General features: G+C 40.6%; 4 protein-coding genes across 7 annotated transcripts in view; 2 read left to right on the forward strand and 2 right to left on the reverse strand.

The window, feature by feature from the left end:
- Nucleotides 1-23,633: 23,633 nt before the first annotated feature.
- LOC125014888 (bromodomain-containing protein 1-like) lies at nt 23,634-36,487 on the reverse strand. 2 transcript variants are annotated; one of them, XM_047596416.1, is made up of 12 exons: nt 36,189-36,487; nt 33,189-34,576; nt 32,913-33,069; nt 32,692-32,820; nt 31,860-31,988; nt 31,157-31,469; nt 29,567-30,322; nt 29,294-29,420; nt 28,328-28,458; nt 27,122-27,216; nt 26,634-26,788; nt 23,634-25,247 (listed from the first exon to the last, which is right to left on the reverse strand). In XM_047596416.1, exons 2-12 carry the CDS (start codon nt 34,556-34,558, stop codon nt 25,064-25,066), a joined length of 3,546 nt encoding a protein of 1,181 aa, XP_047452372.1. In that variant the 5' UTR covers nt 34,559-34,576; nt 36,189-36,487; the 3' UTR covers nt 23,634-25,063. The 2 variants fall into 2 exon arrangements, with proteins under 2 accessions (XP_047452372.1, XP_047452373.1); XM_047596417.1 differs by lacking the exon at nt 27,122-27,216 and having other exon boundaries at nt 25,090-25,247.
- Nucleotides 36,488-36,978: 491 nt separating this feature from the next.
- ftsj1 (FtsJ RNA 2'-O-methyltransferase 1) lies at nt 36,979-43,051 on the reverse strand. Of its 2 annotated transcripts, XM_047596489.1 has the most exons (11): nt 42,943-43,051; nt 42,257-42,385; nt 41,676-41,745; nt 41,355-41,475; nt 39,983-40,061; nt 39,844-39,896; nt 39,718-39,771; nt 38,992-39,094; nt 38,572-38,655; nt 38,085-38,188; nt 36,979-37,579 (listed from the first exon to the last, which is right to left on the reverse strand). In XM_047596489.1, the coding sequence occupies exons 2-11, from the start codon at nt 42,375-42,377 to the stop codon at nt 37,406-37,408; spliced, it is 963 nt and encodes a 320-aa protein (XP_047452445.1). In that variant the 5' UTR covers nt 42,378-42,385; nt 42,943-43,051; the 3' UTR covers nt 36,979-37,405. The 2 variants fall into 2 exon arrangements, with proteins under 2 accessions (XP_047452445.1, XP_047452444.1); XM_047596488.1 differs by lacking the exon at nt 42,943-43,051 and having other exon boundaries at nt 42,257-42,404.
- Nucleotides 43,052-43,429: 378 nt separating this feature from the next.
- On the forward strand, nt 43,430-48,612 carry faap24 (FA core complex associated protein 24). Of its 2 annotated transcripts, XM_047595285.1 has the most exons (5): nt 43,430-43,701; nt 44,470-44,612; nt 44,704-44,859; nt 45,311-45,564; nt 48,512-48,612. In XM_047595285.1, the coding sequence occupies exons 1-4, from the start codon at nt 43,599-43,601 to the stop codon at nt 45,560-45,562; spliced, it is 654 nt and encodes a 217-aa protein (XP_047451241.1). In that variant the 5' UTR covers nt 43,430-43,598; the 3' UTR covers nt 45,563-45,564; nt 48,512-48,612. The 2 variants fall into 2 exon arrangements, with proteins under 2 accessions (XP_047451241.1, XP_047451240.1); XM_047595284.1 differs by lacking the exon at nt 48,512-48,612 and having other exon boundaries at nt 43,431-43,701; nt 45,311-46,427.
- A 20,034-nt stretch (nt 48,613-68,646) lies between these two features.
- Nucleotides 68,647-71,602, forward strand: part of LOC125014319 (mixed lineage kinase domain-like protein) — a 10,163-nt gene continuing 7,207 nt past the window's right edge. The window contains 2 exon segments of the mRNA XM_047595286.1: nt 68,647-68,717; nt 71,284-71,602. The exon segment at nt 71,284-71,602 is cut by the window's right edge and continues 135 nt beyond it. Of these exon segments, the coding sequence (XP_047451242.1) occupies nt 71,290-71,602 (313 nt within the window). The 5' untranslated portion in view covers nt 68,647-68,717; nt 71,284-71,289.

Consider the following 71,602-nt stretch of genomic DNA (forward strand, 5'->3'; position numbering starts at 1 on the left):
CCCTAATAGCTATTGCTTTACCAACCTCCACTACATGGATTGTGGTTGGTGGTACTGGTAAAACACTTCTAGCTTAGTGGCCTCTCTTTGGGAATTTTAGTTAGTTTTGGAAGTGGAGAAGCTTTCAGCTCAATACTATTCTGTATGTTTTTGCTGCTCTCTTTAAAAGCCAGCCAAAAGATTTGCAATGGAATTCAGCTGCAGGGACAGAGGTCACCCCTTGGGGACAAGAACCATTCGTGAACCAAGTTTTGGCTGACTTGGACAGTCTATTGATTATCAGGGGTCAATTTACACAATCATAGGGTTACATTCTTCTTAAAAAAGACGTTTCATTGAATCTATGGTTCATTTCATCTAAGTTTACCGGATCTTGCAACAAAACCCACCCACGACAGGTTGACAACAGTCAACGGACTGACTGTTGGTGTTCTTCTTGACAAATAAGTCAAGCCAGACACAAACAGCTGATGCTTTTTTTCAGTATTTCATATTCAAATACATTTTTAGTTGCCTTTTTGGCATGAAGTTCTTGTTTGTTTAGTGCTCTTCTGTACTCAAACTTCTGTTCCTGCTGTTATCAGGTCATCCTGTAGGTCTTTTTCAGTAACATGGTGTTTTTCCACAGATACTGTTTTCAAATGATTGATTCCTCTCTGTGCACATGATATGAGATCACTGAACATTATCAAGTATAAGTACTACTTCTCAAGTAGAAGTATACAACCTTTCTGTAACAAGCTAGCACATTTTCTCCACATGTGAAAATCTGGTCCTGCGAGCACAGGGCTGTGACAAGCGTTTGCTCTAACCTCCCTACACATTTACAACAGCTCATCAGTCGATCCTCAAGTCAGATATTGACACTTGTGGCAATGGCAGTGGCAACAGAGGGTGACAGTGGGTCTGTGAGTGAGTGTGTCTTAGCTAATGTAAATGTGTGATTTAGCCACTGATCTGTAAAGAAAGAAACAAAAAAAAACGAGATCAACCAGACCCACTACCTGCACTAAGTAAAAAAAAGAGTAAATAACAGCACTGACACTGACTAAGTTACAGACATACTGATTCTGGCAACAAAGAGGACTGACTAGACTAGAGGTCCAATGGAGTGAATATATTGTAATATTATAGCAGTAAGTGTACTGTGAGTTTTTAAATGTACATATTAAAATGGTACAAATCCAGACAAGTTATTTTGAAAACAAAATATGTTGATTCCATGTATTTGTTGTATATATATATGTATTTGTTGTAGTATTCATTTACGCAATAATATATATCATTATAAATTATTTTTCTATTTTTTTCCCATAGTTTGTGTTCACAGTCATCTAAGCATGGACTTGATGACACTTGCCACTCTTTCAGAGCACACAGACGCAGAGTTTAGTGAAAGCTCAAGTATTACTGCCTCCTTCAGTCCATCTCTGTCCCGCTAATAGAATTGTATCCGTTGGGAGTTTGACTCTGATCTCTGGCTTCATCCTCTCTTCTCAGACGGTTGGAGCTGATAGTCTGTATCCCTTCATCACCTGACCTCTGACCTCTGCAGCCGCCCCGCTCAATCATGACCAGCCTCGAGCAGAGAGGATCTGTGTGTGTAGGTTATAAAAGCATTTATCTGTCAGCCAGCATTCAGGGCCACAGACAGAGAGAGGGGAACCGTCTGTAATAATAAGAAAGATCCTGAAACACTACTATCAGGCCCACAGCTCATATCAATTTAGACAGGACGAGTGAATATGAAAGATGACACATCAGTTGATCATTGAAAAATGTTTCTAATATGCATCAGGTCTGCATGCTTGATTTATATCACGTTAGGATGAAAATGGTTATGCTTCATCTTCTCTATTAGATCTTCCTTCTTTCCTGACATCATTAAACATGTCTCTTTTTTGTGCAAAACTGCTCGCACTTTATTATTCAGTGGTGTGCAATACATCTGAGACCCTTTTTAATATTCTTGTTGTTATGATTGTCAATATTTATTTATCTGTATGACCAAAACTTGAATCTGATTTTATTTGTGATTTCTTTCTTTATTTCTGTTTTTTTTTTTAAATGCAGGCAAATGAGCATGAACAATACTTTGTAAAATTTCCAGATTACATGTAGACAGCCTGAGAGAGCTGTGGACCGTCAGCATCAGACAGTTGAGCAGTTTGGTCTGTCTATCTTGAATTGCAATTCTTAAATCCAGACAGTCAGAACCTGCTTAAACGACTCCAATGGAGTTGGGAGATTCCTGGAGTCTCTAGAGGGGACAGATCAGTTGCACCCTACCAGCAGATCAAACTAAAGTTGCTTAAGAAAGCATTCAGACCTCTAGACTCTTTACGCATAAGAGGATAAAATAACAATTTTACCTATTGCACTTTTTTTTTTTTAAAGTTAAAGTCAGTTCAGAAACAAAACTTAATTAAAAAAAAATGAAAGGAGAGTCCATAAAAATGGTTGTAATGCCAACACATTTCCTCTCGTTTGGATTTGACTATTCTCAAACTAAAGCCGAGTCTCAACTTTAAGACCATTCTAATTATAATTAGCTATTAACTATATTAATTATATAACTGTATCTTGAAAATATTTAGGTAAACAGTGACCAAAACATACTGTATGCCCCTGACTGCATCTAAGAGGGGGAGATAAGATTAACATTCTAACTTTTAAACTTTGATAAACTGTCAGCGTCAACTACTGTGATGACAAAAACTAACAATGGCACAGTATAGATGATACTGAGGCTTGAGAACTCAGCTTACATTACAATATGATACGTAAAGTAATGAATAGATTTATGGTGTGATGATTATTTACTCTTCAGTTTAAGGAGCTCAGATGAACGTCTGACATGAAGCTGAGAGGAGATGATGAACGGAGCGCTGGAGGAGGAGGGAAGAGGTGAGAGATGGAGAATTGACAGTGAGAGTGTTGCACAAATAATAATCAGTGAAGGTCAGTCTGAGGCCGAGCAGCTGACAGCGCCTTTTTAAATGATGAAAGAAATGAAAAATTGAAAATGAGCAATTTGATTATCCTCTCGTCAGTGCCCTTTGTGATGCAAGGAGGACGGCGAGACTCTTGGCTCTTCATTTCATTATGGAGAGGGGAAAAAAATGAAAGCCGATAAAGAGAGCAGGCCAACAATTGAATATGGAAAAGATGACAGCAGTCGCTGCTCAATTCAATGAAGGGCAATGTCCTCTTTGGATTACTGCAGGTTGTTATAAGGAGCAGAAGTAAAGTCTAATTGGAAGTGTTAATTGAGGAGCAAAAATAAAAAAAAATAAATACATAAAAAGCACACTTATACTAAAAGTCTATATTTATAGCTACTGAATCATCTACATATGAGTGAAATAATTGTATTTGTTACAAAACAGATGGAGAGAGTCCCCTATGTAGAGCATAGAATTTGATGGCTAAAGTTTCAGACACCACTACAAAATGGGGTGACCCATTAGGGGGCGGTTTTGGATACAGACAGTGTTTCAGCAGTCAAAAATCAAACGATGGTGGCCATCCAAAACAGAGTGATCCTAAACAGAATCATTTTTGGCATTTTCCTTAGAAAACAGACCACTGGTTTACTGCTGGAGGATAATAACAGGCTTCAGGAATGTTTTTCCTGTATATTACATCTACGCTAACTATGTATACAACAGATGTGTAAAAACTGTTTGCTGAGACTGAAGAACCTACAGTTAACGCTCGGTTCTTATTATAATACAAGTTTGGTAAAAATCATTTGGATTTCATTATGGGGCTTGATATAGAGGAAAAACTTTTAAAACAGTCACCTAAAATAAATATCTCCAATGGCAGCCATTGTGTTGTTAACACACTCCTCTCCATGGCACTCAGGTGACATGCATGATTTTGTCACTGTCACTCTCCTGTCCTTCACCGCATTTGATTGACCTGTCAGTCGTTTGCTGGAGCATAATCAGTTTCCAACAGAGCGGGACTAGATCACATTTCCTCCACACACACACACACACACACACACACACACACACACACACACACACACAAAGAAAAAAACTGTACGTGAGGAATATGGTCTGGCTGCCACGCTAACTGAATGCAGCTTGTCTGCAAGCAGAGATTATTCTGACAACTAATTACCTGCTGTGTGTTGAATGTGTTCACTGCACTCAGTCTGGATGTTTTTAGAATCAGGCTGATGCTTCGACTCCTCAACATCACCGCAACATCAGCAAGCTGACAAACGACAGGAAGAAAAGTGTTATAGCAGGCTCCATTTGAAGACATTCACAGTCAGGGCTTTTTTTTCTGACAGCTCCTGATCCATTTAATGAAACTAAATAGAATTAAGTCACAAGTATTTGTGCTGGAACTACATATTTACAGTCCCCCTTTTTTCACCTGACACATTTTACCACAATTTGTCTCTCTGAGTCAGTCATCTTGCTGCTGACAGTTTTTAAAACAGTTCTTCACAGCAATTCTCTTCCATCCCACTTTCATCAGAAGCAGCATCCATGGGCCCTTCCACTGAGCTCATCAGACACCTTGATCCACTTCACATCCGCTCAGGTCAGTCCGTTGTTCTACTCCATCCCTACTGCCGGGCTATTTATGCACCACTGTTGGTATAACAAACTAAATTCAAATGATGATGTCAACTCAGCAAGTGTATAGAAAAAACAGTAATAACATTTATTAGTAATGTCTGTCCTTGTACGTGCTAACTAACTGGACATGTCAGTTAACAGCTAGTTAGTTAGCTAAACAACATGTTCACATCTAGGTTTAAGTTTGGCCAGCATATCTCCTCCCAGCAATAGACACCACCATTATCAGGCTCCCAGGCAACACCCAACGCCTTCCTCCATCACCTCAGAGCTCCATCTGTGTGGTTGGAGCGGTGGAGATGCTGTCAGATGCTTTCAGCAGGCCTTGCAGTCATATGTCACAAGTCATATTATTGGACTGTGGGTGGGGGTTGGTGTCAGGGTCCCAGCTATCAGGCTGTCTTGGCTCCATTTGCTGGTGCTGAGATGATTTTCTCTGCTCCAGTTCTTAAATCACAACACAGGCATCTGCCATGCAAATAATGGATGAGACTGGATGTTGTTATTGTGATAACAGTAAAGACCAGATTTACTTATTAACTTATTTTCTTTAAAAAGAAGGGACAGTCTTGTAAACTATAAGCCAGTGCAGCCCTCACTCTACTTCTATTCCCTCATAAAAGTTTGAAATGATTTTTAGACCATGAAACCTCCATCCAGTTTGACTCTGTCATTTTCTCTTTGAATCAGCAGTTTGCATGTTACCTGCTTCGACTGCAGTTTGGAAACGCACACACACACAGCCAGTAACCTTGTACAAAGATTTAGTTTTTGCATGCTCAGTAGCCAATCACGTCAGAGCTAATTAAGGGTGTGAAGTATGCTAATAAGTCTGTGTGGAGGCTGACAGATATTCAATCTCCATTCCATCATGCAAATGCAGCGCAGCTGAATATTTTCCTGGTGTGTTTATGAATCAGCTGATCGATAAGTCATTTGACTTGGGGATGCATGTGTGTGTGACTGACAGCTCTGTTAAAAGACTTTGGCCTTTACAACAACACAAACTGACCTACCTACAGCATAGAAAGTGTCCCCGTCCACCACCTGATATTATAACCCCCGGACTTCCTCTCATTTGGATTGGATATAGTTGGCCACTGACCCAAAGTTTGCTATTTTAGCTTAGATACAGTTATATAATCAATATGGGCTTAACCTGCAGACTCTGGGATGTAAGGTGAGGGTAATTGTGTCCAAATAGGTGGAAGAGTTAGTTCTTTAATATCTATAACATCCACCCAAGTGAAGAACACTCTCCAGGAAGTATCCAGGTGTATCAGCATCTAAGTCTAGACAAGACTTCATGAGAGTAAATACAGGGAGTTTACCATAAGGTGTGAACCATTAATCAGCCTCAAAAATAGATTAGACTTTAACAAAAAACATCAAAAGAAGCCAGCCCAGAACTGTGGCTAAAACAAACCATTAACATGCATTTTATAATAGTATGTAGTACGGCGGTGTTGGTTGAAATTTGGACAAACAGTGTGCTCTCGCCTACTATGTCACACACATGAGCATACTTTAGCTTAGCAGAACTTAACTAGACATATGCTTTATCTAATAAGTGCCAGGACTGCTTATAAGGATATTGCAGTCTGTCATCCCACCAACCTACAACATTAGGAACTGTTTGGTTCGATGGCTCCAGCTTTTCATGAGTTACTTTAGGCATTTCAGTATCTCTACCATCTGGCAAAGACTTTGGTTGGCTGGACAGAGTAGTCTAAGTTATAATTATTATTATTATTGTGTAGCCAATGCTTTGAATTCAGAACCTATATATTTCTAAACTACTATTGTAGTGAACTTTGTAACATCCAGCCCTCACAATCCATGGTCATATCCATCTATTGATGTCTAAGCAGCTCTTTCCATCACCGCAAGTGCTTATTAAGACCCACTGGGATGGAGGCTCTGTGATTTGGCGGTATCAGCAGCGATCGACCCCATCAGCTGGACAGAAAAAGATGGAAAAGTTTGACTCATATGCACTTTAGTATAAATGGAACCAGACAGTCTGAGCTGCTTTGCCCCAGAAGAAAGTTATTCATTTTGCAGGAAACTATATATGAAGCAGTATAGGACAGATAAAAAAATAGATATAATAAATGTGATCAGTGAAAAGTTAAGGGATTGCCGTCTAAGAAGACCTTAATGTGGCTATAAAAACCTCTTTTGCAACAACCCATAAGCTGGCAAACAACTTATATGTGTTAGTACTCATTCATTTGTTCATCTTCTATAACCACATCTGAGATGTCACTGAGCAAGAGGAGGGGTACACCCTGGACAGGTAAGCCAGACAAGCTGAGAGACATTTAGACTCACCAGTGAACCTAACGAGCATGTCTCTGGAAGGTGCTGGAGTACCCAGAGAGAAACTAGAACCTTCAGTGCTAACCACCACTGAACCACTACAGCTAACCACCACCTCCACTGTGCCACCGTTGGATAAATTATGAATGTCTTCAGTTTGTCGTTAGTTTTACTCGTAAACATCAAAGTGAATTCAGCTTGGCTGGCTCCCGGGTGCACGTCCCGCTCTTGCAACTACAGTATGTTCTCTGTAATAGTCCAATAAAGTCATGCAATAGAAATCTTTCACACAATCAGTACACAAGATTCTGCTTTAAACTAGTCTATTGAGATATAAATGCCATCTGTTCTGTAGTAGAATTCAGGGCTAGGGGCTAGACAGATAACTGAAACAAGTGAACAATGTGACTAGATAGATAGATAGATAGATAGATAGATAGATAGATAGATAGATAGATAGATAGATAGATAGATAGATAGATAGATAGATAGATAGATAGATAGATAGATAGATAGATAGATAGATAGATAGATAGATAGATAGATAGATGAGACTATATGTCACAAGGAGTAGTGAGCTTCAGAGGAAGGAGAGAATAATCTTCTCAAAACTTAATAAAGACTAATGTAATTACGTTGCTGTGTTTTGTCACCGTAAATGAGCTGAAAGGTGATTGTAATAGGGATAAATACGGCTGGTGGTTTCTCCGGGAAATAGGTCCCACGGATGATGCAAATCTCGCCTCATAAATCATCGAGGTAAGGCCCTTTGAGATAATTCGGTTTAGAGATAAAAATACCTTCGCTGACTCTTCTCCTCTGGAAACACTTCAGAAACTTTGGAAGCCAACTGCGGCTCCAGATTCAGAGTACGCCCCGGCGTCGGGAGGTGATGTCACCAGAACCTCTGCCACTTATGTTTTGTCTAATCTCATCAGCGTAAGAAGAAGCTAAGAGATATCAGAGAGCTCGTTACGAAGAAGCAAATATACTGATTTACTTGGAATAAATGAATCCTCACTTGGATTCCTCGTCTTGACAAAATAACAAGCCTACTTTTTTCTTTTTTTCGTTTTTTCTTTTTTGGAATAGTCAAGTTAGCTTTCAGGAGATGAGAGGAGAACGTGAAAGGAGGTAGGGTACAAGTAAATAAGAGAGTGGGAGCAGCTCATCTGTCCGTCTGTGAAAAGTATCACCTCATTGCTGGTAATGTCTTGTCACAGTTAATGCTCATTGCAAACTGCTGTCATTTAGCGGCTGGGGGGAGGTTATTGTTGGAGCCTTCCTATAATCTGAAGCTCCAGAAATAGCCACCAAACAATGGAATCAGAATGAAGTTTTATTCCTTTTCTCCCCCTCCTTGCTGCTGCTGCTCCTTGTGCCATCGTCCTCCCTCCTTCCCTGTTTTGAATCAGTTAACCTTTCTGTTCGGGGCGTCGCAGCAGGGTCCTGCTCCACAGATTAGCCACTGACGCATTTATCAAGGGATGACAAATGAGCTGTCCTTCCAGATGCCTGATTACTTGACCTTTATTCCACAAGAGCTGGGCAGTTAGCTGGATGTGGCGGGCGGAGGGGGGCGCTGAGCTAAGTGGTGCCAGTCTTGTATTCGCCAGCCCGTTGTGAGGGGGAGAGCGGCTGAATGCAACACCTCGACGCTGACATGAACAGGAATTAAGAAAGAACTTATTAAGATTGGCCGGCACTGAGGCGAGGTAATTGAAATTCTCACATTCCCCAGAAACGGGCAGAAACCGGGCACATCAGTTTCTATTTGAGGCAACGAGGCTGATGAGTATCACACATTAAAGCCTGGGGAGGAAAATTGTCCATTTATTGGCCTCTGATTCGAGATCATTGCATGACTGTGGCGGCGGCGGCGCCGCCTGGATGTGGCATTTCTTCTTATTTCTGGTGGCGACCAGCAGATTGTCATTTACCGCCCTGATTATGTGTTTTTCCTGCAGCTGTTTCCCCGGTTCTGCACACAGAGAGCAGATCTGCTGGTAATCACAGGTCCAGGGCGCAGACAGAGTTTCATTACAGTCTTCATCCACATGAACAAGCTGCTGTTAGCGGAACCTTGGGAACATGGAGAAGCATCCTCCGCTCTCCTCTGCTGGATCCTCCTTAACACGGTTGAAGAAAAAAACACAGTTAAACCTTTAACTCCAGAGTTCTGAAATGTTTTTGTGAAAGTTTCCAGAAGCAACAAATCTATGTGCGCCATTTTTTTTGCAGCCTGTAATGTCATGTACACAGATCTTTGCCCTATATGTCTTTTTAGAAATTCATCGGTAATGCAGTGATCAGCCATAACATTATGACCTAATATAGTGTGTTAGTGGGGGTCTTTGGGTCCTGTGGGTTGAGGGGAGGGGCCTCTGTGGATCATCACACAGATACTTGGTCAGTTTGGATCTAGTGAATTTGGAGGCCAGGTCAACACCTTCTGCTGTTCTTCATATTTTTTGCATCCTGCTGGGGATGTCTGCTGCCATCAAGGAGTGTCATTGCTATGGGGTGGGGGTGTCTGGTCTGGTCTAGGTGGGTGCTACATGTTGAAGTAACATCCACATGAACGGTCCAAGGGTTTCCCAGCAGACTGGACTGTCACAAGATGGTCAATATTATTTGCTTCTGCTGCCAATGGTTTTAATGTTGCGGCTGATCGTGAGTATCACATTCTCATTCTGGGAGAGACATCATTTGTCTTATCAGAGAGACACCCAGCAAGAGAGCCAAGTTCATCCCAGGCAGCAGACTAATTCATTACAGTGGAAGACTGCCTCTGCAGTAATGCTAGTTCAGGTGCACCGCTGTCCAGTAATCACTTACAACAGGTCATATTTCATTAACACGGAGTGGCTTGACTATAGCTCTTAATTAACTATAAACTGCAGAGAATCAGAGTTTGGCAGTTTGGCTGTGTATTAATGGAGTGACTTTGGTGTTAGAGCCGCATTTAACAGCTCTCTAAAAAGACTGCGAGGGAAAAAGAGTCCAAAATGTCACCTTCCTCAAACTTTACGACTGCATTTCATTATTATTATTATTCTGAGGGTAAAATCATAGGGTGAACGTCATCCCTCAATTTATCGGCTATAAATGCCAAAATCTACAAAAGTTAAGTGGTTCTACAGCACTAAATGTATTTAAATGTCTTCTTGTGGTAAGTTTCTACGGAGTCTGATAGTCACGTTTCTCATCTTTGTGTAAAACTTTCCAATTTCTCTGTCCACTAACGCGAGCAGCCGTCTTAACTTTGAACAGGAGGAGTATTTTTTTAATCCCGCGGGTTCTTGAGAGTGAGGTCAGGACTTCATCAGGGGCCTCCGGGGGCCTCGGAGCCCCTCTCTCATCTCTGCAGCAGATGAGGGGATCAGCAGGGTGTGAAATGGCCGTGGTGATTGCTCCGAGGCCACGGGGCCTCCAGCCCATTCACAGCCCTGTCAGTTCCCTAATAGAGCCGGAGGAGATTGGAGACGACCCCACAGTTACGAGACCCTACCGCCACCATCACAGTGTTAAAGGGACAGTCCAATTTAAAAATGAAAACGCTAGGTAAAAGTCTGTACCGGGATTCTTCATCATTGCCAGCAGTGTTTATTGAAGTTATTCATATGATGTTTCTTTTGAAAGCTGAATCTTATTACGACTGATAAACAAACAAAAAAAAAACAAACATTTTTTTCACATTTGAATTTTATGTATAACACCCTGTCTGTGCATGGACCTGTCACAGATTAGAACTCAATTACACTCAAATACACAACCACAAAAAGACAGGTAAAAGCTTATCTGTATTTTACTTGAACAAGTTCACGTCCAAGAAAGGCAGGCAAGGCCAGACATAAATCAAGTTCCAGGTTAGCAAGCAAAGGTCGGAAACAAAAGTACAACAGGACTATAAATTCCTGGAAGGTTCGGGCAACGTGCGCAAAGGCAACGTGGCAAGGAATGAATGGTGGAGCAGTGTTAACGCTGAGAGACCTGCTGAGTCTATCAGGTGACGGATCGTGGTCTGTGGGGTGGTTGGTCTTAGACAGAAGCATGAGGATGAGCAACTAAAACAGTATGAATACAAAGATAGAACATTTAAGTGCCTGCGCTTTGGCTCTAAATCTGTGTATATAGCCATGACATGGGACCAAGTGAAGCACTGTGGAGTGAAAAAACAAATGAAGCCAGCTCAACTATCAAATGTAGCATGTCCTGTCTCACTTTTCATTTAAGTATTTACAAACTGTCTTTGTCTTTTACCACCACTGTGATTACAATCTCCTGTCTTGCCTCATTTATTTTGTATGGATTCTCTATGGCAGGTGGGTTGTGCCACAGGGAGCATTACAGAAGGAAAGAGAAGGTGCAGTCTATCCTGGATTCAGCATCAGACTGGAATTTTGAATGGGACCGACTGGGTTTACAGACGAAAAATTCACAGTGAAGAATTGGCAAAATTTCTACAAAATGTGCTAAGTACCTCTAAAACTATGCACGTCGCATCAAGTCAGGTAGTATATTCAGTATTAGAGTTGGTGCATACAGTAGTAAAAAAGCCACACTGAGAATAGTGAGAATTGCTAGGGGTTCAAACATGGTAAATATGTAGTACAAATTGTTTTTTGTAATTTATTAATAAAATAAGAGGAACCAAATAAAGGAACCAGAAATATATATATAAGGGCCACAGAAAAATCTTTCATAATATTTCCTCTGCATGCCCTAACATTACAATTAGTTTTCGACTGTTGAAGCTTTCAGAATTCATTTACATAGATTAGCAAGATTATTAACTAGATAGCTGAGATTGTAGTGTTATATAAAAAAAAAAAACATGGTTAACACTGTGAATGGGTACATTTGATTTTAACCCAAACAATATTTTCATTAACCTAATCAGGTATCAAGTATCCTGCTTTTATTACATTGACATAAGCGAACGGATGAAAATGTACCTAATGAACTGGCAATTCAATTCAGTTTTATTTATATAGCGTCAATACGGCTTGTTCACATACCCTCATGTTTTCTAGTGTTTCTCTTCAGCTGCTTGTGGTTCCTGGTTTCTTTAGCGTTGTCCAGCTTCAGTTTTATTTGTTGTTGTTGTTGTTGTTACCTTGCCTCACACTGCAGTGTGTTGTGTTACCTCAGTAGTAAGTGTTCTTCGTCTGAGGTTCTAATCACCTACTGTGGAGCCCCTGATTTAGATTCATGAAGTAGAAAGTGGGATAAACCTTGAAGTGTATTTACTTTGCCTATGTTGGTTGTATGTGCTGTTTATTGTGTACAATAACCATTATCTGTAGGCGCAGTTTCAAATACGTCGAGAAACTCAAATAACGCTTCCCACATGTTTACCTTTTCACATGCCTGACATCTAGAATGAGAGTTTTCCATCTGCATAGATACAGTGGGGGAAATAAGTATTTGATCCCCTGCTGAATTTGTAAGTTTGCCCACTTCCATAGAAATGATCAGACTCTGGTTTTTATGGTTGTTTACTGGTTATGGGTATAGACAGAATATCAATCGAAAATGCATAAAAAACACACAATCTAAAAGTTATAAATTGTTATGTATTTTATTAAGGGAAATAAGTATTTGATCCCCAACAATTCACTTAGAATTCAGGCTCCTACAGATTGGCTGGTGCGCATGTGGCACACAGCTGTGCTCAGTCAACTAATTACCAATACTCCTGATCTTAACTCGTCATGTATATAAAGCACACCTGCTCTAAGAATCAGTTTCTTACATTCCAACTTCTACAGCACCATGGGCAAGACCAAAGAGCTGTCAAAAGATGTCAGGGACAAGATTGTAGACCTGCACAAGGCTGGTATAGGTTACAAAACCATCAGCAAAAGGCTTGGTGAGAAGGTGACAACTATTGGTGCCATTATTCGCAAGTGGAAGACCCATAAAAGGACCATCAACTGTCCTCGGTCTGGAGCTCCCCGCAAAATCTCGCCTCATGGAGTGAGGATGATGATGAGAAAGGTGAGGGAGCAGCCTAAAACAACACGGCAGGAGCTTGTTAATGATCTGGAAGCAGTTGGGACCTCCGTCACCAAGAAAACAGTTGGCAACACACTGCGCCGTTATGGATTGAACTCTTGCAGTGCCCGCAAGGTCCCCCTGCTCAAGAAGGCACATGTACAGGCCCGCCTTAAGTTTGCCAGTGAACATCTAAATGACTCAGAGAAGGCTTGGGAGAAAGTGCTGTGGTCTGACGAAACCAAAGTTGAGCTATTTGGCATTAACTCGACCCGCCGTGTTTGGAGGATGAAAAAACGTGAGTATGACCCAAAGAACACCATACCCACGGTTAAGCATGGAGGTGGAAACATCATGTTTTGGGGCTGTTTTTCAGCAAAGGGTACAGGGCAACTTCACCGCATTATGGGGCCAATGAATGCAGCCATGTACTGTAACATCTTGGACAAAAACCTTCTTTCCTCAGCAAGAACACTGAAGATGCCTCGTGGGTGGGTTTTCCAACATGACAATGACCCAAAACATACTGCCAGGACAACAAAGGAGTGGCTCAAGAAGAAGCATATTAAGGTCATGGAGTGGCCTAGTCAGTCTCCAGACCTTAACCCGATCGAAAATCTGTGGAGGGAGCTGAAGCTCCGAGTTTCCAAGAGGCAGCCAAGAAACTTGAAGGATTTAGAGACTGTCTGTAAAGATGAATGGGCCAAAATCCCTCCTGCGCTGTGTGCAAACCTGGTGACCAACTACAAGAAACGTCTCATCGCTGTGCTTGCCAACAAAGGTTTCTCTACAAAGTACTGACTTGTGTTGTGCTTGGGGATCAAATACTTATTTTCCTTAATAAAATACATAACAATTTATAACTTTTAGATTGTGTGTTTTTTATGCATTTTCGACTGATATTCTGTCTATACCCATAACCAGTAAACAACCATAAAAACCAGAGTCTGATCATTTCTATGGAAGTGGGCAAACTTACAAATTCAGCAGGGGATCAAATACTTATTTCCCCCACTGTAGATGACTAACTATTAGTCAGAGTGCCGATTGTTCATCCCTAACATCTTGTTGCCACTGTGCCTACACCCAAAAATAAATAGACTCACTTTGTTGAATTAAATATGAAGTGATGTGGCATTACTATTTTTTAAAGCAAATTTAAAGAGTGTCCTTCACGGAGAGTGTGAGCTATGCGTGCTGGACATGAAAGTGGGCCAGGTCTCTTTTTGATGTGCACAGTGTAAATATAACTCTCCGCCCTCTCCCTCTAATTGTAGCTGTGTTGTTTTCATATTGTTGAGTCCCAGAGATGTATAATTCATCACACAAATAATCTGGAACAAAACAAACTCTCCTCTGAGCTCCCGAGAGGCCCAGCGTCTAATGAGTGCACTCCATAAAATATTCATACCTCTGCAAAATATACTGTCACTTTCCCTGCAACACACGCGCACAGAGAATAGTCCAGCATCCCATTAGATGTAATGGCAGGTTGTACAACCTCAACAGCCCGTTGATCACTGTCACCCAAAAACACTGCAGAATCCTGCTGTGTGTCAGTGTGTGTGACTCGGTGTAATGAGAAGACTAGTTAGCCGTGATGCTCCAGATGTCGTTCAGTTTCTTATCAGGTGTTCCAGTGACAAATGTCTCCAGAGTTCTGGTGACAATTCTGGTAAAAAAAAAAAAAAAAAAAAAAAAAACAGTCACATATTCAGATAGTTGCTCTTGGTAGAATAATGATACAGTATCACTATATGAATACAGTATCAAGGCTAATTCTCAACTCAAGTACTAATGCATCTAGACACTATTCATGTCATCTTGGAACTGTTGACTTCTTGTGCACTTGTGGACTTCAACATTTGTTTGTCTTCTACTCTTTAACCTGTGGTTTTTGTGGCTATGTGGGTCACACTAGCTTTGCAATTCGGGGAACCAAGGAGTTCGAGAGAACAGCATGCAAACCGCGCATATCAGGATGAGAAGTACAAGCTTGTTTTATTTGGTTTCAACTCGGACTGAAAGTACATTAGCCACCTGGAACACCATTTTGCTGCATTAGGGATCTCTGTTTGGGCATACTTACCTTCTGAGCTAGCTCAGTGTTAAAACAGAGTACCCCGTGGGCCGTTATAAGGATGTCTATCAGTTTGATGGCTGGCTGGATTTATATGAAGTGGAACCCACATCAGATGGAACACAGGGCACTGAGGATGTGAGGTAAATGTTATTTTGTGTTCTTGTTTGTTAGAAACTCTGCATGTCACCAGCACACACTCAACAGAAAACTATCCACAGGATCATACATATACACAGACCAGTGTAAGGAGATTACTATACCTGCTGACCTAATGTTGGGGATTATAACAGGACAGCGTCTCCAGATGGATATTAGTGATAGGCCAATACTGAAATATCGATACCTCCGATACCAGGTCTTTATGCTCTAAAGTCGATTCTCAAATCAAAATATCGATACTTTTGATACTTCAGTCAATCAAGGTAATGTAGGAACAGAGTGGAAAGTAACTAAATTATTGAATTGTGGTAACACAACAAACCTTGTGAAACACCTCAGGTTAAACCACAACACAGATTACGAGGCATTTATAAAGAAGAGGAGAGGAGAGGAGAGGAGAGGAGAGGAGAGGAGAGGAGAGGAGAGGAGAGGAGAGGAGAGGAGAGCACAGTGTCAGAATTCAGATGCAATATATCATTTTAGTAGTTCTCAATAATTAAACAATAATTTATTTTAATGGTCTTATTATTTTACTTAGTCTTCTTTAGTGTTTGAAACACCATTTCCACATATTTTGTATGATTGTGTCCTCTTTTTGTTCTTTTCTGTTGTTGTATTAGCTCGGCTATATAGTAAATGAGGCCACTACCTCGATGCATTTCCGAGTTTAAAATAAATAAATTCCTCTGATGTCTTGTATTCTTTATGAAGCTATGAATTGAAATACACTACTTTTTTTTAGATTTACCTGACACATTAGGGTGTATTTGCATAAAGTATGGGCACTGGATCGGTATCATCTATACCCACCTGAATTTTACTCAGTTTCGGATCAGAAAGGATTTCAGCGTTTTTGAACATCAATAATGGATATCCCTAACATAGTTAGCAAAATGGGTGTTCGAGGCAACTCATTTCTGTGTGTGCCTCCTGACAGAATGAAAACGTTTAAGAAGATGATACCGTTACATATGACTCTTCATTATGACCAAATCTTGGCGCAAAGTTGGCACAACCCAGAGAACCACCATTGAAATTCAAATTGGAATTAATAGTTAATAACTAGGTAATAAAGCCATGTGGCAAGAGCTTTGTCCACTGGATTTTCCAAGACATTGAATGTACTGTGAATCTCTAACAGTTCAGATGGTAGTTTCTTATTTTTAATACTGGCAAATTGCATGAAAAAACAATGCCCTTTGCAAGATAACGGATGTCCACCCAACAGTTCTGTCTCTAGGCAACAGAAGACAGGTGGACATGGCATCTCCATCCAGTCACATGTGATAATGATCTGGGGATCAAGAAATGAGAAGGGAAGACCAGAAATAAAAGCTTTTTAATTTTGTCCCCAATCATCCACATCCCTGACCTCCTCCTTTTTTTCCCCCAGAGACGAAAACTAAGACCAAAGGTCTGTTCAGAAAATCATCTCTCCTCTTTAATATTCTCAGACGCCCTGAGGCTTCTGAGACAACCCAGGAGACAAAAGGTTGAGGACTGGCTTGCTGATCCACGGCCACATCGAGGCAGCATTGGGAGGACGACTGATTTTCATTAAGATGGACTCCAGAGCACTTGTCTTATTAGCGGGTCATTAGGCTCTCTGTGGCCGACAGATTGGCTGAACAGGAAGCAGGGGAGCAGGCAGAAGGTAATTGCACTCGGAGTGACCACACAGGTGTCGGCTCGCTCTGCGTTTCTTGATTGGTTAATTAGTGCATTGTCAATCAGCCCCCCCGCCCCAGCAGCTCATGATCACTGTAGTTAAAAGGTGAGAGAGTGTTTCTAATGAAGCCTGAAATTTCTCTTTCAGCTTGTTACAGTTCCAATTAAAAAGACTGGGGAGCAGCACATATACAACTTGGTGTGTACGTACTGTGATTCTTTTTTTTTTTTTTTTTTCAAAAAATTCAGATGAGGCCAGACAAGAGGAACCATTGAAGCCCTGGCTTGTCACAGACTTGGATCTAGAATGGCTGCTGAATTTGTCACAGCAACATTCATTCATTCATTCATTCCTTTTCTGAAACTCCACATAGAAAGGCCCCACCTGTCCAGTGGGTTCAAAGCCAGGGCCTTCTAGCTGTGGGGCATCAGTGCTAACCACCACATATCACTGCCACCCGCAGCAACATGCCACATAAAAAGATCCCAGGAATGTAAATTAACTGCACACATACAGTGTGATGATACTGAATGAATAATGGTGAATTCAAGCCAAGGACAACCCACTCTACCTACTGAGCTCCAGGCAGCCAAAAAAAAAAAAACAGCATGTGACCTTGTGTTACTATATGTTTTAAGCAAAATTTTAAATTTAAAGTCATCCAACAACTTAGTAAGCATTGTCAGCTGTATAACCTCTAATATTGCCAGCTTATTGGTCTCACAGATGGTGGCTAAATTGATCTCAAGTAGTGTCAGAAGGTACTTCACCTTGTCTTGGTAACAGGCCACAGATGTTCCAGGTGTCCAGCTTTTACTTAATGATCTTCTATCTCGGGTCAGCTGCCCCTGTGTTGAGCTTGTTATTGGGTGATTGATACCCAATCTGGGCATCAGAGGGTGGTGATGATGACATCTCATCTCACTCAGCGCTTTGACCTCATCTCTCTTATCAATGAATGTCTTGTTCCAGTGGCCCACTGCTCTGGTTCCCCAACGTCTGACACAGACCTGAGAGAGCTCAGCTTCCTGAAACTCAAGAAAACACATGCAAGAAAACGTCTTTTTAACACATGCGCTTGTAATAAAAATAAATAAATGAATAAATAAATAAATAAATAAAAGGCCATGGAAATGTTTCCAGGGAACCCCAAAAGGAAAAAAGGGATACGCTTCCTATCCAGGTTTTTATGACTTTTGAAGTTGTTTGTTATATTTGCTACTTGTCAGTGGTTTTGGAAATAGGTTTTTGTGTTTTTTTATTTCACCATCCTGACCACGTCATTCCATATCCAGCCATATCCATATCCAATAATTTGACGACATACACTATTCATTTGCAGATTGACGCCAACTGTTATTTATTACGCATACTGCCTCTGCAATAACATATTGATATATAATCTATGTAATTCCCATTTGCACTTCATTCACTTTTCTCATACTGTGTATTGTTCTATTTTTTGTTCCTTCCATAAAAGTGTTTTGTCCTTGCACATCATGCTGCTCACATGAGCCATAAATTGCTATCTGGGGACTTATTGGGGTCGCCTGGAAAAATTGTCCATTGTCATTAATGTTACTTGAGCCATGTACTTGCAGCGCATGTGTTGTTAAATTGATGAGAATATTTTTTTCGTTTTTATTTTATTTTTTATTTGTCTGTGCTATATGTATTTGCTCTTGTTTTCTTATGTTGTGGAACTTCCAGTGTGTTTTGTGTGTGTGTGTGTTTTTTTGTTTGTTTTGTTTTTTTTTATTAAATTCAATCAACTTATTTCTTTTTGACTGTTCGGTTCATTAAATAGAATCTGGTTCAGTTTCTTCATTCCCGATAAAGTTTTCATCACTCCTAAAACTGGACAGATTCACTAAATGTGAAATGAACATAACAAAAAGCAAATGTCCTTTACTGTTAAACAAATAATATAGAAAGAGGTGCAATCTATTAAAGTGGAGGGTGGAGGCCAGCCCCTCATCCCTAATCTGGCCTTTTCTGAAGTATTTTCACTGTAAAACATTCCAGCCCCATTATGTTATGTGAACATACTTTTAAAACTCAATTTAATATGTTTTCAAAACTTAAACTTAAAGTAGCCCATTGTCTTGACTTCTTGTGAGTTTTGTCTGTGTGGTCAGTGTTCATCTAACTCATGTCTTTCAGTTTTGAGTTGGAAAAAGTGATGAGGTACGAGGAAGAGGAGAAGGAGGAGGGGTAATATGATATGAATACTGGGAAATATAGAGGCTGCTGCACTTTCATGGACTATTACACAGAACTATTACTATAAAATGGAGATACCTTGGAAACAAGACTCTACAAAGAGGATTAAACCAATGTTTAATATTGGCACCATAAGCGTAATGGATGGGTGGATTTAAGGAGCTGTTTCCATTCCAAAGTGGCTGCTTTTGATGGATCAAATTTCAATGTCCTCCTCTCTGTACAGCAAGACGTAACTGAATCTGTCTGGAGTTCTGGTACACTTTAAAACTTGTCATTAGTCGTCAAGGTGAGAAATCTAAGTAGAACCAAAAACATTAGTGCCCACAACTTAAAATGGTGATTAATATGAATATAGTTCAAATGACTGTAACTTGGAAATGTGAGTTGAAATAGTGAGGAATTTAATTTAACTAGATAAATTTGTTTTCTTCAGTGGATAATGTAACATATTAAATTATTTTAACTTGTAGTGGTAGTTGTAGTAGTTGAGTTGAAACAGAGCTTTTCTTCAGGTTGAGTTTAGTCACATTTTTAAGAGGGCAGGTGGATGAAGGTTTACTGACTATTGACTCTGATTTTTAACGGGACGCGATTTTTCTTTCCACTCTTACCTGCTTCCTCTTGGAACTGTTGGGTCCCCTCTCTGTAACGGTGTAAGAAATTACCTTTGTGATGTAAAGTGTGTTGTGGTGTTAGGTAAATTATTTTATTTGATTAACACTGCTTTTTGCCTGTCCAAGGCAAAAATTAGGTGGTACCTGCTCCAGATTCTCACACGGGCTTAGACCTCTGCACAGATATCAAAACCTCCTTTTATTTCACAGTACGTGCAGAGTGAGTGATGTTATTAATAATATAGCTCAGACTAACAAAATGGATGCCTAATCTGTTTTGAGATGTTGTGCTCGGCCATGTTTACATAAAAATCTGAACTCCATAAAGAGAGTTCATTGTAATTGCTCCTTGCTGTGTTTGGTTAATGACCTTTGGTTATTCCTTTATCTCCGGGTTAGAGAACACTCAGTCCTCCCCAAACAATAAAACTACTGAACATTTTACCTCCACTGCAGATCCCCAAGGCAGCCGACGACGGTCCTGCTATTCTGACCTGAACCTTTTTGTATACACCAAACGATTAACGGCCATCGAATGCAGCCTGGGAACACTGGTTTTCTTTGCCGTACAAAGCCATGATTGCTGTGTAATTATGTCTCCATTGTGGTGCTTTCAGCAAAGGGAGCAATAATGTTAATAGCAATGAAACTTCAAAGATGACAAGGCCGGCATTAATATTCACACGGATGGAGAGGGCACTGAAATGAGACGCAGCAACAACCGCGTGTTTTGTTTCAACCTGTTTTGGAGACGTGTTCCTGAGAGCCCTTGATTTTGTCACATAATTTAATCTTGTATGGAAAATTTCTCAACAATGTGCATGTGCAGCCGCATGTTGTTTGGTCAGGATTCACTCGACTACTCAGACGCAACTCTGAGTAGCCCCAGTGAATTTCTTGAATCCTGTGGGAATCTGTGCAAAGGGGAATCTGGCTCCAAATTTCAGTTTGAATCCTCCCTCTGCAGTAAGGAGGTAAAGCCTAGATACAGCTTCCTATTACCTGCTAATCCCAACAGAATGAGTTGTTCTGCACACACGGTGTTACAGACTCAATCTCCCTTCAGAATCATCTTCCACACACGACACACGCTCAGTGTCATCCTCGGCCCTTCTTATCTCACCTGAATAAATGAAGATCTTATCTGGACCTGGACCCTTGTCAGAGTAACTGAGTGATGCAGCATAGACTCAACATCAAGTTCCTTTCATTTGGAAAGGAGACTGTGAAAACCACAGAGATGGCGAAGATGAGAAACCTGTACAGCCATCTTAAAGTGTGACTGTGTAGAGGTTACTGCCATCTAATGGTAAGGTTGCATATTACAACCGAGTGAATATCCCTTCCTCTACAACAGAAAGAGGAGTCCTTGGTGGCTGATGCTAACACTCAAAAAACATGACAGAGTTTTACATATTTCAGAATCCTGGGCGATTTTCCAGGAATAGTGTCATCTAAGATTTACACAGAAGAAAAAAATGTTTTGTTTTTTGAATATCCAAAACAAAAGAAAAGAGTGTCAAGAGAAAAATCTCAACACCAGAGCAGTCCCTAAGCCATTCTGAGTGGTGTGTGAGTGTGTGCAAAGGAAATGTGTTTATTTATGAGATGGACACTGTTAATTAGCCATCTGCATGGATAATTATCACCATCTTCAAAGACATTTTAAACCCCAGGGACCCAGAACCTGTGTGCAGCTGGACGACAGGCTCCCAACCCCCTGTTGCTAATTAGAGAATAGTGATGAGTCATCAGCAAAGTATTCACAAATATTCACAAGAGATAGGACTGTCAAAACTGAACCAGAAGATAAGGGAAACTAGCAGACTAAAACAGCAACCGGAATTAAAGTCAAGAAGGAAATTATCTTTCTGACTGAGTAACAATTTGGTGAATGTAACAACACGACATCTTGACATGTGTCATTAAACATTAGTAGAGACAAGATGATTAAACCAATAGACTTGGGGTGCCAACATACGGCCCATGGACCAAAACTGGCCTGCCAAAGAGTCCAATCTGGCCCATGCGATAGTTACATTTCTTTCATTGAAAATTAAAGAAACGCATATTTGTAATTTGTCCACTAGGGGTCACACAACACTGAGGCCCAGAACCAAATAACAGATGGCAGCAATGCGTTGAAACTACACTGAGGCAGTTTCAAAATTGGAAATTGTCAGTTTTTGTAGGTAATTATGCTACGACATTACTGGTCCTGCCCCTGACGTAAAATCAGTTCGACACTCCTGCCACTGACTCTTCTCCAAGATAAACATGTCTGACTTCCCTCCCCATCACTGCAATGAGTTCGGAGCCAGGTCCTTAGAAACGAGGGGTGCAGTGCGACACCTGAAAACACGTCTTGCTACCTCAGACCAGAGTGAACGCTAGTTTCCTGGAACACTGACTGGTTTGCTACTTCAGCCGCACTGCAGGTAACAAACTGGCAAGCAGTAAACTCACCAAAACATGGTGAAGTGATGGCACCCTGTGGGGGTATTTCAAGAGCTGGGGAGAGTAATTGTTGTTGTCAATCAACAGCCACATTGCAGGCACGAATGGCAGATCAATAGCTCTTAAAATAGTCGAGATTACACTTATTAGAGGGCCAAAATTTAGTGATTGAGGCAATCATTTCAGATGGGAGTCAGAGGAGGCGGCAGTACCAAACAGCTGAGTGAGCCCTCTAACAGTGGAGGCGAAAGAAAGTGGAAGAAATGTGATATTTAGGTCATTAGGAATCTAGAGGGTGTCATGAAATAATTTGTCTTTACAGCTCCAGAACGAACCTCATCGTTCATACATTGAAAACTGTCAATAACTAATTCAGCATAATTTAAAGTTCTTTTTCAAATGTAAGGAAATAGCACATATGCTCTTGGTTGTCATACACCATTTGTCTGCAGGGGACAAACGCAATGCCAGACTCTGATAATCCAGCGTTTAAGTCACTTTTTATGGACTGTTCACTCAACTAAAAGAAAAAAATTACAAGTGATCTTTAATTCACATGCAAAAACATCAAAAGAGAATAACAGGTGGAATCCGTTGAGGATTCTGCTGATGCATTATGCCTCCTCTCTTCCTATATTTTTAAACTTCTATTAAAATTGTCATTTCTAAACAACATTTGAAGAAGACCACAATGATATACATGTATATATTTCAGTTCCGTTCTTCCCTGAGTCTCAACTGTCGTTTCCTCCTCATGGATTGCGAGATGTTACGGAAACAGAGCAACAGCTCCACTCTATGGTCAATTAATGACATGGAAGCTATTTGCTGAACTTCATCGGTTTCTAGTTTGGTGTTTCAATAAATGAGTTTTATTGTTATTAAAAAAGGGTTTAGAGCAGCCCCAGTGACTTGTGACCTGCGTTGTTACTTGAGTCCAAGTTTGAAGAGATATCACATTCTACCGCTCCACCCTCGAGAGTATTGACGCGATGCATCTCCCTGTGGTACTGTGGCTGTTCAGCAAAAGACAAAAAAGCTCTGCAGAGGGTGATAAAGATGGCGGAGAAAACCATTGGTCGCACTCTGCCCACAGACCGTTTTCTCGCTCTCCCATCATCTGACAGGATGTACAGAAGTCTCAAAACTGAGACAAATACACTCAATAACAGCTTCTACCCCTGGGCCATCAACCGGAGCAACTAGATCTTTACAACACTGTGAAATGGTGCTACGTCTCTCTAGGAGCATTGCTGTTATTTAACTGTATTTTTAAAGTTATTCATTATTTATTCTGAATGCATGTCTGTGTTAATATTTCTGTTGTCCTTTTTAACCTAGCTCCAAATAGATGCTCACTGCAAATTACGTCGCATATCTTATCTGCAATGACATCAAAGGCGTTCTGATTTCTGGAAGGGATAACTTGAAAACACGATGCTAGCTCTGACTTCAGCTTTCAAGGCAGAAGAGAAAAAAAACAGTAAGAACACACAGCATCAGTGATTCAATAACATATTTTAATTTTTCAGTGTTTTAGTATAAAAATCCCACCAGCACGTCTATCGGCTGGTTTCCGCTCCCGTTGGCTATAACTGTGGTTTTTCCCAGAGAATCAGCTAAAGTACCAAATCTATTTACACACAACATCCACATCCAGAGGGCCAAGAAAACAGGAAGTCTACCCATTGCTACCCTGTCAAAATTAAACAACAGACGCTATCACCTCTCAGATTTAATGCTATCAATCCAAAAAATAAAAAAAGACGACTCACAAAACAGAAGAGGAGGGGCCTCTACACGTGGCTCCTAGTGTGCCCGTAGTTTTTTCTTTTTCTTACAATACTCTCTCTATAAAGTAATGCATATACATTTTCTGCTTTACAATAAATTAGTACAGGCACATTCTCTTCTCTCCTACAGCTGGCTGTAGTCAAGTTCAGGTGGAGAAGAGGATTCTGTGACATTTTACAGAAGACTCAAACTCATCACAGCACACAAACAGAAAAAGGCCAAAAATCTTGGAGAAAAAGAAAAACCCAAAACACATTAGTGGGAAACCTGTGGGCAGCAGATTTTTTGGTTTTGGTGTGAATGATGCACTTCAGGCATTTTAAACTTTGAGCGATTCTATATAGATTTTATATAAATATGTACAACAACAAAAAAGTAGTCCAGTAAAATCATTCAGGTAAAAAATGCACACACACACAAAAAAAACGTAATGCCAAAGACGAGAGAACTTGAAGTTTGAGAACTCAATAACTTACAAAAACCGTACAAAAAAAGCTGAAAAAAAAGTTCAATACAGTATGCATGTTTGTTTTTTTTTCTCTGTAGAGATAGCACCAGCAGAACGACGTGGATCATTATCTGTGTATAAATATCAGAACGTCGTTTACCAAAACAGACTGAGGGAGTGAATAAATTAGTGTCAGGCCTTGTACAGGATATTTACAGGAGCTGCTGCTGTCACACACACACACTGATGGACAATTTCATGGCAGTGGGATTGTTGCAGCAGTCTTGCAGCACATATAAGGAGGTCAGAGGTCAAACTCTGACACATTCAACAGCTTTAGACCTGCGATTTTTCAGTCCTCACAGCCTAGGATTTTTTTTTTCGTTCAACTCATTTCACCCGCTGACCGAGTCGTTTTCGTTGCATAGCTCTTTGACAAAACAAGGTGACCATCACAAGCTACAGTATTTCACACGGGTGGGACTGATGTGTTAGGAGACGTGGACACGATCTGGTTCCAGTTCACAGGAAACGGTAAACATGACAAGTGTGTCTACGTGTGTTGTGCGTACGAGGCAGAAACAGACAGTTTCTGCAGTGACTGAAAACCAAAAGCTGAAAGGATAAAGAGGAGAGATGAATGATGGGAAGATTTATGAGGTGGAGGGAAGATGGGATGTAGGGGCTTCAGTCCGTGACGCTGGTGCTCGGCATGAGCTCTCTGCTAACTCGGCTTAGGTGGTTCATGGCTCGGTCAAAGGCGAGCTGCACAGTTTTGCGGAGGGAGGAGGAGTGGCCCTCCATCAGCTTAATTCTGTCGAGCGTCTTGTTGATTCCAAAGGGAGTCATCTTGGATCTAGGAAGCCATTGCCTGGTGAAAGAAAATATGGTTTCTGAAAATGCTCCAGTGATATTTGCCAATAAGAATAAGGTGGAGTTTTAGGGAGTTGTCACCCAAGAGCCCAGAGCTAAGATGGCCTTGTATCATAGTGGCTGTTTAGATGATGAATTTTATAAACTGTAAATTGTGCAAAGACACCAGTCATAGCAGGATAAAAATATGGAGCTGAAAGTAGAGATGTCACGATTACTCAATTTCACAATTATTCACGGTATTAAGCGCTACGATTAACTGATCGTAACGTTTCCTGAATACCGTCAGAAAATATTAAGCCGGAACCATAGTTAAGGGCAACTCAAACGGAACGAAAACAAAGTTACGCAACACCCATGTGTTGCCGCGCCCGCGTGTGTTGCTCTGTTTTGGTCCCAGCAAGTTGCAGGTGAGAGACAAGTTGCGTGTGGGACAACTACCCGACTTTGTTTGCCAAAAATAAAGGTAAATACTCAGTAACATTAAAATACATCAACATTTTTCTAAAGTTGCATTGAATTAGTAGGAAATTAAAACGACGCAGGGTCGCCATTCAGTGCAGCGTGAGGTCGATCGCCTTTTTTTATTTATTTATTTTTGTCGTTGGACAGTCTCAGTGTCTGTGTCTGTGCAGTGACGTGTAGAAGAAAACGCTTTCTCCCATCTGTGCATAAACCTTGGCCTTGTACTTCCAGCTCGATCCAGTGCTTGTTCACTTGTGCTTCTAGTCTGTTTCATGTTTTACTAATTTGTTTATGTCATTGTAATTTAAACATAAATAAATTAACCAAAAAAATAAGTTTTATATGTGGCCACACAGAATTAGACAAATGATTAAAGCGATTAAAACTAAACTTAAACATCTGGTATCGATGACAATTGATGGCTTAAATCATTTAAACAATTTTCCTGGGGGATTAATGATTGGTCCTATATAAATAGATACTTAAATATACAAATACAAATACTGGGTCATTTAATTAGTAATATAATTATAATTTGGCATCAAAAGATAGAAATAAAGGAAACTTTAAGATCTTCAAGGAGTGTTCATGTAATTTTACATACGAATAGATATGTGAAATCAATAATAATAATAATAATCGTGATTATCGTAATATCATGATAAATTCTCTGACAATAATCGTACTAAGGAAAACTAATCGGATTCGTATTTGTGGAGTAAGTGTGCACTAGGGCTGTCTTCATATCAGATTTCCACCTCACGATTATTGTGGACAAAAAATGTCACAATAACGATATTATCACGATGTCAACAAAAATGTAAATAATAACGGCATTGTATTTTTGTCTTTATATCATCTCCATTTTGACTCTGGTGTCAGCTTATCTAATGCTGAAGGGAGGTGGTGAGTGCCTCACCAGCTGCGCCTGTTGTCGAAGAAGTGGACGAGGAAGAGTTTCTCTGCGGACCTGAACTGCATCCGCTCTCCGGCTCTGAGGACGTCCAGCGGCGGCGGGGGAAGCCCCACTCCGTTGTGCCAACACTCCCTCCTCTGAACTCTGGGGTCCATGATCTGTAAAGACCAAAAATCACAGAGAGGGGACGACAGGAATTGAGGAAGCCTTCTCAAAGTAATAAGTCTTGAGTACATCCTAGTGGCTTTGGCCACAAAGAAGAAACCTGCATTCAGAGATGTGAGCATGCAAGTCAGAGTCAAGCCCAAAGCGACCTGAGCGAAGCAGCCCCACTGTGCACACACACACCAATCAGTCCACGACCAGCCAGCTGGAAGCTCCCACACGGCTATGAGCACAAATGACAAGCACGAACAAAGGCAAACTAAGGCAGAACTAAGGCAGCGGGACAGACGGGTAATGACATACAGAGGGGACTAACACTCACTCACCAGGGCAGGGAAGGAGGGATATCCACTACATTTAGCCCATACTAGTTTAAGAGGCTCCAGAACAAATGGAGAAGCAGCAGTGGGCTTCCACACTTCTACAGGAACAACGACAAGCAAGTTATGAAGGATTCACTGCAACAGAGAACACAACCAGTCTGAACACACAGCCACACTCGCTGGAAAGGAGGTGAGCATACACACCCAACCAGTCTGACCACAGAGCCAAGCACACAAGACACACACGCACACACCAAACTTCAGCTCATGAATATAGTATTATTAAATTAGGGTCTTAAGGACCAGGATCAGTATTTGTAAGGACAGAATTTAATATCTGATTGGATTGGCCTTGTTTTATATGTACAGTAAGTGTTAACTTATACGCAAACAGTCACAGGAAATATTATCACAGGAAATTTCTGCTAGTTTTGTTTTTATGAACTCTAGGGAGAATAGCTTTTCTACTAGTAACGCTTAATGAATCTAAATAAATATCCAATAAACTCAACCAGTCTAAGTACTGAGCCACACACACAGACGCTGAGCAAACACACATGGGAGGTCATCTGACATTTTTAATCCTTGCTGTTACAATATCTTTACGTCTGTAAGACACAATGTGAATCAGCTGAAATACAAAGTAGCTGACTGGATATTGTTTGTGGCCTTGGTTTGAGTCTATAATTTAGTGAGATCCTAACGGCTTCTACTTCCCTTTTGCCTCGTCCAACACAGGTTTCCTGTTCCTGTTTTCTTCTCTCATTTACCACTTCCGTTGCAGCTTAAACCTGTAGTTGGAAGTTTGAGCTGATTCCATCAAAAGACTTCAGGGCCCCTGAACCTCAGTCTGAGAGCCCATTCGTTAAACTTCACTGCGTCAAGTTGTAAATTCCCATTCAATACTTCAACATCAGAAACCTTAACATTAAAAAAAAAAAAAACTCATTCAACTTTGATGCTCTCTGTTTTGCTGGTGTACACGGTAGAAAAGAGTAGAAAAGAAAGGATGTAACGTGAGCAACAAACTAATAAAACAACAATACATGCAACAGTATTAGTGTACTGAGAGACAAGGACTTTTTAATAAGTAAATGTCTTCAGAAGACAGAGGTTAGTGTTGAAAAGCAAAGCCTGCCATGCTGTTTCATGCAAACCCATCAGATGACACTGGTTGCTGAATAGGTGAACAGACGCAGTTAAGTTCACCTGAAGAGACCTTGGCACCTTTGGGGAACTCTCCGTTCTCAATGCAGGTCATCAGAGTGCTTTTGTCGTCCACGGTGCTTCGCCGGGCCGCCACTGGACGGCCTTTACTGCTTTTAGACACAATGACGGGGCTGAAAGAGAAAAAGAAAGTGGATAAGTAAAATGCTGAACAGAATTCGATCAATCAGGCGTAACAAGTGTCGTTAAGACCACCGTGGTAGGTTTATTTGCTTTAAAAATAACCCTCATAATAACCTTATTGTATTACAGTCAGATAATTGTCCTTCAGTTATTTCATAAGAAATGTTATTAAACCTAATACCTTGGTTGGTAGCCGTCATGATTTGTGCAATAGCATTGAAAGTGAGCACACATTATAATAACATGGTCCTGTACTTAATTTTTCCAGGTTCTAAGACCAAGCAGTGAAGAGAAATGATCAGTTCTCAATGAATAAATGGCTGAGTTTGAAAGATCTTCATCAGATTTTTACATTTTTATCAGGTCTTGCTTGATCACACAACGACATTAATCCACATGTGAGGAACAGGAGCTATAACCCTGAGAGCTCCGCCTGAAAGTTGATGGGAAGTGAAATATCTCTAAATGAATCAACACTGAATCAAAACAAACCAAACTGGGACCTTGTCAATTGGAACTGAATCATTTCAGGAAATCAGTAGCGATACTACGATATAACTCTGTCTTTGCTGCAGTAAAGCTTTATTCTATGAATGTTTTAGTGATAAAGATCTGAATGTGTGACTTGATATACATAAAAGATGTTTTGGAGCGCCTCAGTCAACTAAAGCCATATGAACAATTTTCTATACAGTGATGTTTCCACAACAGGAAAACTACGGTTTCTTATCACTTGATGTGAGATTCGACCTGAAAGTGAAAGTGTCTCATTACAAACTGCAAACTTCCGTTATCAGTGAGCAACATATTTCCTCCTTTACTCACGTTGTGTCACAAAGGATGCTTCCACTGGAGGAGATGCTCGACTCAGAGGCACAGCGGCGGCGAGGCTCTAGCTGGCGGGGAGATGCTGAGACTGCCTCCTCCTCTACCACAAAACCATTTGCTATTCCTGAGGATAAAAAAAAAAACACAAGAAATTGTTCACAATACAATAAAAAATACAACTGTACAATAACATGATTTAATTGGAAAAATGTAAGTGCTTTAAAAGTATTTTGTTGGAACTGAAACATGATAACCAATCGGAAAGGTTACCTGTGTCAAGACGTTTGATTGGTGACTCCTCGTCGTCTTCACCGTCAGCGCTGGTGCTGCGGGTTCTTTTCTTCGGTAGGAGGAGCGTCTCTAGTCGTGGAATCACCACTGACAGGAAGGTTTTGGCGCCCAGGGGCGGAGGCAATACAGCGGACGCCTCGTGACTCTTGGGTGGCTTCTGTGGGCTGGCACTCTTGGACTTGCGGAAGAGTATGTTGGTCCGTCGGTTGCAGGTGCCAGATGCTTCCGTGTGGAGGTCACCGTTGGGGAGCTGTGGGTCTGGGATGTGCCCGTTGGGGGTCTCCAGGGGCACTGAGGTAGATCTGTTGGTGTCGTCATCAAGCTCCATGGGAGTCTGGTCCAATAAGGGTGCCATAACCTTCAGAGAGGGTGGCTCTGTGTTGCTGGGTGAGGTGTCGAGCTGAGACGGTGAGGTTAACAGCTCTAATGTTGGTGGGGGTAAAGACTTGTCCTCCTTGGGCATGCCAGGGCTCGCTGGGGCTTCAGGTAGTGGTTTCTCTTCTGACTCTGTTGGTGTCCTGTCAGAATCTGGGGCGGAGTGTGGAGGTGGTAGGGACTTCTTCAGGCTTATCTCACTGCGGACTTCCATGATGATCTTCTTGAGGAGTTTGAGCCTCTTGCTGCGGGACGGGCTGTGCTTCATGGCCATACTTAGGTCCAGCTTCTCCAGGAGCTCCTTCAGCTGATCTTCCAGAGGGGTACGCTGGCGGTAGGCAGGGCTCAGCAAGCGATCCACTGACAAAGACACAGTCACATGACATCAATTCATCTGTGTTTCACCTCAGCACTTCCATTTCACCTAAACATGCTTTCGGCAATGACTGCATCATGACAGTGACGTGTTAAATGGTTTGAACTGTTGCTTAAATACTAGCGATGCACCGATCCGCCTTTTTCACCACCGATACCGATACGTGAGGTTTAGTAACGGCCAATACCGATCCGATACCGATACAGAAAAACAGCGCGGAATTATGGTAACAAACAGTAAGTTTCATTGTGTGGAAAAGACTGGGATCATTCTTTTGTGCAAGGCAACATCAGACATGACTTAAACATTTCTTTCCTATTTTTTAAAAAACTAATAAACACATATAAATGTCCTGAATTACTTTTTCATTGAATAATTGTGCACCAGTGAAACAATTTTAACCATAAAAATATAGCAAGTGTAACAGGTTCAGTCAGTGCAATTAGGGATTCAAAATCCAATGTAAAACAAAATAAATAATAAATCAAGGAGCTGATATTGAGAAAAAACCATATCTTCACTAGATTGGTTGGTATACTTTCAAAATAAATAGCAATCAGCTCTTAATATAGTTTAGTGCAAATGAGAATTAAACATCCATTATCGATATGGATCAGCTCATTGTCACCAATACCCGATCTAGAATTTTCTTCGGTATCGGTGCATCCCTATTAAATACCCCATTTAACATTTCAAGTCACTGTCTACGTTTATAGGAGTAACTCTTCAAACTGCTTCAAACAACATTTTGTACATAAATGACTAATGACTATCTAAAATTTCCTTCATAGATTTATTGCTTCTTTAAGATCACTTACCATCCTCCCAGGAGAAGGGGGGAGTTGCCTCCTGCTTTGGGGGTTCAGGTAAAAGTAACCCGCTTGGGAAGTCAAAGCCAATTCTATCGACTTCTCTGCAGGCCCTGCGGAGGATGGCTCCTCCATGGTCCTGCATCCGTTGACCCGCCCTGTAGAAAAATGTGTCCTTGGCATTGTATTTCAAACAGTTAGCAATTATGAGGTTGAAGTCAGCTTCGAACTCCTCTAGGCTCCTGTAGTGGTGAGCATCGATGCGTTTCCTCATGGTGGAGAAGTCCATGGGGTCCTTGATATGGTCCAAGTAATCAGGGACCTGAAAGGGATCGGAGACACATCAGAGCCTGCATACTGTGAAGAGTTAATGACATCATGATTTTTAGAAAACTTGCCAACAGTAGATTGTTGTTGTTACAGATTCCAAAAATGTAAAACACAGTTATTAATAGTTTCTGTCGTGTGGTTTAGGGTGTATTCAATAATGGCTTCACTCCTGCAAATTTTTACTTGTCACAAGATCTCGCAAGTGGTGACAGACTAATAATAAATAAATAATTGTGATAACAGTCCTGTGACAGGAATAGGAGGAGTTCCTAATGGTTGTGGTATTGTGAAATTTGATAGCTGTCCGAATTGAAAAAAAAAAGGACATTTTCTCTGGAACTAATTGTTCTGGCTTTGAACAAACAGATAAATGGTTGCAGACCTCTTTGACGTTGACAGGCTGAGCGAAGATACTGTACTGGTCCTTCTCTTGTAGCTGACTGAGCACAGCTCTCAGGAGAATGTTGAAGGGGGTCAGCTGGACCTCCAGCACCGACTGCTGTAGTTTCATCTGATGGTAGAAGACAATCCAATAAATTCAATACATGTAATCAGCATTAGGCCCCATCAGAAATAAATCAGTATGATAAAAAAAAGTAAATATTACAAATCAATAACAAACAGTCATATTAACCTGTGGGGTTTTGCTGAAGTAATGTTAGGCCCTTTGTTAGGCTGAAGCCAACATTTGAAATGTGGCAACAAAACGTGAACCTTTTCTGCAAAACTACAGCCTTTTCCTCAATGTTGCAAACAATACCTTATATCAATAAAATGTAGTGATATTGATGTATGTGTGACAAAAAGCAATTCATTTTTTTTATCCATTAAAAAATAAACTTGGCTGGCAGATATTTTTGAACTAGCATTTCCCCTGGCACTTGATGCAAAGGGGCATTTATTGTATTTTTGGCAAGTGGAAATTATGACTAAATTTATATGCGCGACTCATATGAATTGTTTCCAGAAATAAACCCACTGTCATAATAAACTATTTCCATCAACAAGTACAGTGAACTATCAAACCTGTCCCGAGTGGATGGATGAATGGACTGATGGAAGTGGATTCACTTTTTCAGAAAACTGCATCTGTGTCTAAATATTTAGTGACTAAATTAAGTAAAACCATATCCAGTATAGTCACAGAACTTTTGTGTGAAGTATCAAATTACGCTTTAAGGTACAGAAGTAGAAAATGTTTAAAGGACTCAAACCTCCTCTCTCTTCATTTTCTCTCTCTTCCTGATGAGTTCCAGCAGCAGACGGGCTCGTTCAAGGTCGTGGCGGAGACGGTGCCACTCTTTTAGCTGCTCTTTCAGTGCCTGGTTCGTCTCGATGCGGTCCTGCAGTAACAAAAGCTTGTTCTCAGTAACAAGAACTGCATCAAACAATAATGCTTCGCTCTCTAAAGCAGGAATGTGTCAGCAGGACTGACCGTGTGCTTGGTTTTAGGTGGCTGGGGGTTGGCCTGTAGCCGGCGGATCAGCGGTACATTGTTCCTCGACTGTCTTTTAAGCACCCAGTAACTCAGCACTCGCTCAATGAAGGGGCGCTTTCTCTGAACTGACACCTGGTTCAGGATGGTATCAAAACTGACCCATAAAGAAAAAAAAGGAGGTTAAACGTTGAAAACAAAACATTCCATTATTGAATATTTAACAAAGTGACATAGGAAAAGTTTTCTTTTTCTCTAGAAAAAAACTGAGCTCACCTTGAAGAGGTGATACTAGGACCAGAGGTGGTAGGGATCTCGGGTTCTCGTTCTGTTTCAGACTCTCCTCTCTTACTCTTTTTCTTCTGCCACCCCTTGGCCCGGGCCTTCCCCCTCTTGTCCGACCTCTTGTGACAGACTCCATTTTTCGGGTGCGGCTCCTCGTAGATGTTGAGTGGCCGTCGATCACAGCCTTCAGGGGTGTGGCTGCAGCAGTAAGCTGTCTTTTTCACAGAGAAGGTAGCAGCGCCGGATGAAGTCACCTCTTTGACAGGCTCCATCTTCATGTAGAGGCCGGCCTTCTGAGCGCAGCTGACATGGAAGGCAGTATAACAGTTGATCTTGTCACACTGGATACACGCTCCAGCACCTTTCTCCTTACACAAGTAGCAGGTCAGCTTCCAGCGAGCAGGGGGGATGTTGCGGACACCGTCGATTGGCTCAATGAAAACTGTGTCGGAAAAGCCAACTTCAGGCACCCACAGAGCGCATGCTACATGGCCCCAGCGGTCGTCGTCCGTCTTCTTCAGGGCCCCACCTCGGTTAGGGCAGAAAACACACTCAGCTGGCCGCGATGGACACTGCAGGCAGTGACGGCACAACCACTGGCCCTCAGGAATGTATGGCACACCATAGCACTCCTGATGCACTGCGATATTACAGGAGTCACAGAACAAGATGACGTTACTATCTGCTCCATCTCCATCCATGCAGATGCAGCAGACAGCATCTTCGTCTACCAGCGACTGCAGGTCACTCTGACCCTGCGTAGCTAAGTAGGATTCCTTCTCAAAGCGGTCCATTAGGAACTCAAACAAGTTGTGAGAAACCTGGCTGATGCCCTCACTCTTTCTTTTTTCATTAATGAGCTCCAGCCATGCATAGTCTTCCTCGTCCATGTCATATTCCACCTCCTCATCCAGCTCCTCAGCTGTCCTCTCGGTGTATTTGTAATAAGCTGCTGGCCTCCTCGGTACCACTGGCAGATTATATTCAACCGTCCTAACCTTTGGCTCCAACAAGCTACTAGAGCTGCTGTGTGAGGCACTGCTGCTTTGCGAGGCAGTGAGAGCCGCGTTCTTCTTCTGGTTATTTTTGAGGCGAACAGAGCGTACCAAGACCTGCTGGGGCTTTTCGTTGTTTTCCTTGTTGCTGTTACACTCCATAATCTCCTGAGCCGTGGGGTCATCATCAGAAATGATGTCCAGCTTGTCATAGATGCTGAGCCGGTGCACTCGGCCATCCACCTCCAGCTCCACCATTCGCTGAGCCTGTGCGTACGTCAGTGTCTCACGGTTGGGTGATGGCTTGATGGGAGAAGACTCCCTCTTTAGCACTGTTGTGCGGTGATTTCGGCTTTTCTTCTTCATGTTGAAGCTGTGAAGGCCCTGAAACCCAAACAAATGAAACAAACTGTGTCATAGACTCACTGATGGGATAACAATTGCTGGACAAGTGCAGGTCTTCATGTCATTATCTTGCACTATGAAGCAACAAGTAGCAAATAAAGAAGAGTGGTAAGTGTTGGATCAACCATAACATTAACTGAATAAATGATTAACAGCGTTAACTCCCAATCCTGTCTTGCATGAACTGTGTTGGACAGTTAATGTGTTTACACAAACATTTAACTGCCTACTCCAGTCTCGGAAATAAAGTTTGCATCTTTTCTTTTGTATTACTTTTTATAAGTGTTGATGGTTTGTATAAACTACTTTAAACCTTATAAATGACATCTAAAGGGTAAAATACATCATATCAAACACCTCTACCAAAAGGTAACCACCAAGAGTGCTGGGGAACTGAGTATGCTACAGGAATTATGCATCTTTCATTGCCTAATTCCAAAGAAAGATGAATCAAAACAATACCAATATTGTGCAGTAAAGTATGGCGTCGAATTTCAAAGGTTGCTTCATGTCTTTGTCAGTTTTTAGGTTATGATATTGACTTTAATGAAATTCTTTGTGCATGGAGCAGGTAGTTGAATAATAACTATAGTCTTTAGTTTTAGTTTGGGGACTATAAACATGTCTACCATGTCAATACAAAATACCAATCTGCTTTATGTGCCTCTATACTTCTGTTTGTTTTTACACTGTATTCTATACGAGGTCTGCAAGTACTTAAATTTAATGTAAACTAATGGTCATTTTTTTCTCCTTATATGAACAGTAATTGTAATAATTAGAACTGCATTTAAAAAAAAAACGTTATCTGCTAGACTCATAGTCCTTGCCAGGTTTTCTGCTGGCTAAAGCCTCTTAACATTTCGACCTTGAGTGTATGTATCTATATCATGCTACATGTGCTGTAACTTAGTGAAAGCAACATTCAAATTCGAGGCTCCAGAGGTGTGGGATTGTGTACCTTTAATTTGTGAGCGCAACGCGTCTTCAGTTGGCTGCTAAATAGTACAGGGGGCGGAAACATAACGCTCACTGGTTGAATAAATGAAAGAAATGCACTGAGAGCAGTGTGTGCTTCCACGCCGACTGCAGAGAGTATCTGTAAGCTGCTCTCGCTGAGAGCTAGTTGTTGATGAATAACATCGGCTAACAGTTGTAGCAGCTTCAGCTGGTTATATGCCTGCCTGTGCGTTAAACAGCTAGCCGCGGATAACCTTTGACGTACGAATTACAACTTTCAACTGTCTGATCACCCAAACCTGCTTCTTAGAAGCCAACAAAACACAGGCCAACACTGGTCTGTTGCAAGCCAAGACAACTCGGTGGTGCCCCCCGTAAACGGGCAGCGGTCTCTCCGGTCGCTAGTTGTATGCATTAGGACACTCCGTCCACAAACCAGGCTAACGTTAGCCCGCTAGCACTACACTAAACGAAGGGGGAGGAAATATGGCGACCAATACAACAAGAAACTACCTCAACTGAAAAAGTTGCCGTTTTCTCACAGCGATATGAATCGTTTTTGAGTTTTGACATGCCCGGGTGGCAGGCGACACATATTATAAGCGTATTGAAACAGCGAGGGAAAACTTACCTCGGTATTTTCACGATTTCAGCTTATAAAAACAGCAGCAATGGCGGTGCGGCCTACGGAGCGGAGCGGCAGTTAAATCCACATTCAGTCCGCTCGCCCAACAGCGGCCGCAGCTCGCGCTGAACCGAGTGAAACCTGAAAGTAACCGACGGGTATCCAGGGCGACGGAGCCGGTTTTGAGTGTTATACTCGGATATCAGGATAAACACTGACCGTTGGGACTGAGGGAAAGCAGTGCGAAGTGGCAGAGCTCAGCGGCTGCCCGAGCTTCTCTACCCCCACAACAATGCGGCTGTGAGTCGGTGCGCCGTGACGTCAGCACGTATGCGTACATACCAGGAAGTTGCTTCGGTTTGTTTTTTTTCTGAGGGGTGATAGAGTGTGAGTTAAATATGAATGGGGTCGACCCCATACTCTATGCTAGATACACTGGACATGGGTGATCCCTTCACCCCATCCGCTGACATTTCACACACATGGTACATAGTAATCGTAATGTGGGCACACATCAGTCTGGACAATGATTTCTCTAAAAAAAAAAAAAAATAAATAATGTATTCATGGTCAGAACAACTTGCTACAGGTATTTCTAAGAAAAAAACATCATTAAAACAGCAAGAAAAAGTACATCTAGGTGCAAATACACATACATCTTTGGAGAGACAAGTGGAAAAAATCTTGCAGTATAACTGCATACCCACACATGTGTGAATGCAACAATTATTATTTTTCATGTAATAGTTAATCTTTGATAAATCTTAAAAAAGAAGACCAATTATAGCGAAAAAAATCTAATTATCTGGATTTTTATTTTACTTTTTGCCACAATTTTCTTACAACTTGATTTTGTTTGCAGAGAAAAACAGACTGGCTGACTTAAAACAGTCGCTAAGTCTTAAAATAAATCACTGCAATGAATAGTTTGCCTCGAAGAAATTACTTTAATTTTTAAAATACGACATCTTTAAAAATCATAGTGATGTATGAAAAGCTCCTTCACAAAGAGTATAAAGTCAAACAAACCAATAAAAACAAACTCATCCTTAAGGTCTAGGCATGGTGAGTTCACACACTCTGTAAAGTCTATGGTTGAGCCAGGCTAAGCAGAAAGACTGGAACCTGCTGAGATATGCTAAACTTGCCCTTTAATGATGATTACGTCATCTTTCTTGATTCGTTAGTTGTTTCCCCCACCAATAAGCAGGAGTCGATTCCAATCAGGTAGAGTTGGCCAATGGCTCTGGTGCATCTTGGCTCTGGTTGGAACTGACGGATGGAGCATCTTCTCTAGACAGCAGATTGTTTTTGCGTAGGTGGCAGGCCTGCTGGTAAGGGGGGCATATTGGAGGCTGGGTGGGTGGGGTGTACTGGTACTGTTTACCTGCATCAAGCTGAGGAAAGGCAAAAAAAATAGATCCATGAGAAACAAACAACAAATTCTTTCTTTTTATCATCTAAATCAAGGTTTTGGATACTGTAGTCAGTAAATCCTGAAGAAAGATGGCTGATTTATGTGACTTTAAAAAAGATTTGAGCTGTAATCTGCAATTTAATCACTTAAATGAGCCATTTAACAGCGTTTACGAGTTGGCTAAACAGATTTTGTGGTGATTGAGACAATGTATTTGTTTAAGCCCAAACACACCAAATTGACATCCCAGAATTCAAGGGAAAAAAGGCAGACTGTGACATTGAAGAGACAGAAAGCTGGGTAGTGTCACAAACCCTTAAAGGTATTATACATGACAACCTAAACTGAAACTTAAACTTTTATGTTTCATATAAATTCATAACATAATTTATCATATATTTATTACAATCTACTTATCAATCCACAAATTAAAGGTCACATTGGCATAGTAATGGCTTTAGTTTCATAGAGGGAAAAAAAATCACCTGCAGAGGGTAGGTTCTGTCTGAGTCAAAGGCGCTGAGGTCACCGCATGCCAGAAAGGGAACAATGATGCGGTTGGGACCCTCTAACTGGTTAAAATCCACATCTGAAGGACAGAGACCAGAAGCCAAGCAGAGAACAATTTGATTAATATACAGAATTAAGATTTATGCTGCTCAAACAGGTACAATTAAACTAAGACTATGCAACTTATGAAAGGAGAAGTTACACAGTTCTGGTCTTACAAATGAGATCATGAATAAAATGTACAGTGGGCACCACTGATATGCACCACTGTTCAGTGCAGTGCAATCAAGAGTTCTGCTGTTACAGTCACTCTGGGTCTGTTTTTCTTATCATTTTCTGTAAACTCTTAAATCAAGAATTAAGATGCATTCAAGATCAAAGAACCAACACAGAGAACAGAACCAGAGATATTGATGCTACTTCTATCCTCCACTAGCTGCAGTGAGGTGTGTTCTCGGTTACCATAGGAGTGATCCAGCAGAGGGTTGGACATGTTGGGGACGTAACCTTCAGGGGGAGAGTAATTCTGACACACTACAAAAGCCTCTGCAAACAGAAAAAAAAACAGATCATTTATGTAATTTGTCAATATAGTCAATGGAAATGTTTATTTAGTGAATAAATGTGGAAAAATCTAGGAAGAAACACGATCCAAAATCACTCACGGGATCAAATATCTAATGGAGATAACATTTTGTGTCTGGACATGACAACTACTAATATTGTTTTGAGTTTGATTTCTTAGGGATCTAAACATATATATCAATAACAAATTGGCAAATTGGCATCTGTTTTTCAGCAACCTGTAAACAATGTAGTTCATATTCTGTTGTGCAAACAAAACAACAACTACGTGTTGGAGCCATGTGATCGGTGACTCACCGATGCTCGAGTTCCTGCTGCTGCGAGGCTTGGCACAGGTCACACCACTGAAGAAGATCTTCAGCTGCGAGTACAGCAGTGTCACATCTTTACCTCGGAAAATCTGAGACACACAAGATGGACAGGAAAAGACAAGAGTTAATACAGGAAACAATGAAACCCTGCACCAGTTATCATACAATACACAGTGGCAATTTAGGGTATGTTTCCATTTAACTGTTTATACATAGAAATTTAGGACTAGTTTGCTATGAATTTGGCATAAATTAAGGGTTAATCAAACTAAAACCATGGCAGATCAAAGATGAAATGTCTGCCAAGGATATCTGAATGGAAATAATTCTGTAAACGTAACAATACAAAAAAAAAAAAAAAACACAGCTAAACTCCAATGTATCAATTCAGGCTGTATCTCTGACTAATGCAGGGTCACAACATATACAGATACTCCAGATAAGTCCAACAGCAATTTCAGGGCCAGAGACATGAAGAAAAGGCTGAAGTGCCAAATGACAATTTTTCAATGACTACTTGAGACTTGCCTGAAAAGTGAGTTAATTCATGGAACAACAAAACACTTTGTAAATGTGTAAATTATATCAAAGGTTAGTGACACACTGTCTAGAACACACTTAATCTTTTAGGATTCTTTGTACTGTATAAGACCTAACGACCTAGAGGGCGCTGAATGTATTCTTAAATCTGATCAATAAAGGCTGGACTCACCTTGGCCACAAACGTTCCTCCTGGTTTCAGGACGTGAGTGGTGATATTCAGAGCCTGAGAGACAAACAGCTGTCAGTGTCACATCACGTGACGCACAGTTGAACACAAATGCACCTCTTTACTCACAGCCAACAGGAGCTGCGCCTGGATGTACTCATCCACATCATGGAGACCAGTAACTGTGGAAGCAAATCGGAAAACACAATAAGGATGACGATGGAGGAGATAGTGGAGACTCAAGAAACAAGAACAGCGAGTGTCTCACCATCTGGGGCACCATCACACACCACCAGGTCGGCTGGCTGGCCTTCAAAGTGACGGATTATCTCCTGGGCCGTTGACACCTGAGAGAAAGAGGACAATATAGGCCATGTGACACACAACCACACTAAGACACACGAGATTACTACAATACATTATTTGAGGTGGATATTTGGCCTGGGTTCGCTCCCTTGGGTAGTGATTATGCTACGGCAATGATCTGCCAGGATGATCAAGTTGCTTGGGCAACTGAGTTGAATTTGTTGCACACAGTAATTATTGGTAATATTGAGATGACTGGAGGTATTTTTACTATACCTATCTTGAACATTGTTGGTAGTAAGTAAAGGTGCTAAGTCTGCCTTTTATCACAACTTCATCATGTGTATTCCATCTGGAGGCGAGTTTCAGAGTATGAAAGCTAACTACTCTAATCTCTAATTACCATTGTCCAGCTATAGTGGCTGTTGTTGCTGACTTCTTCATGTTGACTGTAAATCTCAGTCCTTACTTGCGACCAAAGAAAATTGTTCATGGGTAGTTTTTTTTTTAGTTTCTACTGCAGCATAGTGCTTCTTTTTTATATGGATCATGGATGGGGTCTCGAATACAGGTAGTAAACTGTTATTTCAAATGCTTAAAATCAATAAATCAATCTATCTATCTATCTATCTATCTATCTATCTATCTATCTATCTATCTATCTATCTATCTATAATAAGTATCGAACACATCACAATTTTTCATAGTAAACATATTTCTAAAGGTGCTATTGACATGAAACGTTCACTAGGTGTTGGTAACAACCCAAGTAATTTACATAGAAAGAAACCAAAACAAATAAGTTCAGAAATTATCTGAAATGTGTAATAATGTGAAATGACACAGGGAAAAAGTATTGAACTAAGACCTGGTGAAAATGTCATGCCAATAGCAGCTTTAGAAATATGTTTACTATGAAAAATTGTGATGTGTTCAATACTTTTTTTTACCTGCTATATATATATATATATATATATATTTAAGAATATGAAACATGTAAAGCTGCTGGCAGCTTTTGCTCTCTGGAGAGTGCAACCCATTCACCTGCAGTAGCTATTAATTGGAGGTACACCAAGTTATGGCGATAGGCCATAATTATCCTTTTATGACAAGACAAAGAGCTTTATGGCACTGTCTTATTGGCCCAAATAACCTATTCAAGGGACACTACAGTCCCTGCTGGAACAGTAAAGATCTCCAACTAAGGTGACAGCAGGTGACTGACAGTTTAAAAAAAAAACAAACAAACAAAAAAACGTTAATGGTCAAATATTATCTATTGTTATATTGAGGCACTGCAGTGGATTACTTACACATGTACAACATGTACTCACCTTGGTAATGTCTCCCTGGATCTGAGTGACTCCTGGAAGAGGAGCCATGGCCTGCAGGTCCACCGCCACAATCTTTACCTCCTCACCCTCATCACCCTTCTCACCTTTTTTCTCCCGCCCTCTGAGCAGAAAAAAAACACAATAATTGTAATAATATGACTAGTTTAATAATTTCTCACACACAGGACTTTAAAACTCAAATTTTATCATTATATGTAAATCTAAGGAATTTAAAGTCACGCAGAGGATTTCTGATCAGGTCAATGTACTTTTGTTGATATATTAATAATTAAAGTAATAATAAATGAAACCAGAGGTAACCTGAGTTTGCGACTAAGGACTTGACTCCAGCTGCCAGGGGCTGCACACAGATCCACTGCTCTGTTCACACCTGTGGAAAAAGAACCAGAAAAAATACATTTATTTACCACACAGCAGAAGAAAACAGTCGGTATGGTTGTTGCAGAATGTAAGCAGTAAATAAATGAGCGATTTATTTGACAATTTACTATTTTTCAAACTATTTGTAAATTGTTCAGGTTCTAGTTTCCCAAACACAAAAGATCCTGCTCATCTTTGTCGTGTATAATAGCAGAGAGTAATTCAGAATAGGTATTACAACCTCTGTAGATCAACACACTATTTGACAGAGGTTCTATCTGATTTGAGGTGGAAAGTTAACCAATAGAGAAGTTTATCTGAGATGATGTTTTTCATTTTTAGCAATAGTCAGTGACTGCTTTGGATAATTCTGGATTCACGACTACTGCTTAAACAAAAAAGGCATTTGAAAGAGCCACCAGGTTCTGTGTTGTGATGAGCAGTTTCATTATGTTTTTGTTTTATGTCAGAAATGATTAGTGAACAAATTTGTCTTTCAGGTGTCCTACAGTGGGTGTCACCTGTGAACAGGTTGAACTCGTGGTCAAGCTGCAGCAGCTTGAAGGCGCTCCTCGCTCTCCAGCCCTCTTCTTTGGCCAGGCGGTAGTATATGTCCCGTTTGTCTTTGGAGGAGCGACCCATCCTGACCTCTGACAAGAGACACGTACAACACAACCAGAAACACACCAGCCATATTATACTCATCTCATCTCAGTGCCGTGAGTCAATGACAGCTTTCTGTCTAGATTACTTCAGGATTGTTTTTCATCACAGCTTAATATTGTTCCCCTTTTATGAAGATTTGACATAGAACTATAAAAAGTCACTAAAATACAGAAAAAACAACCAACATTTAAAACCACTGCTATTGTTATGTACAACTCTGTTAACCAACTTGTGGAATCATGGTTTCACAAAAAATGACTGATGTATGATTTATTCTATCTTAGCCGAATAGAGGTGCGCCTGATGGTAAATCTAAACATTCATCATTCAAAGAACAGTGTTATCTGAACAATCTTTTCTTATTTTTTATACAGAGCTTGGCATTATGAAATACAATTAGGCTAGCTAGAGGTCTGAGCAACATATGTGAAATAAGCCTAGTATTTGCGGATTTGGGTTGAATATATACATGTTTATACCGTATTACAATTATATACAATGTAATTTAATCAGAGTTTACTATGCAGAAATATGTACTCACTGTTCACGTGCGGTTCCGGTGTTGACGATGAAGGACCCCAGGTGCCCGACCGCGCCTGTTCAAAATGACGTCACTGTAGATAATAGTCTGCAGAAGATCCCTTTTTTCTGCTTCATTTTTTTTTTAAACGAATTAAATGTTAATACTTTAAATGCTTTGCATTTCGTAATATTAATAGAGTAAACGTGAAAGAATATATATTTTCTTAAATGGTTTCTCAGCAGCGGCCACAAGATGGCGGAAGTGTCGGTTGTTCAAACATACAGTACTTAATGACTTTGGTCTTTTAATTGCATATTGCGATAAAACAACAAAAAGCCAAAAATTGCTTGTGGTCGTTTTTAGAATTATTTGTATTTATGTTTTTTTTTTGTTTGTTTGTTTTTCTTTCTTTCTTTTTAATAATTGGAAGTGCATTATGTAAAAGGATGATTAAATTGGTGTGTGGAGGTGTTTTCTTCCTGTCCTCCGGGGGGCGACCTGGAGGGTTCTGGCCATCCTCTCGATAAACTCAGCACAAGAACAAGAAATTTTGATGTTTGGGAGGGAGAAGAAGAGCTGCTGGTACCACAAGTACTTACACTAGACCGCAAGTATTTGGATCCAGTGGTATACTTAAGTATGTAGTAGGGTGAGACTGGTTGGGGCTTAGCGTCATGGAGGACAAAGGGCATGTCCTACTGAATGCGGTTCCTCCTTACGGACATGTTATTTGCAGCGAGAAATGGAGAAATTCGTCGCTCATTCAAAGCTTAAAAGGTAATTGCAAATATATCAGGACCAGTCGTACAGCATGGAAAGCCAGCTAGACACTGCTGTTCTATTAGCGAGACAACGGACTCTGCTCAATCACTACGGAAAAATATCAATGTTTGAACTCGTCATGGTTTTACAGAGAGAAACCTCGTAGTATCTGGCCTTAAAACGACATTTGTTATCTTGATTTGCTCACAAATTCACTCGTAAACCATGGACTGTATAAATATGCAGGGTGGAACTCCTCAAAGGTGAAGCCAAAGTAAGTGCACAAGCAGGTTGGGCTGAGCTAAAACACTGAAATTGACATTAATTAATGATCAAACAATTGTTTTACAATTATGTTTGTGTCCACCTTTCAGATAAGTTTTGTTTTAGTTTCTTATTTGGTGCTAAAGAAACAGGATGTGACATCATGATCACTATAAGTTGTCATGCCAACTGTTCTGGGAAGGAAGGAAAAATTAAAACAAGTACAGTATAAAATCCAACATTTCCTTGTAACTGATGGAGGTGGAGCAGATTGCAGTATTGAGTAAAAGAAAACACAAGTCCGTCTACTCTTCAACAGTACTGAACTCTGGCTCCAAAGATGGCACCACCTGTATCCCAGGGAAAATGGCATCAGTTTGACCAATGCAAGGAAGTGGGGACACGTCCAAATTTATATACAGTCTATGTTCTTATATAGAACGTCACCAAAAGGTTCATATTCTTATTGTGTCAGTGTTTTTTAAAGGCATTCATTAACAAGCCTGCATTGTGCTGCAGGTGGTGGTGTTAAAATCCTCTTTGAGAATGAGCTTGGTGTGGCAGATTTCCACCTGCCCAACAAAACCAGCATTCTGTATGTATCTGAGTGCGACATCATAGCGGGGAACAGCTACAAGAGGAAGCTGGTTCGTTACAGAAATGTAAGTTTAATGAGTGAGACGATCGAAAAAACAGTTTTGCTCGATTCTCTGTTTCATTCTGTCTGACAGCCGTGCTCCTCGTGTTTTTAAGGCCAGCAGCAGTTTCCAGGAGCTGGTGTTGGTGGAGAAGACCAGACTTAGTGAGCAGTACTTCCCCACTGTACAGAAGTTTGTGGCGTTTGACCTGGGTCTGTCTCTGCTGCCGGTCAGCGGACAGACTGAGGCCTCACAGCTCGTCACCCAAATCGTAAGTGTTTAATGGTAATCAACCCTTGCAGCAGGAACCTGTTGTGACTGGGTGTCTCAGTCCACCCCCCAAATCTGCCCAAAAAAGTTTTACTCACGTCACACCTTGAGTCATTCATGAGTATAAGTGGGTGCATACAAATTCCTCCTATCACAGGCTGTTAACAGACCCTAGGTACATGCATTTCAAGCACCACTGATTCCTGTTAATAAACCTAAACTCCCCAGCAGCCATTTAGAACTGACGAAACCAGTTGGATGGTGAAATGTCTTCAAGAAAAACAAAATTGCCTTGGTTCAAGAGTGGTTGTCTTTTAGTTCAGTTATTTCAATCTCCTCTGACCTTGTTGACTGAAAACCTTCGTAGCCACAGCCATAAAAGAAAGGGACACCGAGGCTTTCACTGAAATGTTTTTGTTCATAGCAGTCGACTTTGTTCTCCTCATCTCCAGGTTCATGGGGAGGCCAGAGGGAACCCATTCAGACGGAAGAGTTCATGCAGGCTGTTGGACCCACTAGTTCTGGCTTTTGTCCAGCGGGTTCCTGGGGTGGGAAAAGTCAAAGCTCTGGCTCTGCTGCAGAACTTCCCCAGCATCCAGGAGCTCTGCAACGCTGTCCCTTCTGAGTTGGAGCCTATCGTGGGCCAAGCTGGCGCTCAGCAGATCCACAGCTTCTTCCACAAACACACAGCTGCTGGAAGCTAAAGGTCACAAAAAGTTCCTGTTCCAGCACCAAAATCTTAACACGGTGGATCACATAGACTCACTTTATTTGAAATTTGTAATGCTACAAACGCAAAGTTTGTCATTTACAGTGTGCAAACTATAAGAGACTATCACTGTTACAGCCTTGCGCAATTCACATGACGTCAGTTTGTAAAGTTAGGAAAACATGCCTGACTTAAAAACTAGAAGTGGGAGAAGGAATAATTAATTTACAAGTTTGGTGAAAATGCTACCCTGCAGGTGTTTGGCAGGTAATTTAGGTTTATCAGTTCGGCATTCACAGAACAGTGAACAGATATATTCACAGGCCATATCAAATGTTTTCTCTCAAGGCACTTAGAGCAAGTGGTTAAGATTAGAGAAAGAGTGTGGTCTGGTTTAACAGACCTTAAATGTTCATTTATATTTAATCCAAACCACAATCTTTCTGTAAACTTATGAATCTGTGGTGGGAGAGTTGAATGTTTTTTTTTTTTTTTGTTTTTAACACCTGCCTGTGCATGTAATTGAGCCAGAAGTTATATTTGCCACTGAACAAGGAGACAGTTGAGTCATATATGAATGTAACTTCAAGGCATTTCGCTTGGTTGTGCTGTTCTTTGGCATCATGTATTGTTAATGCTTGTGTTTCAATTCAGCTGTTAAATCAGCTTCCTTTTTAAAAGGGCTTCAACCAAACAAATTATTCAGTTTGCTAATTCCAAGCAAAAAGAAGAAAAACTTCATTCATCGTCTGTGTAGGAGGGTGATCATTTTCTTTATGAAGTCGAAAGGGAATGGCCCGTGTTCTTTTATTTGTTTGTTTTTTTACTTTTTCTCAATATATCCTTATTGTTGTGCTTCACTTGCTATGTTGTTCTTGATATACAGTGAAGAATTTTTGTGGTTGCCAACATTACACATGGATTGCCAGTCATAACTGGATAAACAGGTTAAGCAGATTTGTTGATAGTTGTTCATTTGTGGAAAAGGCCATTTCTTTTGTTTTCATTTTGAACTCTTGGGCACAACACTTGACATCTACTTCACATCCAGTGACAGGTAATTATCAAACTATTTTAAAACGGCTTAAATCCACAGTATATAATATGTATAGATAATGTGTTGTCATTATTGTTCCATTAAAACTACGCTATATGAAAACTGGCCAAGAGGAAACATTTCACGAACAGGTTCAGTTCTCTTAAAACAACAGACTTAAACAAAGGTTTTCCTATTGATACTTGATATTAAGAGATTCCTTTGTATTGTGGAGCATGGTCCACAGTCCTCACTCGCTTCAAAATACTGTGCATTTAAAACTTTATGTTGGGCTGATTTGTGGCTTTAGTAGTAAGAGTTTATTCCACTGGATCTCTCAGTTTTTGTGTAGCAAACAAAACAACTTTCTGAATGTCAGACAGAACAATTCCAGAATTAAGACCCGCCGTAAATTCAACTCTGACGGCTAGAAAATTAACATTATTATTGCCTGTAATGCAATGTGACAATACTATAAATAAGCAGACCTTTTCTATTGCCCTACTCAGTATCATTCAATAAGTTAAAAGGTTATAAGAGAACCCTTTAATTTATCCGACCTGCATGTCCAACTCTTAACAGACTTTAGAAATAATTTTTCGTGCCCACCAGTATTTTATATTTCCAATCTGATCCTATTAATTTCTTGTCCTGTTCTTTTGTAATGATTTTTATAATAATGTCTGGATCTTTAGTACACATACAGAGGTAATTAAATACTTATTTATGCTACTGAATCTGGCTAAAATGTTGACACTTCCAGACACAGTTTTCATCTTTTCAATCTTAATCTTAAGTAGGTATAAAACTTTGTAGAACTAGACGATCTTCTTTTGAGCTTAAGCATGCGGAAAACATTCATGAAATTACAGACAGGTTTCTTATGATGTCATTACATTGTTTTGCATCTTTAAGACTGTGGTAGACAAACTTAGTGGACACGCTAATAACAGATTCTTTTTCAGTGTGAAAATAGGTAAAATAAATCGTCTAGACATTTTTTGCTTTGTTGATCAGATGGTACAGAGGTCACTAAAATCTCCAGTCACTGGAACATTCATAAAATGCAACGGCATGGAGAAGCCCGCCATTGAGCTTTTACTAGCAACTGGATGAATGCCACTGTATTCTGAACCTGTAGTTGAGGCTACAGTCCTTGCTGCAGGTGGCCCCGACTCCTGACTCCTTTCCTGCATGTCATTCCCCCCCTTCTCTGCCACAAATTCAATTCAAAAAAAAAAATATATATATATAGTATACATATGTTATTTTTTTTTTATTGAATTGAATTGAATTTGTTGTCTATGAAGATTCCCAGTCATTCAAGGCATATCCAAAAAAACAAGCTGAAACAAAGGCAGCTAGACTTGTAGGGTTACTTCCTCACCACTCGTCTAAGTAACTAGCTACTAGTATGAAAAGTAAGGAGTAACATTACTTAGTCGGTCTAATATAATGTACGTGACAAAAATCCTTATCTGTCCTCTTGGTCTTCCTAGTCTTGGTTGTCTTTTCCAGAACACATTTGGGATCTTGACGAAGATCTCCCGTACAACTCAGTCCAAGTGAGGAGTACAGAGGCGCTGGCCTCCCTCGGCACTGATATGTGATATAACTGATATGTCTAACAGAAACAGACCACAATGAAATACATGGAGCACAATAAGTTCTGTGGGCATAAGGAAGGTATATGCTGTTATTTCTTGCAGGGCTAACGTAGCTACAGCCTTGAGCTGCCCCTTCATGTTCACATTAGGTTTATTTCTCCTCCATGACAAAGTCACATTATATCAGATGAGTTACATTTGTGTAAGTTGTGGTTTTGCTTATCCCAGTTGAGTTAAGTTCAGTTATGTTCAGTTGTGTTATTTATAACATTTCAAGTTGTCGGCTTCCCTGTGTCCACAGGTGATCATGGATAATATAGAATATGCTTTGAACATATGCTCATCCATCTACCGAATGATTGAGAATGTGAAAGCCAATAAGGAACGCTGTGAACAGGTCGCCAAGAGAGTCAAAGCCCTGGAGGAACTGATTACACCCCTTAAACAAAGGGGTTCAGGACAAATCTCTGACACTGTGGGAAATGCCCTTAAGGACCTTTGTGACACCTTGAATTATACCAACAGCCAGATTATGAAATATTCCAAAACGAAGGCTGTAATGAGCTTCCTGAAGTCTGGGGCCCATGAAGAAATGTTTATGAATATTAACGAAAAACTCACTTATAACTACCAGATCCTGTCTGCGGCTCTGCAGATAGAGCAGAGAAACATATTGAACAAAGTGTTTGAATTTGTTTCGGGACGGACAGTGGATGAAGGGGATTGCAATGGTCAGCCCTGTACTAGCTCAACAGCACCTATGCCTCATCCCATTCCAGTGTGGAGCCCCACAACCCCTATGCCTTCTCCCATGCCAATGCCACTTCCAGCGCCTGTGTCGAGCCCCAGAGCCATCATGCCTTCTCCCATGCCAATGACGAGCCCCACAACCCCTATGCCTTCTCCCATGCCAATGACGAGCCCCACAACCCCTATGCCTTCTCCCATGCCAATGCCACTTCCAGCGCCTGTGTCGAACCCCACAGCCATCATGCCTTCTCCCATGCCAATGACGAGCCCCACAACCCCTGTGCCTTCTCCCATGTCAATGCCACTTCCAGTACATATGTCAAGCCCCACAACTCCTATTCCGGTCAATGGTATCATGTCGCCCATGACAATATATAGGCCCATCTCCACTACCTTCATGACCCGGCCTTTGACCAATCCAGTGTCCCATGTTGTGATCTCTAACACCGTATCTCCCAGGCCTGTCATCAGAACCATGACCCCAGTGCGTGTCCCAGTCACTGTTACTACCATGCCTCTCACCAGACCTTTCACCCCAATGACTTTTCCAACACAAAACAAAACTGTTGTAACACATTATGTGGTCAACAGTTTTAATCAGTAAATGAGAGGGAAAACTCTAAAGTATAATAAGTGGTTGGCTTTTTGGTCGACATTACCTTGATGTGTTAGGATTTGTCTATTTTAGAGAGACAAAATGCATGAATATAAAACTATAAAAGTACCCTTCTTTAGGGCTGGGAATTCCTGAAACAGTTTACAACATATTTTACATACAGTGTGTGTGTTTTGGCATGTTCCAAATGAACACTCTCACAAATGGAAAACAGTACAATGTTTTGTAGTGGTGGTTTTTAGTTTTAAAAGTTTGTCTTACTTAGCTTTGAACTGGCATCTTGTCATTACGTAATGATAAACTTGTGATACTTCAGGTGTATTATTACCTCTAGTATATACCAGCATATCATCTATCTATCTATCTATCTATCTATCTATCTATCTATCTATCTATCTATCTATCTCGCATGTATCTTTACAAATGCATCTTTGTTCTTCTATATTACTGAACATGCTTGTTCATATTTGATTTGGTGCCCAATAATACTGAATATTATTATCCTGTTTCTTATGATTTTAGTTAATGAATGTCTTTAAAAACCTGACACAGTAAAAAGATGAATCTTTGGGTAAAGCTCTACACAAGAAGATGTAACTTTTCAGTTTGTTGTGACCATAGACTGTATATAAATATGGACGACATGTCACCACTTCCTTGCATTGGCCAAACTGATGCTATTTTCCTGAGGATATGGATGGAGCCATCTTATGACTTTGGAGCCGTAGTCCGATCAGTACGGTCCGAGAGTGGAGCCACGTGGAGCCACGTTATCAATGACCCAATCGCACTTCTTCCAGACTCAGTTACATTTTCATTTAATTAATACTATGCTCTGCTCTGCCTTCACCACTTACAAAAATGTTGGATTATACACTGTACTTGTTTTTACATTTTGTTTTACAACTCTCACGGCCCCCTGGAACCGCTTTTCTGAGCGGTTGGCATTGTAACTGGTATGCGATAAAATTTCACTTCAGAGCTATTAACCGTATTTCAAGTTTTGGCACCTTACAACACAGAAAGAATATATATGTACATATGTCGAGTGCAATAGTTAAAACAAGAAATTATTAAACAAATGACGAAATTAACTACTTGCCCTTTTTTATTATTATTATTATTTTTTTATTATTATTATTATTTTATATTAGAAGAATTTCTGTGAACATATCACAAATATCTGACTGCACTAAACTTTATCTGAGCTCCTGGAATCAATGTGTAGAGAATAGCATACATGTTATTAGACTTAGACTCAACTTTATTGGTCCCTTTGGGATGACTCCCTGAGGGAAATTGTATTTCCAGCAGCTATATACAAAAGAAGAAAATAATAGAGTTAAACAATGCACAATAAAGAGAATAAATAACAAATTTTATTGTTTATTATTGTATCTTGTACATACAATGTTAATCTGGGCATTTTCCTGTAATAGGTGGAAGGGCGGGTGGGCAGATAGATCAATGGATAGATATTTGAGGACATTGCTGTTTAGTTCTCACTTATAACTACCAGATCCTGTCTGCGGCTCTGCAGATAGAGCAGAGAAACATATTGAACAAAGTGTTTGAATTTGTTTCGGGACGGACAGTGGATGAAGGGGATTGCAATGGTCAGCCCTGTACTAGCTCAACAGCACCTATGCCTCATCCCATTCCAGTGTGGAGCCCCACAACCCCTATGCCGTCTCCCATGGGTCTCAGTCTTGTGTTCTGTCTTCTCTCACAAAACAGATGACAAATTAAGAATGTTGACCAGCTTTATTCAATTCAAAATTTACTTTATAAAGGTTTTCTAACAGTAATATGTGTCCCCATAGCCTGAGTATGAGGCCCCAGAAGTGAAAAAAAAAAAAAAGAAATCTGTTACTTCCCTCACTTGCATCCCCCACTTTTTAATGAATGTGTGCTCCAACTGGCAGACCTGAAAATTTTCCCTTCTTCACATCATGAAATAACCACTCCCTCCAGTAGTGGATACTGGGTGCAAAAGTCGATTTTTACTCTCTTCATCTGAGTCTCTGCAGGTCCAGTGGAGCGATTTTGAGATGTACGAACAAAACTTCTGAAAGTTTTGCAAGTGTGCGCCTAGCATTTCACGGAGGACTGCTTTCTAAACATGGGTTCATACCAAGCGAGAGAGCAGCCTTCGCTAAACTGTTGAAGATAAAGCATGGATTGGTACCAACTGTCTGTGACACAACTACAAATGTGGGAGCTGTAAGTTATTTCATTTTGTGTTGCTTTACTGTGCAGGCCAACTTAGCATGATAGCCTGTAAACATGTCCCTGTAACATGCGTACTGCAACTAACGTAGCTCAGTTACTGTTGCTAATGTTTGTGTCCTTAAATAATATGCAAGAGTAATTAATATCAGAATAATTCATATTTAACATAGACGACAGAAAGATATCCCTCGTACTTCTTAAAATTTAGTTATATGCAGTAATTCTATCTATCTTGCTTGTACTTCCAGACTCCACCTGGCTGCCATGTATTACAATGAAACACTGACCGACCACAAGTCACTAAACAGAAGGGTGTACCTCTCTTCAAGCTCCTCTTTCCAAAGGCTGTGAAGGGAGAACGCAGAGCTCGAAGCCAGAGCCGACATTCCTAAGTGTGAATTTCTTTTAATTTTCAACCAGAACATGTTTTGAACTAGTAATTCTAGGTATTGCTCTCACATGTTAAAAACATTTCAAAACCAAAACATTAAAAAGTATAAATTAGTAAATACATTAGAGGCAAGTACCAGGATGTGTTTAGGGCATTTTAGTGTTTTGTAAGAAAACAAACAAACAAAATTAATAAAAGTAAACAAAGTTTTTCTGCTTGTGTTTTATGAAATAGGGTATATAGTATTGTTCAACTTTGACATATACCTATGAAACATAACGTTAGAGAACTCCCAGCACGGAGACCTAATGCAAAGGCTAAAGTTATGAACTCACTAACATAAAGGGCATATTCACACCAGGCTTGTTTAGTCCTCTTGAAACAGACTTTTCCTCTGGTGCGGACTTTTTGGGTAGGTGTGAATACAAATCAGTGACTCTGGTGCGGACCAAGCAAGTGAACCGAGACCACCTCTGGTCCGCACCTGGTCCGCTTCATTTGTCCTGTGAATGCAATCTGAACCTTTTCCAAACCAAATGCAAAATCTGAGCGCTTTTTTGGATTAAACGTACTTCCATTTGCAACAATTCACCATATACACAAGGGGATCTTTTCAGGACAACAGTACCTTTTAATGTCATTAATATCTTATGCCTTTGAAACTACCAGTACAACACACAAAAGCCTGACATAAAGTGTAGAGCTTCTCGCATTTTATTAATAGAAATAATGCCCTTTTTTACATAACGTGAATTCAGAATAATTCCAAATCTAACAAAAAAAAAATTAATTTCCCCATCCAACCCACTCTTAAATGTTTAATGTTTAAATTATATTAAGTTTGTTTAACTTAATCTACGGTTAGTTTACGGCCAAATCGCTGAGAGAATGTGCGAGGCAGTGTCGGCTTAAAATGAAAGAACTTCGCCAAGATAATTTTTATCCAGTGATTGAGCGGCTATGGGACACATGCGTGGGTTTGTTTACAATGTTGGTCCGCTTGTCAAAAAATGCAAGTGACCAAAGCAAGTGAACTATCGGACTTTCCTAAGTTAACATTCGCCATATATATGAGCTAGCTAACTAGCTAGCTATCACTATGGCTTTTGACGTAGCTAGCTATCACTGTGGCTACAAAAGAAAAATAAAAGCATGTGGGGACTATAAGTGCCTTTTCTCAAACACCAAAACGCAATTGTTTTTATGCTCCAAATAATGTTTCTTCAAAAGGACTTGACAGATCTCTGTTGAATTGTCCTGCCACAGAGGAATTTTCCTCTGGCCAGATGTTCAGGCTCCTCAATTTTTCCTCTGGCCTTTCTTCTGGCATTGTTTGTTTTGTTTTTTGCTGGAACCTGTCATATAGCGCATATCTGTGACTTGTTTGTGTGATGCTTTTTCTTGTGCATTTGCATTCAGAAACGCCCTGAACTGATCATATATGGTAGCAACAATCCTTTTAAGAATGCGTGAAGGGATTTTTTTTACCATCACAAAGCCCGCATCAGCAAAGAGAAAGAGCCTGTGCGCTCCAGAGACAGAAGTGGTGGAGTAGTTGGAAGAAAGTTGTAGAAGAACAATTTATTTCTCCCCTGACCCACCAGGAGGGGTTACTTTGTCGGGCAGTCCATAATGGACAGGATTGTTGTTGTTTCCCTCGCAGATTTCTGAGAACATAAAACAAAGCCATAAAACAAGCTTTTACGCACATTCCCATGCCATGCTCTTCCATTTCTCCCAGATAAGAACGACCAGACTTCTTGGTGCCTGTACCACCTTTGGCAGATACAGATCGTAAATAATTCAGAACTGCAAGATCTCTCTCTCTGACTAGAACTACAAACTATTACATGTACACTTGTAACCAAAATTACAATGTATAATCTATACTCGGCTTGTGATTTGTGTCAATTTACAGTTTATTTACAATTTACAGTTTGTTTTTCTAGTTTGGAATTTGATAAAGTTAGCCCCTGAGTATTTTAATCATAAGTCTCTACCAAGGAGTCATGCTGCCATCCAGAAGCTGGCTAAGGAAATGTCTTTGGAATGTAATTTTTATATATTTTTTATGGAAAGTAATTGTTATAGCATTTTAATACTATATTCTACAAAGAAAAACTGGTTAGCCTAGCCCGAATATAATCTACCTTCCCTTCTTCTTGATATTAGTTAGCGTTGTTTACTATTATTATTTACTTATAATGAATTAAGATATTGAGGAGAGTGTAGAAATAAATGAATGTTTCTGATAACGTGTTTTAATGCAGATGTGATGTTTCATTAAAAGTGTTTGACATTCTTTTAGGTTGTTAGGCGCCACTTGTGGCTGTCTCAGTCCCAGCTACAACAGGGGGATCGGGACTGCCTGCTAAGTCTGCCTGTGGATCCCTTGGCCGTGTTTGAGCCAGATGCCGCTAGACTATGGCAGCAGGCACATGAAAATTGCCGCTGCACACGAGAAGTCTCAGGGAGCCTGTTGAGGTGCTTCAGGGGCTCGAGGCAGGTGAGAACACCCACACCTCGGCCAACACCTGAGGTCCCGGCATGGGGACCTGGGGACCTCCTGCCGCAGCTGGAGGTTCTCCATAGGTGAAACACCCACCGTCAAGCAAGAGGCAGGGGACCGTCATCCAAGGCTCGGGGGTCTTCAGGGCGGCCTCCCCCCTCCTGACCAGTCCTGAAACTCTGCCAGTCAGCCTCCCCAGAAAGGCATTCAGGGCAGTGTGGTTGGCTTTGGGGTCAGACCCATGGGTTGTATCTACCATGGCACAGGGCTACCGTTTGCAGTTTTTTCACCAACCCCACCTAACGAGACCGGCCATTTTCACCATGGTGAGCGACCCTCACCATGCAGAAGTACTGTGGACTGAGCTATCTTCCCTTCTGGAGAAGAAGGCCATATGGCAGGTGAACCAGGAAGATCACCAGGCAGGGTTTTTCTCCTGTTATTTCCTGGTACCCAAGTGGGATGGAGGGCTTCGTCCTATTCTGGACCTCAGGGCACTCACCAAGTTTCTTCGTCCCGTGGGATGCAGAATGCTTACAGTCCCCAGGGTGAGGAAAGCCATCTCTGTGGGAGATTGGTTTGCCACCATCGACCTCAAGGATGCTTACTTCCAGATTCCCATATGGCGGGAGCACTGGCGTTTCCTGAGATTTGGCTTCAAGGGCAGGGTCTTCGAGTTTCAGGTCTTGCCTTTCGGCATTTCCCTGGTTCCCCGTACATTTACCTGATGCATGAATGCAGTCCTTGCACCCCTGCGGAGGCGAGGACTAAGGATCCTCAACTACCTCAATGATTGGCTGGTCTGTGCAAAGAGGAGCAATGTCGCAGTCATGTGGCCCTGCTCTTGGAGCATGTTCAGGGCCTGGGGTTACGCCTTAACTACAAGAAGAGCAGCTGCATTCTGGCATTCTTGGGCTTGATGGCGGCCTCTGCGTCTTGCAGGGACTTGACCTGGTTGGTGTGTTCGTTTGTAAATAGTTTGTTTGTTGCATGTTTGCATTTTGCTGCACTATCTCCTCACGGGGTGTCTTAAAGTGTTCCCCTACATTTGAAATATGTAACGGTGTGGAGAGATAGTCTCGAGATGATAGAGAACGTGGGGTTACATTGTAACCCTGGTTCTCTGAGTGAAGAGACTACCTCTCCAGCTCTTAGGGCCGCTCGGAGACCAGTGTTGATCAAACTATCACTGATTCCACGCCAGCACAGGTGCTTTATAGGTAAACCTGGGGGCATGACGAGCCAGTGTGTCTTAAAGAAGTATCCACGTACCCTGACATGCAAGGGGGTCATTCCCCGTACATATGAAATATGTAACGGAGTGGAGAGAGTCTCTTCACTCAGAGAACCAGGGTTACAATGTAACCCCACGTTTTTGTTGCCCGCCGGTTGGCGTGTTTAAATTTTATTTCTGAATTATTCTCGCCACATTTAACACACAACTTTTTCAATGTACAAGCTGAATTTTATTTTAACTGTGAAGACAGTCACGCATTAAAGATATTTTCGACCAGCCATTGGAAGTTTTTTTTTTTTTTTTCTCCTTTCAATTCTATCATTGACAACCAATTTTCAACACACCACCAGACTCTGCTACAGGGCAACTTCACAGTTGTCACTTTTGTCTATGTAACACTGAGGAAAACTTCACTGTGACTGACGCTGAGGTCCGGGCCTGCATGACTGTCCGGTACTGCTGGTTTCCCCGACGATACCGCTGTGGAAGATTGATCTCACCAGGACAGCGTTTGGTCCCCAATCCAGTTGTTTGGAGCGACATCCAAGGAGTTTCCATAAGTAGACTACCACCTTCATATTTGAACGGAGTTGATGATCGTGTTATAACTAAAGAAACCTTAAACAAATTTAAATCATTAATTTAAGAAATTAGGTTCTGTTTGTGTAACAGATAGGAAAGGAGAACAAGATATCTGGGTATTTTTATTTTATTTTTATTTCAACAAAATCCTTCACATGATGTGTTTAAGTTTATTTTTACTGTAAATATGGGTTTCTTTCACTACAACTCAAGTTTTTGTTTTTCTTTTATTTTTACAAACCCGAGCTTTTATTTTGAAAGTCAGTGAGTGTGACGGAGTGTTGTTCCGCTTCTCCTCAGTTTGCGCTGTCCCTAACTGGGAGAGGTATGTTGTTCTGTTCTGGGTTCAAAAAAACAAAGTCATATCGCTTGAATTTAAATGCAAAATTATCAAAGAATGTTGATGTATAAATGTTTCGAGATGTGTTTATGGAGGTGTTAGTGGGGTGGCGTGTTTAATTCTGAGCGAAACAAGGAGAGTTTGTTTAAGTGCGCCCCTCCCCCTGCGTGCGTGAGTGACCGAGCTAATGCGCACATGTGTGAGCGTCCTCCATGTCCTAGCCTACATGCTCAATGTATGTTATTTTTTGTGTGTGTTAGGAGTTATGTGGAGGAGAGATGATCATTGCACACGCATTGTCTCGTGTCACTGTCAAACAGGAGGAATAAAGCTGAACGTGAAAACCAGCCCCATGTCCCCTGTCATTGAAGCAGAGTACAACACACTAACAGCGTAGTCGGGATCCTGCAGACCCATCCCGGCTACATTTGCATCCTTATTTTCGTTCATACTTCTCACTTTTGTTAAACTCATTTACTTAAGTATTCTCATCATTTTCCACTACTCTGTTATATTATTCATCATATTCTTTATTATTCATTATTCCCCTTTGTAAATAAACCACATATTTCACTAAAGTTGTTGTCAGAAGGTCCTTGTGAGCTGGAAATAGATGATCCCTGTACTGAGAGCTGACGCCTCAGATATGATGAGATTGATTAATTATTAATAAATAATATTGATCAAATATTAATTGATTCATTCTTACAGGATACATTGTATGTCTGTGAGTGGTGCCCCCTTTCGAGTGCAGTTATTACACTTAATTGTTTAATTACTTTTTTGCCCTACAAAGTTATTGTCGCAAAATCAACAAGACCCAGGGTGGACAGGAGATGTGCACTGGGTTGGCTTTGATTTAAAACAAGAGTTTTAAGTCATGGTATAAATCCACCAGTATGTTTTTGGGGAACTGGTGTTGAAGAGATCCGATTAATTAAGGTTCTTTGAAAACGCATGGTTCTCAGAATCCTCCAATAATTCAAGATAAGTAATAGTAGTGTACTTCAACATTTCGGGTTGTCTTTTATAGCTTGTCATGTCAATTATTCAAAGTGTCCGCTAATTACTGACTGAGCATGTTTATAAGAGACCGGCAATATTTGGTAATGTGTGAAGTTTGAGACGCTGCTGAACACTGCGACTGTTTTAATGGGTTCTATGTGTAGTTCCACTGTTCTACCACTAGATTTTGTGTGTACGCACAGTCAGAGTTGTGCATAAATTTACACACTTTTCTAAGCACAAGCACAAATTGATAAATGCCATACTTTGCGTCGGAATGTGCTTACGCTCTCATTACGCACAAATCTCTGCGTACGCATGGTTGATAAATGAGGCCCCTGATGTTTCTTACCCAGTCAAGTTTTGCTTTGATGTTGCAGAGTCAACTGTCATGGGGCTGGAAGAACTTCTGCTGAGTTCTGTTATTCTTGTGGCATGCAACCTGACCTGCCACATGATCTCTGGCTGATTCAGTCCAGAACAGGAACTTTACATAAAGTAAATTCTACAGTTACAGATGAAGTGCAGCAGACCACCTGGAGAATCAAGCAAGACACTATGACATGTAATTAATACATTATATAATTACATGCTTTTTAACCCTTACATACTGTTCATATTCTGTACCTTCATAGTAGGTGCAGGTCAATTTTGACCTTGTAGCCAGTATTTCTACAAAATGTTCAACTACAAACCTATTCAGAATGTTTAAATAGCTTATTCCACTTAAAAAAAAGAATGTTTAAACCTTCATAAATGTTTCAAAGAGCAGGGAAAGTGTATTTTTTTTAAGTTTTACACCACTTGTTTTTGGTGAAAACGATCTATTACACAGTATAATGTCATGTACTATGTGTAAGAAGTAAAAAAAAAAATATTTGAATATATTTTATTGACCTTGAAAATGACATGAACATTCTGGAACTCATAATATAACCACTGAACACGGTTATCACTGTTATATCACAAGACTACTAGTCTCTCCATTTAAAGCAGAGGTAGAACACCTTCCGTGTGTGGACCTTGCACATGTGTTTCCCACATTTGCAGCAGGTTGTCCCTGTTTTACAGTATTTTTTGCGGGGCAGAAGCTGCATCTCCTTCTCTTCTGTTCCCTCAGGGTTGCTTCTTGATTAGGGCGGCTGAGATTGCTGCACTGCCCTTACCAATGATGCTGAGGCTGCTGTGCGGGAGAGATGTTGTCACTTTTGCATGCAAGGAGTCACAAGGGCCTTTCCAAGCTCCTCCAAAAAGAACCACCTCCAGTTCCTCTTGCTTGCCCGCCAGGTTGGGTTTAGCTCACTGTAAATTGTGCGTGGCATTGTATGTGGATACGTCAATTATGTTGTGGAATATGACAAGAGGCCAGTGGGCGGCTTTCCTCATGCAGCTGTGTGTGCCTGTTACTTTATCAAGGTTGTCCACTCCACATTTGTTGACATTGTAGTCAAGGATTATAGCTGTTTTTTTGTCATCCCGAGCGCTCACCTCTGCAGCCTTATGTAGTGTGCTCATAAGGATGACGTTCTTGTTCTTCTTGGGCATGTATGAGACAACTGTGGTGTCCTGAGTAAATGCAAATTTAGAAGAAAAGACCTCTCTTCCCCTTGTTGTAGTTAGGGCAGGTGGCAACTCAGGTTTGTTCCACCTCACAGTGCCAACCATTGTGATTTTTTCCTTCACCAGCACCTGACCGAGCTCATGAGATGTAAAGAAGTTGTCACAGGTTACATTATGTACTCTCAGCCCTTCCGTCATTTCCAATACAACACGCATGCCCTGTTTTATTCTCTGGTGTGCCACCAGCTGGCTTCCCTGTGTAAACTTGCATGTTCCAAGCATAACTTGAATGCATCATAAGCAACCCATAACTTAATGCCATATTTTCCAGGTTTGTTCGGCATGTATTGGCGGAAAGGACAGCGACCTTGAAAAGCACAACAAAAGGAAAACCGGTAACACTTTCTATGAAGGTTGTATTTATAATGCCCTATGAATGCACTCATAATGTTTTATAAGGTGTCTATAAAGCATTATAATGGTCATTATTACCATCTATACATATTCACAAGTCGTCATAACCAACCTCATGATCCATTATGACAACTGGTTATGAATGATTATCATTTTAATACGAATAGTGCATTATAAATATGTCAATATCTGCCTAGTCACTTGTTAGTTTTATGATGCATCATAACTACTTTGCTTTGCTTAATGTGTATAGTGATGCATAATGAGTTTTGACTTCGCCTATAGTGCTTTATATCTGTAGTTATAAGTATATGTAATAAAGTTATAATAATGTATACATCTCCCTACAGCACACAGTTATAAACAGCTATGCAATATCATAAGTGCTATTTCAGCTCTAAGTAAAGTGACAAGAATGTGACACTATTATTAACAGATATAAGTTACTATGAGTAATTAAAAGGTGCAAGTACTGAGTCTGGCATCTTTACCCCACATACACACAATATTATAAATGTCTATGCTAATATCATAGGTGTTATTTGTCAGCTTTAGGTAAATTAGTGCAAATGAGGTGTTGCGGATATAAGACTATTATAAACAAATATGAGGCACAATGAAACGAGAGCCTGGACAGTAAAGACAAAAGGAATGCATTTAGTTCACTTTATTTTCATTTAAACCAACACACATAATCAGAATGATTATCAATGTTCTGAACACATAACACAAACACATGAAACGTGAAACAGGCCACCAAAGTGGCACGGCATGGTCCTATACTATGTCGTGGTGGTTATAATTGGAACAAAACTCACAATGCCACTGAAATCTATCTTGGGTCATTATGAAATTTTCCATATGCATGCCAGTCTTGCAAACGATGTGATGCAGGCATAAAACCTGTATGCAATCACATGACAGTAAATAGGCCAACAGCCCAACAGTAGCCACCAAGCGACCTAATTATTGAAATTTGTAAAACTCCCAACTTCCCCCTAATCAAAAATATACCCACTTAGCCTCATGTACATTGTATTTTCTTATATCAAGCATGTGTGACCCATGATTTCTAGCAAGCCAGTACTCCCACTCTATAACTTTCAGGTGTTGCCATGATGCCGCCAAACATCCACTTTAAAGGTCTGCCATGCAGCCTAACGGCATTATTACACACTGACAGATACATTACAAGACAGAAATAAAGACAAAATATTAAGACAGACACACACACACACACACACACACACACACACACACACACACACACACACACAAACAGATAGATAGACAGACAGATAGATAGAAAGACGGATAGAAAGATAGAGATGTGGCTCTTAAAAGTGCCTCTGGGTTGGTGAGGTGATTCAGGGTCAAAGGTCAGGAGATGGTTTGACAGCAACAAATCTTTAGTGCTCTAGCAGGGTTTGTTTTATATGCAGAAAGGTTTGATTGAAAACAAATAAACAGATCACGTTTTTTTCTAAATCATTACAGAAGGTTTAAAGCAGCCTGTGTCTGTGTCTGTGTCTGTCTTAGTAGGGAGATGTATATTCAATTCAATTCAGTTTTATTTATATAGCGCCAATAACAATACAAATCGACGCTTCACAAAAACCAGCCTGCAACCTCCAGAGCAGCCTGAGGGGGACGGTGGCAAGGAAAAACTCCCTTTTAACGGGAAGAAACCTTGAGCAGAACCCAGCTCATATGGAGGGACCCATCTGCCGAAGGCCAGCCGGGTAGAAACAGAGTTAGATAGAGAGAAAAGAAGAGCAGGAGAAACAAGATAAACAAACTTCTGTCATAGATACATACATCAAGCGGAAGGAAACATGTAGGGTCTAGTAATATAACACATAGCTGATGATCTGTGACAGTTTGTGAGTATAACAGGAATTATGGGCAGGTTGGTGAATTGTTCATCTAGGTAGGAGTGGATAACTGGAGGAGGCCATGATGACTGGGACAGTCTCTATACATTATTATAACTTTATTATATATACTTATAGCTACAGATATAAAGGATTATTGTAGAAGTCAAAACTCATTATGCATCACTATACACATTTAGCAAAGCAAAGTAGTTATCATAACATTATAATCATTCATAACCAGTTGTCATAATGCATCATGAAGTTGGTTATGATGACTTGTGAATATGTATAGATGTAATAATGACCATTATAATGCTTTATAGACACCTTATAAAACATTATGAGTGCATTCATAGGGCATTATAAATACAACTTTCATAGAAAGTGTTGCCGGAAAGGCATTTATCTTTTTGTTCCGTCCATTTTTTATTTATACATTTCATATCCAGGGTTCTAGCCTGTGCTTTTACAGTGTATTTTATATATGCAAAAGTGCAAAAGAAACAAAGAGAGCCTGTTATGCAATCTGACTATTTCATATCACAACCATGTATACTGAAGTGTAGATTAATTAGAAAACAATGAAAGACCATTCTTACCTCTGACAGGTGTGCAGTGCCAGAATGTGTCCAGTTTAAAGTAAATGTTTCTGTAGATGTGGTTCCAGAAGTCAGCATCAGGATCAATTGCCAGATCTTTTTCCCATTTGCATGTAGGTATTGATAGTGCTGTGTCAGACTGTATGAAAATTTGGTATATTTTTGAAAGGACTTTCTTTTGTGGATAGATGTTAATCAGGTTCGAACTTGGTGAGGTTAGATCTAAAGTATTGGTTTTGATACCTTGTACTTTGCTTGAATTGATGATTTAAGTTGAGTTGAAATATAGTTGAAATATATAACACACATGACAAATGTTTGCATATACGGAGAAAATACTGCGGCCGTTATGTTTTGTTTTTTGTTTTTTTTTTGTTTTTTTTCTTACATACATACCACCATCTAGCCACTAAAATAATGGGGTAGATGGATTATGTTCCTTCATTTGCTGCTGTGTACAACCTCTGGCATTGCTCTGTCCATGAAGTGGAGAGAACTTCCCACTACATTTGCTGGAGTGATTCTCTTTTCACTGACACTGAGGACACATGTGGATCAGAATGTTTTGTTCTTCCCAAATGTACACACCCTTTCCCTGGACTGCCAGATTATGCAGTATTCATACATTTATGGCGAGGTGTAGCTTCACAGTCCTTACGTTACTGATGTCCTTGTGGATTTCATTACAAGAATTAGCAAAACAGGTACATCATTGGTGCTGTGGGAATGTTATGAGTGTGCAGGATATACCATCTCAGATTAGAAATGGCTTGAAAGAACTTGGAAGATGAATGATTACGACTAAAAACATTTGAGAATTGCACTTACCATGAACTTGTTGAAGATGTTTCCTGAAGGCTGTACTTAATGAAAGTACTCTGTAGTCACAAAATGGACAATGATTGTGGCATCCGTGGCTATGTTTTATGTGTTGGCAATAACATGCAACAAATGTTTCTGAAAAGGACAGAAGACAGAAAAAAAAAAGTTTCACAGAGGTGTTCAGAAGAGACCTCTGCTTGTAGAGTGCAAAATGCACACTGCAGACCAGCAAACTGAAGATCACTGCATCAGTGAAGACAATAAGATTAAAAAAAAAATGTAATTCAGGGCACCCATTACAACCACCAAAAAAATTAAATGCATTGTTACAATTCAGAATGTTAAACTTTACATTTGCTAATTTAGATAAAACCTTGAGGTTACAAACCATATTTAAAGCATTCTTAAAGCGTACTGTTGACACCAACATTACATAAAAAAAACAATCCTTGGAGCAGGGAGAGGGGCCAGAGCAGAGACAATCCTGGGTGCTGGAAGAGGTCGCTGGGGGGTGGCTGGCCGGTGGCGCCAGAGGCTGGCAGCCTGCCACTATGGCATCCATGAGGGCAACGCCTCCTTGTCAGGGTCCTCATGGCTAAGTGAGTACCTTCAAATAGATGCAACTCAGGCCTGAGCCACAGTATATAGGACAGCATTTGTTTTAGACAAGAAAGAACTCACCGATTTTAGTCCACCTTGTCAAACAGAACAATGTCAACTGGGTCCACACAGGTTGTGTCATTCTGTCAGGAAGGGTAGGTTGAATGGTAGGACCCAAGAACAAGGCTCCAAGAGATGAGGCCAGTGTTCTAACAAAAGGTATTTAATGGTAACAAAATCAGACAAACACTTCATAGGTGGCAAGATGCCAAAAATGGTAAAATGACAAAACAATGTAATGAAGACCAGGTGACTAAAACAACACAACAAAGAAAAAGGGAAAGGGTGGTCTGTATATACACACAAGAGAGCCAGGGATGATGGCTCTCTTGTGTGAGCCATCATCCCTGGCGATCAAGAGAAGAGAACAAAGGGAGAAACGCAAAACAGGAAACCAATGAACTTAACAAAATAAAACAAGAAACTCAAAACATGATCATGAAAAAAGACACAGAATCAGGATCATGATACAAAGATCTTTGATTTTCTACAGTTAAGGAAGAAAAGAAGTAGGGGCATACAGTTTCGTTGTCTTAGTCTTCCTTGCTCGATTTATCCAGGGATGCTTTTGTTTCTACAACATTTATATTGTAATATTGTCAAAAAGATTGCACTCTAGACGCATAAATAATCACACAAAACTGAAAGAGTTAAAGTATTACAGTATATTGTATACAATATGAGATTATTACAACATCTCAACACACAAAGTTACAAAGAGAATCTCAAAGATACAACTGGAAAATATTCGTCTCTTATACCTGGGAGGACAGAGCCTTTTCAGCTGCTGCTCCCACCCTCTGGATCTCCCTGCCAGAAACTTTTTTGCCAGAAAGGTTTTATGACGCTAAACACCTAGTCAGTGTCTCCTCTTACAACTAAGCCATCTGTGTCCACTAAATCCATCAAGCAGGAGATAATAATAGCCTAAACTTTGTGCACAATAAGGAGAACAAAATGCAAACCATTCTTTCTTTGTATGAATTACTGATCACTGGTATCTTCACTTCCACACATTAAAGGATTACTTAAGATATAGTACGTAATTGCATTTTCATTTTTTTTCATTTGTAATTTTGTTCATATTTTTTTTTTTTTTTGATTTAAGTGTCCTTTGGGATAAAGGGAACGACATCTTTCCCTTCCCAGGTTGATGCTTTAATGTCACTTGAATGTTTTTTTGTTTTGTCTTTTTAATCATTATTTTTTACTCTAAATTCAACTCGATAAATAAAGATAAACTTGATAAACTTTGTCAACTGTGGAAAGGGTACCAGACTCTGTCATTGCCGCGAAGGCACAGTGAGACAGTGACAGTGACAGTGAGAGGATTGAGCCAATGTGTAAGTGCCACAGGAGGGATCCAACCTGGTGGTCACAGAGCATCAGTGCCACTGGAGAGATCGTGACAAGCAATCACCGGGCGTCAGTGTGCGCCACTGAGCGCCATGGAGGCATTGTGGTAAACGTGCACACTTCTCTTCATTATTGCAAAGTACAATAGAATGCTTTGCTTTCATTCGCTAAGTGTGAATCTGGTGTTTGCAGTATCCTCCTGCTCAGTCAGCCAGATCTCTAGAAGTGACATTTTGTTCTGCTGCTGAGCCAGTCTCTTCTCCTGGTCACCACGCAGAGCCATGATAGAGCCACAAAGGCATCAGTGAGACTTGGTTCAGGTTGTCAAACTCTACTTTGTAGTCTGATTCAACTTGTGTGCCTCTGAGTATTTTGTGATCAGTTCAACAGCTGAGAGCAGTATCTTGTTGAGTTTCTACGAAGCTTCCTTCACATCATCATAAATCTCAATGGCCTTGAGCCTCTGCAATGTGTGGATGCGCTGCTAATTATTGTCCTTCATCCTGTAAAACATTTTGTAGAAAATGACGTGTCAATGGCCCTGTGACAGAAACCTCTCCAGCGTGCACCCCGCCTACCAAACAATAAAAAACTGGTAATGGAAACCAAGCCCCATGATGTGGTTTTTCAGATGTATATATAGAAAAGTGTACTGCAAAAGTGCATGGAAACACTTGTATTTCCACATCCCTGGAGATCACACAGGGGTCATGTGACCAGTTCATTTGAAGTCCACCTTCCTCAAAATGAAGTTTTGCGTAATGAGAGTTTTGGAGAATTATGGGATATCGCAAGAGGAGGCTTTATGAGAATTACAGCTCATTCACAAAACACCTTTCAATGGAAACACGTACCAAGAGCATGTTCTGTGAAATTTTAGCAAAAGGGTCAGTCGCCATTGTTGAAAGTAAAGGAGAAACAAAAATTAACCTGACACAATAAAAAGACCCAGCACGGATTATTGCTTAAGTGGTGTTGTTACAGAGAGATCCAAACTGATGAGCACACAAGGATAAATGGTTTGCACTGGCATAGGCTGTCTGTAGTTTACTATACTATATACCAGGGGTTCTCAAACTTTTTGGAATCAATTTCAATCTCAATAAATCCAAACTCAAGCATGAGCTGTGCAGCAAAAGCCTCATGAGTAAAGTGACACGTGACAGGTTTAACTAGTGTCACAGTCATATCAGATTTTTTATTGACCCAAAGCTAATGTAGGAGGGTGTAATTGGTTTAATTTGTTTATTTTATTGGTCCCCACATGTAATTATCCACTTTTTTAATGATGCGGCATAACTTTAAAAATTTATTGCAAATTATTTTGGGGACCCCCAAGTTATGGCTCATGGACTCCCAGGGGTCTGGGGACCCCATTTTAGAACAATTGCTATATGCTATAAATGAGCCTTTAGACTAGGGCCACATTTACAGAAATATGAAATTGCATAAGTCGTGCACATTTATTGCACGTCCACACATACAAACACGATTCGGTTTTCCTTGGCATCGTGTGGAGTATTTCTCCATAAATGTCGATCCACATCTAGTTGTAGAAAGGCTGTAGTACATGTCCCAGGCCTATGCCTGGTTTCTGCTAGAGACATCAGACAAAAAAAGAAAAAGAGGTGGAGCATGCGCACCACACAGAAATGTATGGTCCAAATTAGCATAAAACATACTTCATGCTATTCCTTTTTAGCTCATTGCTGTGGAGCAGGGGGGTCGGGGTGAGGGGCGAAGGGCAAGAGTGGGACGATGACATCATCGAATGGAAAAAAAGGAACTGCACAGGCTCCGTATTTTTCTTTTTCACCCTGGGACCTGGATTCAAAAAGGTGTGGTTATAGTCACAGGAAGATCTAGCGGTTTCACAATGGATTTGTGGCCTTAGGAGTGTCTGGAACCTCACCCTTTTGAATCCAGGTCTCAGGGTGAAAAACACAAATATGGAGCCTATGCATATTCATGTGGACACCTGATATGAACTTGATAATGTCATCGCCTTGACCCTCTAGCCCCCGACATCTCATAACAACAACAACAACAGCAATGGCTGACTACAGACTTGTGAGAGTGCTGCATCAGATATTAACCATTGTTGGGTGGCTAGGTCCAATATGTACTGTTGCTTCACCACTACAATGAGCTAAAACGGATTACGGACTGTAATTTGGACTATATGTGTCTGTGTGGTGCATTTGTGTCATTGGTAGAACTGATTAAGCTACACTTCAGTAAAGAGATATGGATTTTTAACATACAGCCATGAACAAAGCAATCAAGTGAGTGTTCAAAAACCTTTTTATGTGACTGTGTCAGAAAACACACTTTCTGGAAACCCTATCCACTTGTGCCTTTCTAGACAGCCAAACACACACAAATGCAAACCCATAGAGGGCAACAAGTCACCTCAGCTTTAGCCTACACAGCATCATTAAACAATGGCAAAACAAACCCTTTAATTATGAAATGCTAAAAAGGCAACATTAGACAGGCATTTATTTCCAGGCTCACGTAAAAGACGGGTCTGAACACCCCCAGGACATGATTCTAATCACTAACCACTTTTGGAGGTGGTTGTGGTAGTGTGAACGAAAGCATCCTATGTCACATTAGAGAACGCCTTTATTCTACAGGGGTGCACCTGTGTATTTCCTCGTTAACTCTTTATTTACCTTCATTACTGGAAAGGATGGTGCAAATGTGAACTTCCACAGATTATGGTGTGCATGTCTAACTAACGTCAGGGCAGAGATCAATAAATAATAACATAACGTGGGTCATGACACATGACCTGTTCTCGGTTCTGGAGCATTGGTAGAGATCCATTAGGGACAGCGGTTGTTAAAATAATCTAATGCACCACAGATAATGCCGGGTTTATTACCATACAGATTAGGAACTGAGATCAGATCAGGAGACAGATTTCTAGACTCATGTTAATGCCACCTAAAGATGGCCACTTGTGGTCACATAGCTCAGATCAGAGCCTCAACAGGCAAAGAAAATGTGCACAAATGTTCTACTAATGTGGTTCAGAGTGGTCCTTGAGAAATCATGAATTTTACTCTCTAAATGGGGGCCATAAAGTATCAGTTGTCAAACATCACATCGTTGAACTTACACATGAAGCTGCAGCTGGAAACCCTACTGCACCTGCACATGACAGCTCAGCTCTGACACTTTCATGTAATTCAGAATTGCTCAGTTCAGCACAGTCAGTAAAAACTGTGACATCTGCTGACATGACAGTAGGTGGGACATTTTTTCAGAACCTCACAGGAATTTTTTGTTTTTGTGTGTGTGGTAGTGGTACTAGTTTCTTGATGCTGCATGATTATATGTGGGTTACTGACATATGATCATCCTGCTCGTGACTTTCGTCTCCTGATCGCTCAACAGCACAACACATCTACTATTTAATCAGTTAAAGCTACAGCAGAAGGAGGACCTACAAGTCTATGGAGGCCACTTTCATTTCATTTCAGTGCTCACAAACTACATACAGCCTACCTGAGTTGACACAGGCAGCTTTTAGTGACTCCCTCTAACACGTAAGTTTTCTTTTGATTCCTTCTCGAGTAAAGTATTCTGCCACCTGGCCTTCTGTCTGCTTAATGACTCTGTGATTGAGTTTGCTATAGGCACGGTCATTTATCTACATCAGAACTTCATTCCAAACAATGCTGTAATGTTGATTTGCAGTTTTGCAGAAGAGAAACATTTCTTAGGGTGCCACTTATACAAAGACAGGCTATTTTGTCTGGGGCTATAATTACCCCTTCCAACATGAATGCTATCACTGACGACAGGTTTGTTCAGCTTGTGGTATTTACCTGCTTGTTTACCTGCTTGAGTGACATGCTCAAAGAGCTTGAACTGGCAAGCCCTGAGGGTGAGATGAACTTAAAGTTAAGCAGACAAATGTGGAATCACTGCAAGCACAGTACTTTGTTCTATATGGTACACTTTTTAGGGTGTTAGTGAATAGTTAGTGAATAATGATTCTGTTGTCGCTACATACTAGTCAGGGTGCATGGTTGATCATATGAAGGACATGTCTCTCATGCCAAAGGCCAGGGATCATATCCAGAGTCTTGTCTGTGATTAGTTTTAGGCAACAAATGCAAAATCATTAGATTCATTACTAGGATTAAATTATTTGTTCTCTGCAAGTTGTCAGCAAACATCTGGACACATTATGTTCATCTGAATCATTCTTTCTAGTCAGTAACACATGACACATGAGGAAGGCTTCACTTCCTGTTCTATAACGTTTTCTTCCTTTTGTCCGGTTGAGCACATTATAAGGAAACAGCCACGGGCCCCATACAAACATGAGAATCTGCGGAACTGTCAGTATGAATTATAGACTGTTTCCTCACTCAGGCTAAACTCAGCATTACAGGCCTACTTGATTGGATTCTTAGAGACACATAACATAACAGCAACACAACAGCAGCTCAGTATATGGCCTCATCTTGTTAACACAATCAACACAATCTTCAGTCCACAGAGAAAAGGAAAGGATTCAACTTTGTTACTTTTGAAAATCGGTGTCCGGCCCATATGTGGACACAGGGTAACTAACCAAAAGACAGGGAGAAGCCAACGAAGAGAGTCCAGCCATGCAATTTTCCAACTATTTTTAGAACTAACCCCTCAGACATTTATTCCACTTCATTAAATACAGACATGGCATTACTCCTTACTAGTACTGGAGGAGTATGTACTTTAGAAAAACAAGTGATCTATTTCTCCAAATGATGATCACAATTTCTGGGATTAAGTATTATGTTAGTAGTATGTCATGTTTAATATCAGCAAATCTGGAAAAGCTGGAAATTAGGATGAAAGCCCAAACAAAGCTGGTTTCCAACTATTTTGCTAAAGGTTATTATATGAGATGTTGATGGGAATTTCTTCCTGCACTGAGTCCCCTGAGAGAGTAGCTGAGCCAAGGCTTTGTTTGGAGTGGAGTTGGAAGACTCTATTTGTTTTAAATGTTGTTGTTTTTTTGTTTTTTTTTTCAATGAACATTTTTTATTGAAGTTTGACTGAAAAAAAAAATCAGACTGGGAGAGATCATTTAATAAAATTGGAGCCACCAAGAACAGAAGTTTACAGCATCAAATCAATGTAAAATACAAGTTATTCTTGCTTTTTGCTAAATAGTACAGCAAGTCCCAACAGCCTGCTCTATGTAGTTTATGTCACATGAATTTAGTGCTCGCGACGATAACAGGGTTGTCATTCTGTAATGACAATTTTGTACTAAATAACTCAGACCAAGGAGACAACCCCCAACTTGCCACAGCCTCTATTTGGAACCAACCCGGCTCATCCTCTTGTTATTAGGTAACCACGTTCTTATGTGTTTCAACCCTTCGTGTGGGTTTGTAATTTCTTTATTCCTAAACGCTGATGTGAATTTCCCCAGAGAAAGTCTTAGCTCTTTCTTTGTTGTACAAATTGTTTGTGGATATCTCATGTTGGTGAGGGACGGATTGACTGATTGCTTAGAGACACCAGCCAAGAAAGGTATGCTGTGCAGAGGTATTTTAAAATTGATTTTATTCCTTCAAAAACAAAATTAAGATCATCTCTGAATACAGATTACAGTCACCTGAATGCCCAACTGGGAGGAGGGATTATTTTCCAGTTTAAAACGGTATATGATTTACTTTGATATTATGTTGTGTAAAAAACATCTGTTGTAAAGTTTCTTTTGTATACCAATGTGGGTATGTTTTTTTTTTTTTTTCCAAGTTTCAACTTATCACCTGACCAGGCCACTTTCCTATTATTTTTGGGGAGTTCTCTGCTACCTTAAAGTGGGGAGGCCGAGTAAGAGTGCAGCCATTTTGAATGCTTTAGTGTGTGGCTTAAGTCACCTTAAGATTGCTGTGAGTATGCAAATAGACTTGGATTGTTGTGGGTGATGATGAAGTCACAATTTGTCTGTGTTTGTGACAATTTTTCAGTAGCAGTCTCTCTCCAGTTTATTCTGGGTCTTGTGTGATTGATATTCACTTGATCACATATAGGTTATATTTATGCCAGTTTTTGCTTCTCTGGTTCACGACTTACATCTTTTTCCTGTCCTCTCTGTCTTTCTAGCCAATCATGGACTTTATAGATCCCATCCTGTTCGTAGCCTCACAGATCTACACCCTGGCTGAAAATGTTAAGGCCAATAAGAAGCGCTGCTGCCGTGTTTCGGACTGAGTGAAAGCCTCGGATGAGCTGGTAAGGTCTATCAAAAAGAGGGAGACGGACCAAATCTCTGCGGAGGTAAAGCAAGCCCTTGGGGAACTCTCAATCACCCTGAACTCAGCACAGGAGCTCATTAAAAAATACACGCTGGCCAACTGGGTGCAGCGGGTCCTGAGCTCCAGCAGCCACGGGGACGAGTTCAGCAGCGTGAATGAACGCCTGA

The sequence above is a fragment of the Mugil cephalus genome, chromosome 10 (genome assembly GCF_022458985.1).
Source record: "Mugil cephalus isolate CIBA_MC_2020 chromosome 10, CIBA_Mcephalus_1.1, whole genome shotgun sequence".
In the NCBI taxonomy this organism is placed as follows: Eukaryota; Metazoa; Chordata; class Actinopteri; order Mugiliformes; family Mugilidae; genus Mugil; species Mugil cephalus.

What these genes read in the sequence shown, in the direction of transcription:
- LOC125014888 (XM_047596416.1), bottom strand. Translation starts at nt 34,558, where the DNA reads ATGAAGAAGAAAAGCCGAAATCACCGCACAACAGTGCTAAAGAGGGAG. An exon ending in AGGTGCCAAGGTCTCTTCAG is followed by an intron (nt 27,217 to 28,327) that starts GTGAACTTAACT and finishes TTGTTCCTGTAG; the next exon opens with AAGTGTGGAAGCCCACTGCT. An exon ending in ATCCCTCCTTCCCTGCCCTG is followed by an intron (nt 26,789 to 27,121) that starts GTGAGTGAGTGT and finishes TGGTCTTTACAG; the next exon opens with ATCATGGACCCCAGAGTTCA.
- ftsj1 (XM_047596489.1), bottom strand. Translation starts at nt 42,377, where the DNA reads ATGGGTCGCTCCTCCAAAGACAAACGGGACATATACTACCGCCTGGCC. An exon ending in TCCAGGGAGACATTACCAAG is followed by an intron (nt 40,062 to 41,354) that starts GTGAGTACATGT and finishes TCTTTCTCTCAG; the next exon opens with GTGTCAACGGCCCAGGAGAT. An exon ending in AGGCGCAGCTCCTGTTGGCT is followed by an intron (nt 39,772 to 39,843) that starts GTGAGTAAAGAG and finishes TTTGTCTCTCAG; the next exon opens with GCTCTGAATATCACCACTCA.
- faap24 (XM_047595285.1), top strand. Translation starts at nt 43,599, where the DNA reads ATGGAGGACAAAGGGCATGTCCTACTGAATGCGGTTCCTCCTTACGGA. An exon ending in GCTCATTCAAAGCTTAAAAG is followed by an intron (nt 43,702 to 44,469) that starts GTAATTGCAAAT and finishes ATTGTGCTGCAG; the next exon opens with GTGGTGGTGTTAAAATCCTC. An exon ending in CACAGCTCGTCACCCAAATC is followed by an intron (nt 44,860 to 45,310) that starts GTAAGTGTTTAA and finishes CCTCATCTCCAG; the next exon opens with GTTCATGGGGAGGCCAGAGG.